Source organism: Vitis riparia, chromosome 2, assembly GCF_004353265.1.
Source record: "Vitis riparia cultivar Riparia Gloire de Montpellier isolate 1030 chromosome 2, EGFV_Vit.rip_1.0, whole genome shotgun sequence".
Lineage (NCBI taxonomy): Eukaryota > Viridiplantae > Streptophyta > Magnoliopsida > Vitales > Vitaceae > Vitis > Vitis riparia.
Window position 1 is genome coordinate 19461348 of NC_048432.1, and position 56347 is coordinate 19517694.

Sequence of the window (56347 nt, forward strand, 5' to 3'; positions counted from 1 at the left end):
GACCCATAAAAAACCACTCATGAGGTGACGTCCATGGAATATCTTTCCTTTCCAACAGTACCGAAGTCCACTTTGTGCATGCCCGTGAAAATTATTATTTTTCGAGTTCTTCATTATGAAAAATGAAAATGCACAACCCTTTTTTTCTTTTTTCCATTTTTAGGTTTAGTTTCAGACTTGGGTAAGTTGTGAAACTTAAAAATGTTGTTGGGAGACGAGAGAGAGAGAGAGAGAGAGAGAGAGAGAGAGAGAGAGAGAGAGAGAGTTTTGAAGACAGTTGGAAGACTACTTGTTTACCACTTTTTTCAATCCTCTCAATTCTGAAAACAAAGTGCTGCATGCTGGCGCTTGCTCACACAGTCTCCTATGCTTTTGGCTTGGTCATGCAGATAATCAATAATCAAACGAAGCAAGGCTGAAAAAGGTGATATTGAACACAAGATCTTTGATGTGATCTCCATAACCTTCTTTCCTGAAATGCCTATTCCCATTTACGTATACAGGCCCAAAGCATACCCACATAAGAAAATAGAGCTTTCACAACAAGCTTCTAAATCTGTAAAGCCTGCAGCCTTCGATGGAGAACAGCTTCATCGGTGTGGGATCTATTCCAGTGGGCATTTCTTCAGTATAGGCCAATCGACTTGCACCACAACAATGATATAAAGAAAAGCCTAAACAGCCTTCCATACTAACTAAAAAGGCAGTTAATAAAAGCACCTTTCCATGGCTAAAGAAGTAGCATATAAACCATATCCCCAAGTTGACGAATCGAAAAGGAAACAATTCTTTTGCCCATGAAATATCAGCTTCATGGAGTTGGATTAATAGAGGGACCACATGAGCAAGACGACTATCATGGTATCTTGCAATTTCTCTATTGGTATTGTCTTAATCTTCCAAAGCTGAGGACCCAATCACCCATTATCCCACTTGTGCTGCTTATAATTATGGAATCTGAATGAGCACCCCCACCCCACCACCCCCCGGCCCGTTTAAGCTACAGCCACAAAGAGAGAGAGAGAGAGAGAGCATGGTACTGCTAACATAGACATAGCTAATAGGTTAAATTTTGAATTATACAGATTCTACCCAAAAGAGGAAAGAAAGACCTGTATATCCTTGCATCAATCAATGGCAATTCCAATCTACTCTAACAGTAGTAAACATATTCTTTCCATCGAAAAAGCCAAGGTGCAAAACTACCAGCCATGGAACTAATGTTCAGTAGTATGTCTAGCTAAGCAAGTATAAGTTTATGTATGTATGAAGTATTTATCTATGTCTCTCATGTAATTATCTACCATCAATGATCACTTTCCTTCAATCACAAGGCTCTAGACCGGGGAAGCTTATCGCCTATCTGTTTATCCGGCCAAGTCGTGGAGCAACTGCGCTCCCATCAAGTTTCTGTAAGGCAAGTTCTGTCCTTCTCCATCTAAAAGAGAGTACTGAACTGGTTGGCAATCTTCAATGGGGTCTCTAGGGTAGAAGAGAGAGCTCTGTGATGCAGGTGAGAATGCTAAGCTCACCCCGCTTCCACCATGCTGTTGTAAGCCCAGCGTCAAGGACACGCCGCTGCCACCGAAATTCTGATGGGCACTGTCGTTAGTGAAAGAGACAGCGCCGGGCGTGTGGTGATTGTAAGAGGAGAAGTCCAACTCCACGGCTCCAAAGGCCTCGGCAACTCGCCCGAAGTTGGGCTGGTGGTGGTGGAGGTGGTGGGGGTGGGGGTTTTGAAGGCTTTTGCCATTTTTAGAGTCGTTCTTCTCTGGGTTGTTGATGATGGAAGAGAGGCACTCGGAGTCTATTCGAACAAGTTGCTCGGCTGTTGGCTTTTGATCTTCGATACGTGGCTGGGGATTATGGTTCGGCCGGCCATTGTCGTCGGGGTCTGTAGCCCCATCTGGGGAGCCCAGGTTGTCTTGCTCCTTTGTTTCTTCTAAGTACATCTCTTCCACCATGGGTTTCCATAGCCTCACCCTCGCATTGATGAACCAATTGGATACCTGTTGAAGCACGTACATGTATGTAAAAACAAGCGCACCAAATGATTAACACACATTAAAATAATGGATTCCAAGAAGATATTCTCCATTGAAAACATAAATAATTTGATGAAGAAATTAAAAAATCATTCATGGGGCAATTAAAAAAAGGGGGGGATAGAGAGATATGGACGTGCCTGGCTTCTTGAGAGACCAGTTTGGCGGGCTAAGATGTGCTTATCTACATCGCTGGGATACCTGAAAGAAGTTTCATGAAAACACAGTTATTCAAAAGTTAATATTCAGACTGTGGATTGTACTTTTACTGGTTGTGGAAGGACAATGAAAAAACTTGAATGGGAGAGAGGGAGATGGGTCCTATATCTATATCCATATATACGAAAAAAAAAGAGAGAATCAAACCCACACAAATATGACACAAGAGGCACAAGGAAAATCCAGAAAAGAAAATAATATGACAAGTGAAACATGGAATCTGAATGATGGTAGATAGAAACCACCAAAACAATGGGCTGTTTTTGTGAAAAAATGATTGGGACTTGATGGAAGAAGTTGGAATAGTACAACCGCAAGCCTTGTTTCTTATTTGTTTCAAGAAAACTTTGATTCTCTCAGTAAATCTACTTTCTAAGGTTTTTTTTTTTTTTTATGTATATGTATATAAGAAGATATGATTCCTGTAAAGATGGGTGGGAGGATAGAGAGAGAGAGAGAGAGAGAGAGAGATTTACGGGTGGAGGAAGTGCTCGAACAACCAAGCTCGAAGCACAGAGACTGATCTCTCGGGTAAGCCTCGTTGGGGTCTCCATGGATGGCTCTCCATCATGCTCATCTGCTGAAATGCCCTCTGTTGCCTCAGGGCTTGATCAAGAACCCTTAGCCTGGGGGTCTCCCCACGGGTTGTGCCTGGTGCAACTGGATCTTTCTCTCCCATGGCCTTCTTAGTGGCCTGAATCTGACCCACAATGCCGTCTCTCAGACATCTAAAATGCCTAGACATGGCTTTTGAAGCCAACGCCGAGTAGACTCTCGCAGCCCCGTTTCCAGCCACTGCTTCAAAGGATGAGACCACCGCCTTCATCTGATCGCAGTAGTGCTTGTATCTTCTATCAACCTAAACCATCACCACCATCACCACCATCACCACCACCACCATCACCACAAACAAACAAACAAACAAACAAATGAATTCTTCTGAAAATTCAGAGTTACAGCATGAAATGAGCCTGGTAAAACGAAAATAAGAAACCATGAAATGAAAAAGGAATAGAGGTTTCTGTAATTAAATGAAATGTCCGAATTGTCACGAGTGGGCATTAATGGGAAGGCCCAACAGTCGCTCCATTAGTTCAAGATTCAAGTCTCCAAACACACATCAATCAATCAACCACCAAGTAAAAGTTAGAACCCTCGTACTCTACTGGTTTAGATCGATGAAACCGTTTCCCCTTTTTTGCTTAATTACTTAATTATTTGTCTGGGATCAATGAAAAGCAAGGATCTTTTGTTTGGAGCCATAATGAAATAATTAATATACCTCCTCAAGCATTGAAAGCAGCTTTGATTTTCTCTTCTGCAATTCCATGAGCTCCAGAGAGTAGAGAGATGGCTTTCTTGAACAGCTACTACTGCTTCCATTCTCATCCTCCCACTGGTTGGTCTTGGGGGCCTTTTGCCTAGGTGGATCAATCTGCTTTGTTCCAAGGTTACAGCACTCGTTCAGAAGCTGCTGAGCAGGACCCAAGTACTTTGAGTTCCTCAGCTGGAAGTTCCCTTGATTAAGATTTGCAGCTTTTCCCAGAAACCCATCCTGCATCATTTGTTGCTCTTGGATGGCCGCAGATTTTCCAAAGAAGCAGTCTCTAGAATTTGAAGAGAGAAACCTCATATGATCATCCTGTTGACCTTGATGATGAGTGTGTCTGAGTTCAAATGATTGTAACCCAATACTAGAGGGATTGCTGGAACTGAGAGAGAGTGAGAGACCTTGACTGGGCCTCTCGTTTCCTTCACAAGGAAACACACACCTCAAAGAGGAATCATCAACCATCAATCTGTTCTCTTGCCATGCTGCTGAGTCGGGTGCAACCATCAGATTCTCGCTTGTTGTCTGAGAAATCCCAGTTGCGAAATCAGACTTGTTGAACTCATGCTGATAATAATCGCTCGTCGACTCGTTCACTGTCTTTGAAGAAGAGGGTCCCGAGTGATTTCCATGTTTCCCAAAGAACCCTTTCCACATCACCGAGTTGGCATCACTCGGTTGCTGCAGATTCTTTTGAGGAAACCCTATCATCTCCATGCCTGTAGTCAAGTTGAACATCTCTGGGTTGGACTCGAAGCTTTGGATCTGGTTCACCAGATGGGTCTGGGTCTGAATACTTGGGTTGGTGGATGAAACATCCGAGTAAACAAAGCCAGCAGATGACACCATGTTCCTTGATTTCTCTGCCGGATTCTCCCCAGCCATACAACACAAAGTCTACTTCGATTTTGTCTCGCCTGTCGCTTCTGATGATTCTGCAACCACAATTCCCATCAAGATCCACCCTCACACCGCAGCCCAAAATCAAAACAAAACCAAGATCAATAAACAACGTCCATGAAAACCCAAATCACCCTTTTCAATCGTCTGATTAGAAAGGGAGAAAAGTTTCCAACTTTATCACTCAGTTCTATGCAATGATCAAACCAGAGCCAGACAGAGATAGCTTACCTGCTATTGACAAGAGGGAATTAACTTATCTTGTTATGCAGCTGGTGCTGGTGGTGACGGTGGAGGAGGAGGTAAGATTGGAGATGAAGACTGGGTCTACTACTCAGGCTTGTGTGAACAGGCCGAACATGGGATGCCATGAAAGCCAACCTAGGAAGAAAGAAGACATCTCCTCCGAACTCAGAAGTAGAAGATCATCAGATAGAGGTGATGATGACTTCCTAGTTCCTAGCCATGATCATCATTTCATATATGCTTCAGCCCCCTCTCTCTCTCTCTCTCTCCTCTCTTTTCTTCTCTAAGTGGGTCAATGCAACATCATATAAGTACATCCAAAATAGACTTCCTGGTAATCAAATCCCCTCAATTATTTCATACCCCCAGCAATTAAATACCATGATAAAAAAAAGTTTTATTATATAAAATTAATAGCCCATATATAATATATTTAAAAAAAGAAAAGAAAAGAAAAGTATTGATACTGTGATACAGGAGCAGGACCAACATAAAGCAATCAGGGTCCTTTGCCTGGCACACAAACTACAAGCCGCCACATGACCAGTCCCCCTTTACTTAAATGAAGACTTTAGCCTCCTTAGAATGAAAGAATTTTATAGACACAAGAAAAATGAAAGAAAACGGAGTGGGGAAGAGGGGGGAGAGATGTTTTATGGGGGCAAGAGAGTACAGAAGTGGGAGTTGTGTCCAGGCTTTTTCAGATGGATTTCAGTGTTTAGGATGGAGAGAGGGTGGGTGGGGCTGCTGCAAATGTCTGAGGTCTGAGATGAGAATTCATGAGATGGTGAGATGAGAGATGGGGTGAGGGTGGTTTAGAAGTTTAGAAGAGAGAAAAGAGGATGGATGCTTTAGAGTGTAGTGCTAAAAATGTTCCTAAAACTAGGGACTGGGGGAGGATGAGATGAGGTGGTCCCTCACTCCCTTGCTTCCAACTAATTCTAATTAAAACACCCCCCTCTACTACTACCTATACCTATTAAAGTCTCGCCTCTCCCTCCTCCACCCATCATATCTCTCTCTCTCTCTCTCTCCTCCTCTACCATGGGACCGCATCTTTCCTTTATATTTTTCCTACACAATTTTGCATGCCCTACTCGCACCAACTTCACCCATTTTCACCCTCAGGGGCGCCACCCCTAAGAATTGGCTACAAATTCTTACTCCCAAAAAAATATCCTATATTGTTACAAGTGTTTTCATGGAGTGATGTTAGGCTTTTGAAATTTGCTTCTGCATCCATACTTTTATAATAATATCTATGTTGATGTGATGTCTTACATTACAAACAACCCTTTTAATGTGTAGAGAGATAATATCTACATAAGATTAATGGGGGTATTGATGACGAAATTTTTTACGACAACATGAAAAGAAAAAATTCTTCACTTTTTGAATTTGTTTCTTAATAAAGGTTAAAAAAAAAATACATTCTCTAAAGAAGTCAATGAATAAATTAAAGTTTAAGAGAAGAATTAATTGGTTTTTGCTATATAAAAACTCTTGTAATATCTTGATAGTTTCTTTATCACTCTTTTAACATAACGTGACAATTTAATATATAAGAGATTTTGAAAGTTTTTGTCTTAAAAAATTGTAATTTTTTTTTGTAATATTGAAATTATTTCTTTAATCAAAATTTCAACTTTTCATTAAACATTATTTACAAAAAAAAATAGCAGTTAATTTTTCCCTTTTAACGGTGGTTGAACAAAGATAAAAGGTAAGAAAGTTAAATTAGAGATAAATATTATCCTACGACCCATTCCCACTTATCATAAAAAGACATTAATTAAATTATTCCTAAGCTCCACGAATGTCCCAAAAATTAGCCAGAAAAAAAAAAACAAATTATTTTATTTCCCATTTTTTATCCGGATGCCAATACCCTGAACAGCACGCGCCAGCTAACACCGCCGCAGTGAATTCACGCGCAGACGACTAGAGTGGGGGTGGTGGGCATGGGATTGCATACAACTTTAATTTTTGTCCGTTAAAAGCAGGTGGTCCTATAACGAAGCTTTCTCCGCCGCTTGCTATTTTGCCTTCCGCTGACGTCACCACCTCCCTTACACTGCGCACCTCTGCGCATCTTTACTACTCCCACTGACGTAATCTCCTCTTCCCCCGCTGCCCCTATATGTAACATGCACACGGACTGTGCACACTGCGCACCCGGGGGCCACCTTTTTTTTTTTTTTTTTTATTTCTTTTACCTTTTAAAAGCAAATTGTACGGTCATTCACTTTTAAGGAAGATGGGGGGAACCCCCAGAAAGGTCGGGGGTGTGGGAAAAATGAACTGCTTCACACAGCAGTGTGTTTCTGTTTTCAAGGTGTTTTTTGAAAACAGTTTCACGTTTTATACTGTTTTGGAACTTCTAAAAGTTGCAGCAGCAGCAGCAGCGGTAGTAGCACATAAGGAAAGAAAGAGCCTAGAGTGGTCCATGGCTACCAGATGGAACTCAGCTTTTTTTGATCTCATCATCAGTTTTGGACCTTTATGGATGGCCCAATTCAAAGCATTTTGTTTTTAAAATTCTTTAAATTTTATTTTATGAATCCAAAATCAAGTGGATTTTGGTTTTGGTAAATTGTTTAGGGCAATTAATTGGGTGGGGTAGGGTTGGATGTGTGCCCTTTGAAAATGACGGACTCTGGAAGGGGATTATTTGTTGGTCTGACAGGTTTTTTTTTTTTTCCTTTTCTTTTTTTTTTTTTAAATAGTATTAAGAAGCCATTTGGGAGTTTTTTTTTTTAAATAAACCTTTTAATAAATAAGTTCATTTGAGAGTATCTTTTATTTTGTATTAATAACACATAAAACAAACTGAGCTTTTCAATTTTACCATAAGTCTTCAAATTATAAGAAATTTTTTAGGAATGATTTTAGTTAAAATGTTTTTTCATGGGCAGTTAATAATATTTTCATTAAAAATGTTTTTAAAGAGAATCATAGAAACTGAGTGACTTTCTAAAATAAAAGCTAACCATGATGACTCTGTAGATTTATTTTCTTAATTTTTGAAAATAATTTTCACAACTTATTAACCTACTAATTTTTTGTAATAAAATACTGTCACTTCAAAGCCTTTATGGTACTCGTATATCATATTTATTTATGGGTAAAAAATTGTTCAGAAGTGGCCCAATTGGCTTCTCTCAGAGGTTGGTGGAATGGCAGTGAAATACGATGCCTCCCCTTTCATCAACAACCCTAGAAAAGTGAAGCAACCTTACAAAAATTGATATTCATTTTTTCTAATTTTTATTTATTGAACCCACTTGCTGGTTTCTCCTATCTATAGTGTCATACTTAGTCATATATTTATTCCAAATTGAATGAGACATTGGCAAGTTGGGATAAGTGTGGTTCATAATAATAACACAAGGGATGGTCCACAAGCAAAAATTTTATTCTCGCCCCAGCCACCTTCCGTTTTTTATGGCCAAACATGTTTTTCAAAAAACACATTCATGACCGTTAAAACATCGGTTTCCATTGCAACATCAAAATCTTCATCCCATTTTTATACTTGAATAGACTGTCGAGATCTTTGCATTTGAAATCAGTGTTCATATATCCATAATTCACAAAAGCATTTTATATTTAAAAAAAGAAAAAGAAAAATTCAACGTGGTGGGTATAAAGGATCATAGGTTGATGGACCGAATCAATGGAGTGGGCATAATTTGTTAAACAAATAAATAAACTGGGAAGGAAAAGGGTTGATCGAGTTCAAAACGTACATTTTGGCTAATACTAGTCTGTTTTTTTGTGGGTAAATTACCAAGAATAGATCAAACATTGCCCAACTGGTTCTAAAAAAAACTCCAAAATCACTTTGATAACGTAAGGTCACTTTCAGACCAGCTCCCTCTACATTCATAAAAATCACTATAAATATCAGGATGATGTTCCAATTACAAGGCATGATTTATGATTAGGCATATTTGGAAAGGAATTGATTTTACAATGTTGCCTTTTAGCCTAATAATTCAAGAAAAAGTTATCACAGTAATTGCAGGCTTTTGGAGGTGGGTTTCATTTTTAAAGCATTTCAGAATTGACCATTTCATTTTTTTGTGTAACAGACATTCTTAGGAAAAGTTGCATCACTTGGAGGTTGTACTATCATTTTCAGAGGTCAATCCAATTCCTTGGGAAGCTTTTATGCCTGCCCAACACCTGTTCTGGATAACAAGATTCAACCAAATGGTTCCATTTTTTTCTTTTCTTTTCTTTTCTTTTCTTTTGGCATTGAGCGCATGCTCCAAAAATGTTCTTCAAAATAATTTTATTTTCTGAAAATTAAAAATAATCTTTTGTTCTTTCAAATTAAATAGAAAATATCTTTAAAAGGCTTTTGATAAAAAAAAAAACTAAATTTTCTTATAATTTGCTCTAAAGATAAGTAAATTTTATTGTTTTTTATAGAATATTTTAAATAATAATTGAAAATATGGATAACACTTTAAAAACATTTATATTGCACAACCTAATATATTTATAAAAGATAAGCAAAAGAAAATTATTTTATCTATGTTTTAAATAAAATTTTGTTCTTCAAAACGATTGAGAATCGGTTCTAAAAATTATTCTGTCTTTAATTTTTCTCATCAATTAGTAAGGCCGTTGATGAGCATAATCAATTTTTAAACTAAAACAACCAATTTTATTAACATATTTCGGTTAAAAAATGAATGTGATTAGCCTTTTCAAACTTTTTAGAAAAACTTAGAAAGATGTTAATCAGTTTAATGATGGGATATAATCTTTCATTTCAACCATGACTTTTTCTTGGCAAAAGTATGTACAAGTTTTCTCCATTGGGTAGTGACTAATGGGTAATCACCTTAAATTTTCATGGTTTAATCAGGGTTATGACCCCACTAACAACCACCATGTCTAACCCCACCAACTCTAATTCCAAGAAACAAAGAAGGAGAAGAAGAAAGGTCCAAGATAATGGCGTGGGATCCACTTGTCTCTTCACCTTCCACACAATATAATGGGTCTTTGTTTTTTCTCATAAATGTCCACATTCCTATGACCCACCTCCATGAAGCCCTTTGGTAGTGGGTCCCTCTTAATTCAAGTGTGCTACATGCCAAAGCAATCCCCCAAGTGGTCTCTTTCTACTCTATAATATCTTTAATTAAATTTTTGTTTCTTCCTCTCATTCATTTTAAATCGATGCAAGAAAATAAGAAGAAATCCTGTGGCTCCGTAGTCCATACTGTTATCATGTAGCACAAGCATAGGCTAGTTGATGGACTGCATTTATCCAAACCCATAATTCTAATTCACAAGTGCGGATAATTCCAAAAAACTTTTGAACCAATCTGCACAATCATAGGGCTACAACACATATATTTTGAGTTGTTTCCATTTCTATTAATGTGGGCAAAGAGGGTTTCAGTGATGAAATGGAACAAGAGCCCAAAGGACTGAAAACTTTTTGAGGCATGCTACAGTGTAGTGTAGGAGAGACCAGCCCCAAGCTTGTTTTTTAGCTAACAGAAAATGATGTTTAGACTTTAGAGTAGGCCACATGAACCACCAAGAGATCCAAAAATGGGTAAATTTTGTGGTGTAACCAACAGCATAGGGTCATGTCTAGGAACCTTATTGGATGGACCCAAGTGTAGTTACTTGGGCATCCACCTGTAAAATAATTAAGAATGTGCTCACCGGGTGCGGATTTTGCCTTTTTCTTTTGGTTTTTTGAAGCTCAAATTCTCTCAAAAGAGAGGCATGAGATGTGTGTGGCAGTAGCAATTACAAATTAGTGGCCTAAAGGTCCCAAAAGCTGAGGTTGAGTGCCCTTTTATGTGATGGGATCAAGCTGAGCTTTCTTGCTTATATCATTCTCCACCGGGTTTAAAAGTGGCCATTCCAAGCCCCATCAGCTCTCCAAATCATAGAAAATAGGACTAGAGTGTTTTACAAAAGGCTTAGAATGCTCATGGTTATGGGAGGAACCTAAACATTCTGGACTGTTGAGACACCCATCTTCAAGGCTTATGGCATATATCTTTGTGGTGGGAGGGGCGGGGTGGTAAACCCATCTTCATACGTAAAGTTTTGGGTCCTAAACTAGGGAATTGGGGACCTAAATAGAAAGTGGGTGGGGGTGCAAGGGTTTAAATGCGAAAGAGTGGTCAGTTAGTGGTTTGAGCAAGGCTTTCAAACGACAAAAATGCCTTTTCAATTGTGGCCGTTCAAAAACACCCCACCAATGGCAAATTTGGCGTACCATATATGCCACAACAACACTATTAAAAACCACATGAATAAAGTGGCTCTACAAGTGGCCTCCTTACTCCCTACTCCTTAGTGTGTGCGGTCCTCCACCCTTTTCCTTAAACCACATCTGTGGTCCTACCCTCCTCCCTTCACTCTTTTACTCTTCACCCATCTTCATTCTTCCACTGAAGTACAAACCCCTTAACGCCATTAAATCAAACATTCCAACATATTTAGGTAATTCAAAGTTTAGAAATGTTAGGGCTTTATGGTTGGTCCATTACTCAATAATTTTAGTTTTTCACGGGAGGCCGGACAAGTTGAAAGGTCACCTATGTGTCAGTCTTAGGGCTTTTAGTCCAATTGACTTGGTGGATATACATCATATATATTCACAATTTTTCTTTCCTTGTGCCATATTATTGACTTAGTAAACATCATTGGTTTATCATTGACCAAAAAGTCCTACACATAATTTTCAAGAATAAAACCCCAATATGAATATTTTTCAAGTAGTTTACGTGGGCATGCGGGTAGCCCTGGGACAGTTTAATTTTCAAATGATTAGCCAGATTTTGGAGTAATGATTTTGCAACACTTAATTTATGAAGTTTGGATAAGCAATCAGTGTCCGTCTGAACGTGCCCACAAACAATGTGTGGTTTTTTTTAATTTATCTTTTAATGTGGTTCCAATCTGAAAGTAAGGCCAACAAGAAGATCAACAACGGGGAAAATCCAAAACAGGAAGAAATCTGACCCCATTTTAATAAAGAGAGTTTTATCTCCTTCACTCACACGAAATATGACTCACCGACATCACTAAAGTCAATGCAAATGACAAACAAATACTCCTCCACTGAAAGAAACTTTTGGGATCTAATCAAGTACCTATTTCAGGTTTTTTTTTTTTTTTTTGAAAAATAAGTTTTAGAAACAAAACAAATATATAAAAAAAAAAAATTATTTTCTTGATTTAATTTTTATGAAGAAAGTGTACATTTATATAAAATGAAAACATTCCTAAAATATTTTTCATCTTTTTTATTCTTATTCTGAATAATGTAAAAAAAAAAAAAAAAATTAAAATACCTTATATTTATTCTCAAAAACTACATATCTTTAGACCAAAATAAAAAATGGTTTTCTTTATAAAAGAATTTGTCAAATGTATTTTTTAAACTAAAAACTGTTTTATCTGTTAAAAGAGCCCAAAATTGTTTCAAGAACAGTTCTTGTTTATTTCTCTCCCTTTCCTTTTCTTTTTTCTAGTTATTTCCCCATAATTATCCAAAAATTTTAAAAAATAAAATAAAGAGGAAAAAATAAAACACTTCATTATTTGAGGGATTATGCCATAATAGCCTAAATCAACTAAATATATCACCAATCCAATCAAAACCTTTCATATACATATCAAATAAATCTTCAAGAAGATACAACAAAAGTCTAGAAAATTAAAAGGAAAAGAAAAAGAAAAATGTTATATTTGTGCTGGTTACCCAACAAGCCATTGGATTCATACAGGGGAGCTGAATTTCCCAGTGAGTAAATATAATAATATATTATAGTTACACGAATGCTAAATAATAATAATAAAATATGATATGAGGGTTTGTCATTGAGAGGAAGTTTCTGTACAAGACATTTTCTAGCAATTAAGAAAACTCGTTTTCTGTACAAGACAAATCTAATGAAAGCTGCTGCTTGATTATGTATTCATTCCATTTTGTCTACTGGGTGCTTGGGTTTTTTAATGGGAAAAGAAAACCAAGGATAAGTGAATGCATGCATGAAGCTTCAGGAAGTAAAACATTCTCATTTCCCCTTTCACATTCATGCGTCTGCTACAGTAGCCCCCAATTGCATTGCATTGCATTTTTATGATGTCTATGGAAAGTTAATACACTCATTTAAGTCTCACCCTATACCATATGTAAAATCTCATCTTATTTATTCATACTTTATACCTTCATCTCATCTCTCGTATCTTAAGCTCAAATTCAAAGTTCCATAAATATTAATTCAGAACCTTAATAATGTCTCACTTTATCATTATATTATGCCTTGACCGCGAACCTACATATACTTCAATAAAAAATTAAACCAACCAATTTTTGTAGGCTATTTCTCCGATAAACAAGAAATATATACATATATTAACTTTTAAATCTAATCTTAAGCCCTAGTGTGTGTGTTTTTTATCATTTTATTTCATTTTAACTTTTATCAAAAATCTGAGATTATTCTTTTGCATCATTGTTATTTAGATTTGACAAAGGTCAATGGTACTTTCTAAGATAGAGGAGGATATGGACCTATAGGGCATCTGAAACAGTATGGGCTCCCCACGTATTAACAAATAGTAAATGCTCCTCCTCAATCATTAGAAATTTAGAACTTCGTACTGACAGCCTTTTTCCTCTCAATAATCCACAGCCTCTTTGTCAGGACCCATCTTCGGCTAATCACAAGCAAACTTCGTCTAGAATTTTAAAAGGGCCCCATTCAGACAGTGTGGGGTACATGTTAACTGTTGAGCAAATTGCCCTATAATTTCCTACCTGGCTTCACCTATATAACATTTACAACTTACAACCACAGACTTTTAACAAGTCCCCTCTTCATGGGGTTTTTTCTTTTTCCAAAAGAAAAAGAACCTGACAAGAGCACGGACATGCCTCAGAGTTCCATTGAAAGGCACAAAAGAGAGTTGAGACGTTCAAATTGGGCCATCCACAGGGCTAACTTCAACTCTATTGGACCATATGAGCTTATATCCTAATAAGCCCAGACCAGGCCATGCAGACATTCAGCCTTGGGTAATTGGGCTGATGGTATGGTGAACTTAGCCCTAGGCTGCAATTTGGTCTAAATAGAGCTTGTAGCGGTTAGTGCTTTACTCTCTGTTTGATCTATCTAAACAGCGATATGAAATTTACACACCCAACTAAATCTAGGCTCAGGTCATGAGAACAAATGCCAGTAAGACATGAGTAGGGTACACTACTCAGTTCAATAGTTCAATCCAACATCAGTTCAAGTGATCCCTAGCAACATACTTGAGGTTTGTTAATCATTTGACCAAACTCTGTTACTTTGGATAACCAATAGAAATCATGGAAAACCCGGAACATATTTACATCTTCACATTAGGGTTTGTAAGGCCCTGCTTGGCATCAGACTGTGGAAACATTCAATAAAACTCGATGATCCTGAAAAACCTACCAGTGTAGCAAAATGGTCCACAGTGGCTTCTGTCATTGCACCTGAAGACATTGTTATTACAACTAGCCCAAGTCTATCCACGTGTTTCTAGCTCTGAATCTATCACAATAACACAGCAATGAACAGTACCTAGCAACAGCCCAACTTAGATGGTCCCCTCTCTTTTTGCACCACACATTCATATCAAAAGTCGAATTTCTCAGCACATGTAAAGCGCATGACTGGGAATTTTCTCCAACACTCCAAAGCGTGTGGGGCCATTCTTAGCATAGCAACACAAACATTTCATAAATCGTTTTTTGAAAGAGGACCATACTTCCTTAGCAGCCTAACCCAAGCCACACAGCAGCAAATGACCAAGTCTATCGGTCATGGCCACCCATTAAGATGACTAGACTTTCCCTCTTTCTTTCTTTGTTTCTCCTTTACTATCTTCTTTCCAAGCAATGGCCACATTTTATCTTACACTTAATCCAGCCTCGTTTCTTGCAGTTTCTAGCCAGAAAAGGTTGAGTTCAAACTCCATCCAATGCTGCCAGGACACCAATGGACAGCCAAGACCTAGAGTGACCCATGAACCTTCAGATAACTGGTTGACCAGTTTCCCAGAAAAGAATCCTATTATTAGTTCACCTACTGTCCTGCCTCCACGGCCTCGCCGGATAATTCTGGTTCGACATGGACAGAGTGAAGGAAATGTTGATGAAAGTGTCTATACACAGGTTCCTGATCCAAAGATTAAACTCACAGAAAAAGGAATGGCTCAAGCTGAGGAATGTGGGAAGAATATAAGGAAGATGATAGAGAAAGATGGTGTGGATGATTGGAAAGTTTACTTCTATGTGTCACCATATAGGAGAACACTAGAAACATTGAGGTGTTTGGCTCGAGCATTTAAACGCCAAAGGATTGCTGGCTGGAGAGAAGAGCCTCGTCTACGAGAGCAAGATTTTGGTAGGTACCCTGTTTTACAGTGACCCAATCACATACATGGTTAACGAACCAAAAAAAAGTGATAAAAACTGGATTCTGAACATTCTATGATCAGTTGGCGACTGTCTTATAATGAAGAATCAGGTGTTGACCATCTCTATCCCACAGTTACCTAAGCACTAGAACAATTCACTAGTAAAAGTGGCAAAGAGCAAATCCTAAAACATTCAATTCCGTAGATTTGTCCATGTCCATGTTTATAGTTTAAAGTATATGCATAGTCAAAAATAGGCAAGATCTTGATCTCACATCTCCTTACCGTAGATTTCACTTTCCAAGTTATGTACAGGTCATTCCATGTACATAGATAATCTTGATTGAGATAGTACCTATACCAAAGGACAATAAAATTGGCTGAAAAAAATGTAATATCACTAAGATATAGAACATTAAAAAAGAAAAAAATATGGCATATATGTGTATTATATATATATGTGTGTGTGTGTGTGTGTGTATGTATATATATGCATTTAAATATTATATAAGCATCACCTGCTTTTATTAAAAATGCTTGTATTCATTCTATCTTGTAAGTTTTGGAAGTTGTGTGTATGTATGCATGTGGCTGCATATGGGTAATGGGGTATATGTGCAGTGAAGGATGATGCTTATTTGAATGTGTGCATTGAGATTGGTAGCAAAACAAAATTCTAAGTGTATAACTTCAAATTAATTGTATCCCTAATCACTATAATACAAGTGATGTTTTATAAAATTGTACAATGCAATATGTTCTAAAATTTGGCAGAGACAATACTGTTTTTGTGCTAAATTACCATTTGCTTTCACATACACAATGATAGTGTAGGGAGTGCTATATGAAGAATCGATGTACTCTAATCCCACCAAGTTAACACCAGAAACAGAATCAAGATACTGTTTTGAGTCCTGATTACCAGAGTTCAGTTATACTAAATTTTATGTTTGATTTAATAATTTCATCTGCTAAATTTCAATCATGTACGTAGAGTATACAAAAACCTTAGACATCATCTGCCTCATTCCAGCCCTATGTAAGGCTGTAAGTCAGGAGTAGAAAGATCCATGATGTGTTTCTTATACACTTAACAAAGCTCCCTTTTGAACCTTAATGACAAAATCCCTCTAGTTTTGTTTAAATTTTCATTGCTACTAAATTTCATTATTTTTCTACAGCGTTCTGCCAATTTTTGTAGTACCTATTTCCTTTCATACCCTCAATATCTCTGTGACTGTTAGTAAAGGCTACCAATTTTTCTCTTCTCATATTTCAAGCCTGTGATCAATTCAATGAACAATTTACCAGTTGCATCAAAGTAAACCTTGATTCTTATGGAATTTTCATTGCTGATAATTCTCTATGTTTCAAAAAAGGGAATTTTCAAGACAGAGAAAAGATGCGGATAGAAAAAGCTACTCGTGTTCTCTATGGCCGCTTCTTTTACCGATTTCCTAATGGGGAATCTGCAGCCGATGTTTATGATAGAATAACAGGTAGTTTCACCATTAAATACTCTCTCTCAAATCATAGTTAAGGGTTTGAACATTGGGGTGTTTAGCCTTGCAGGATTTAGAGAAACCCTGAGAGCAGATATTGACATTGGCCGCTTTCAGCCACCTGGGGAAAGGAACCCAAACATGAACTTAGTAATTGTGTCACATGGTCTTACATTGCGGGTGTTCCTGATGAGGTGGTACAAATGGACCGTGGAGCAATTTGAGGGACTTAATAACCTGGGCAATGGAGATATGATTGTCATGGAAAAAGGCTACGGTGGAAGGTAATACTTTCATAATTCTCTCTAATACTATATTAACTACATTTTCCCCACTAATACTATGGGAACTTGCTTTTCAGTCCATGCGTCACATCCCTATCTTAGCAAGTTAGCAGAATGGAAAATTTAAAGTGCTCTTCATACTAAAATCAGGATACAAAGTTTTCTGTGGCATGCTACAAACCTATATTCCTATTAGTTTCAGCATGACTTATGAATATATCCAATCTATTATAACCACATTCTTTAAACATAAGATCCAAGTCTGATTCTTATATTTGCAACTGTTCCAAACAGCATTTGTTAATTCAACATTGACCTTCAAGGGATTGTACTTGTATCACTATAGAAACACTTTAATGATGTCGTTTAAAATGGATGGGGGTCTCAGGCGCAATCAACATATTTGGATAATCCCACATTTGCTTCAGACAATTTTTGGTGTCGATTATTAGTCGAACATTAGCAACTAGAGTTTTATCCATATAGTTTTGGCAGGGAAACTAATCTTGTGAATGCTAACACAACCAAGTGGAGAATTCACAGGGTACAATCAATCCTTAAAAGAAGATATTACAGACAATTGTAAGCAAATTATCAGACGGCTTAGCTCTTGCAAAGAAATTAAATTACCACCTCTAAATATCTAATAGAGAGAAAACCTACCATAAAGGTCTGTACATTCCAAACAAATATGAGAATAGCTAGAAAAGGATAGTTTCAAGTGATGTTGATAAACACATGATTGGAAGTTTAATTCATCTTGAGGGGCGTAACTTTAACAAAACATAAATGATCATAATCAGGAATCCTCAGATAATATACAAAGCTATCAAAAATGCAGTGTCAGAACCTTGCTGCAATCAACATGTAATGTTAGATGAAACTTGACAGGGGTCAGTTTTCTATGTAAGAACTCTAAGCACCCCTATTTGAATACCCACCATGCAGTATGGATGTTGGGCATCAGGAACCCTAGTCATGCTCTTCTCTTCAATTTCTACAGGTACAGCTTATTAATGCACCACACTGAAGAAGAGCTGAGAAACTTTGGACTAACAGAAGAAATGCTGATCGATCAGGAATGGTAAGGCTTTGAAACCTCATCTTATTCATTTTAGCAGTTCTAACTTATCCTGATGGTAAATTCACAGAAGGTACAAGTACATCTGCTGTTTAGGCTAACCTTGGTGTTTGTTGGTTTTGATTAAGGCAAAAGATTGCCAAACCAGGTGAACTGAATTACGATTGCTTGATTACTGGACCATCTTTCTTCACCCACTTTGAGGATGAGGACAACGAAACCTAGGCAACAATATTTTCCTCTACCATGTGTCATCATCAAAAGAAAGCGGGGAGCTGGAAACTGAATTAGCAGACTTGATCTGGCATGAATTAAATATGGCACTCAACAGGCAGGATGGTTTCCTTTGGTCCACTCATAAAATTAGCAAACCAGTAAAGAACGCCATCAACAGAAAGTAGTGTTTGATGGCAGCAAATGAGGATGACTAATCAGATAATCAGTTAAATTCTCATCTTCATATGAAAGTAGATATATAACATGGGTTTCCCAGGAAATACATAACATTTTCTTTTCCAATTCTGGGTGTCTGATAAGAGGAGTTTTAAAGATTTGATTCAGATGATACTCTTGAGACTCGATAATGATGGGTAAGAGTTTTCTATTTTGCCACCAAGGAACAACACAATTAGTCAGCAGGAAATGTGTTGCTAAACAGGTTTTTGGAAAGAAAAAGAGGGAAAGAAATAAGTTTCTGAATGACCTTAACTTCAACATTAGTTCCATCATGTCCTCAGTAGACATTCTTCATCATATCATATCTCAAATACACAACAGATAGCAGTGACAGGAAATCTTCAGCTTTTAATAAAACATACTAAGGTTATGCATTAAAACCAATGACCATGGTTCGATAGTAATATAGCTACTCAAAATTTAAAGAGTATTAAGCACACAGAAAGCAAGAAGGATGTGTAAGACCTTTGAAAGCACTAGCCATCCAAACAGGGCCACTCTCTTTAACAGATTGTCTCCATAACCATTTTTACATGAACATGCTCTTGCTTGAATAATCTAAGGCAAAGAAAACATGGTTGTAAAGCCTTATTAGGTAAAAAACCATAATTCCTTTTTTTCTTTTTTTGGTAACTTGTGGCAAAGGTGCTGTGCTTTGTGGAAAATGGAAATTATACCTTCTAATAGAAAAATAAATTGCCCCAACCAAACCCCTCTAACCATCATAGAAAGGAAAATATGAAAGGGATGTAAAAAGATATTTCATCAACTGTTTAAAATCATCTAACTAGGCATGGTAAGGAAAAAGTGCACCTTATTTCGGAATAAGATACACAATTTTTTTTCCTCAAAGTGCCAGCCTGAGAAGATCCCATGTCCTCAAAGTGCAAGCCTGAGAAGATCCCAATCACCCTGCAAAAACCAGGCAAGAGAATGATATTCACCAGTGTCACTTGCAGCCATGCTTTGTTATAACTTACAAGAGTAGGATGTAAAAGCTCAGCAGCACATGCTATTAGATAGCATGCATCTTTTCAAGCCCTGTGAACAGGTCTTTCCCAATGGCCCAATTTCAATCCTTTTTTTTTTTTTTTCTTAATCAGAAACAAAATATATGTATTAAATGAGAAAAGAAACATGAGAAGGATGAGAAATCCTCCCCATGAAGTACAAGCTGATAAAAAGAACTAAGTAAACCTCCACTAACCAGCCTGCTTTCAATCCTAGCTCTGCCTTAAATAACCAGGTAGTGATATAGAATGATTGAATGAAAAAGAAATGAGGCTCTAGTACATTGAAGGAAAGAGACCTAGCCCACAAGACCAGTGATTACAATGGGCAAATATGGCTTTTGAACAAATCTTGAATAAACAGGGGTTAGAAATTTACAAGAAAACATCAATTTCACTAAGCCAAACCCATTATAAAAATAAATTGACTTTTTCATTGACTTGACAAAGTTTCATCAATGGCCTCCACCAGGGTTACATGACCCAGAAAAGGCCAGGATACAAAAATATTTAAAATGAAAGAAAAGTAATATTTATATGAGAAGCAAACACTAGACCTCAACAAAATTCCAAAAAGGAGATCATAGTGATAAAAGTGAATTGCAAATTCAACAAGGATTGCTGATATGGAGATCTGCAGGATTTAAATGTTTCCTGCTATAAATGAAAAAATTTCATGAGGTTCAACATTTCTCAGACTGCCTGCAGATGCACCCAATGCAAAAAAGGGGGCAATGGGTATGAAGGTCACAAAGGTCTTCTCCTTCTAGGAGCTAAATCCTCATCACCTTCATGCAGTCCAAACGCCTTTGAGTCAGCATTATATTTCCCATCTCGTCGACATAGAAATGGACCTCTCTCTTCCCTAGATCTCCTTGGTATATCTCCAATTCGGCTGTCATTGCCCCTAGTGTAGTCTTTAGGACTCCTTGCATGGAAATCTGATCCATCCTTTTTACGAAAGTTATGTGCAGCTACAAAACCATCTTCAATGTCACAACGAAATCGCTTCACTGCTCCATCCATATCATATCGTCTTCCAGGTTGCACCAACCCATATCTACAGCCATGTTTCTTTCTATCATCATCACTCCCCTCGTACCTAGGCCCTCTAGCAACTCCATCCATCTCAGAAAATCTCCCAGAATGCATGGATCTATAGTATTCATTCGGCTTCAGTTTTCGGGAATCAACCAAATCAAACCTCTCGCCCCGAGGACAAATTCTCCCAGGTGATCTCCTATCTAAAACTGAAGAACGTTGCTTGTAACCATGCTCCCTAAAGTGAACCATCCCATCCTTCCTATCACCAATCCATCTAGAATTATGTGGTGGGGAACCATGATTTCGTGGCATTGACATGAATCCTACCATATGATCTGATGCAAAACCAGACCGTTGATGAGGTGATCTTATTCTTTGCACTCGGGCTCCAGACCGGAAACTGGGAGACCTGCTTCGGTGTCTAAGACAGGGATTTCCTGCAACACCAGCCCCATTTCTTCCCCTTGGAGATTGCCAAGTATTGGGGGAGCGACTTCTGGATCTAGATGGAGATTTTGTGTGGGACTGACGTGCAGAAGGATCCCCTCTTCTTTCAATGGGAGAAAAACTTCTTTCTCTCTTAGCTAAAGGATGTGAATAATTCAAGGAAGATTCAATGCAGCCATCAAGCACATGCCCATCATACCTTCCCCTAGGGCCTCTATCATCAAGCCGTGGACCATATCTTAAAGACCTTTCCCTGCCAATACCCATACGCCTATCAGGGCTAATCTCTCCTGCTGGTCTAAGACCCAGACGCATACCAAAAGCCTCATCCCCTTCAGCTGGCGATCCACTTCTTCTAAGACCTCGACGCACACCATGTGATGAAACACTCGTGCTTTGTCTGCTAGTGAACACGGCTGCAGCATTTTCTGGCCCTGGGAAACTAAACCCAGTAATGCTGCGATAACCAGATGAATGATGTCGTCTTGGGGCCCTGTGGCCATCTGGATAATCAGCCCAATGGTCACTTCCCCGACTTCTAGAGTGAATGTGCAGAGAGCAACTACTCCTTCCAAAGGATTTCACAGAGCCAGACTCTCTTTCAGATCTGGAATTTGAATCATCAGCATCATTGGATCTGAAAGGTAAAAGAATTATTAGGAAATAATGACTTGAATGACCAAGTACAAATATATACAGATAACAAAAATTCAAAAAAGTGGCAATTAAGCCATAGATCATACCTGCTTCCCTGTGTGCATAGTCTATGCTTTCCTAAGAACACATCACCAGACACCGGTCCTTCAATACGTGACAACAACTCCCTCTTGAATGTTCTTGACTTAACCATCCTTGTCTCAGTATCTTCAGTATTCAATCCATCTATAGAATCACCAGAAATATTCTTCCTACCACTGCCATCTCCAAGCTCCATTGCTATATCTGAAGAACTTTTGCAATTCTCTGGCAACAGATCCCATCCAGAAATTTTCATTTTCAAATCATCATCTTGGCTCGCTTCCTCTGCATCAGCTTCCATGACATGAATCTCATGGTCCCCACTCACATTATCAGGTCTGGCACTAGTTTCTTTGTTGACCTCAGCACTTGCATCAAACTCATCAATATCATCTTTGCCTGAAAACCGTGTGCTCAAGCATGGTGAACTACATTTTGCACCATCATCCTTACCAGATGCTGCCTCTACAACTTTTGTCATCGATGAGCTTCCAAGACAAGATTGTTCAGGTTCAGAACCCAAATTCTTATTGTTAGAAACTCTCTGTCTCTTGCATTCTGCTCCCTCAACTTTAACCAACATGACATGGTAATCTGAAGCACCAAAGCCAGCCATGTCTCTGTTATCTGACCCATAATCCACATGTTCACCTTCGCCATCCTCCCCACCAAGGTCTTCCCAAGTGTATTCAATCGATTCCCTTAGTTCTCCATCTTCATACTGAGAATCATAATCCATCTGAAGCTCACTTGCCTTTTCAATCCTAACTACAGGATCAGGATCATCTTGAGAAACATCAGAATCATAGCCACTGCCAGCCATCTTATCAGGATGATCCATAAGATCATTGGAAGCACTTATGCACTCACTATGACTGCTAAGACCAGAGGATGCACCTAAAAGTTCAGCAGATTTTCCTGAACATTTGGTCAGCTCCCTCGTGTCAATATGTACTTGAGTATCATTTGCATCAGTACCATCCACAGAAACTTTTCCATGTTGCTCTTTAGTATCCTCTGCTACCACAGGTTGACCTCCAAGAAGTGCTTCAGAACTGGGCATCTCTGCACATGTTGGAGAAGATTGGGAGAAGCTCACCTCATCTGATTTACAGACAGCATTCTCTAAAATATCACCAACAGTTCGTACCCCACCTGTCTCCAAGCTAATCATACCCTTGTGGACATGCACACCCTCAGATAAACTGAGTTTTCTCCCAGGATCCTCAGCATCTTCTTTCTGAACATCCATAGAATCATACATAGAATTCTCTGAGAAAGCCACATGTGGAGGAGCAGCCTCCTGCCTCTCAGCCTGAGAGCTAGATGGAATAGTTGAATCTTTTGGTGTTTTAGCAGCACAATCATTCCTATCATTCACAATAGCAATGCCAGTGGATACTGCAAGATCGTTGCCCTCAGAAATACAAATGCTTGTAAGATTATTAGAGTTCAGGGAGAGCGAATTATCAGTACAGGAGTCTAAACTGGCCAGCTGATGTGAAGATAGACTCTCACCACTCCCAGTAGAGCCATATGCTACACTTTGGACAGGGGCATTTTCATCCACATTAGCACACACTGAAAGGCCCTGATCATGTTCAACTGGAACAGAAACAACAGATCCAGCATCAAGACTGATTATTTCTTGATTATGCAAGGATTCCATTTCTTGAGGTAGATCAGTCTTTGAGGCATTGATGATCTCAGAAGAAGAAACAAACTTTTCTTGTAAACAGATAGACTCATTAATACCAGAGTCTGAATCAGATCCATGTTCCTCTATATTCAATTCTTGAGCCTGAGCCAATCCACTTGAGTCACTTGGCAGCAGTATCTTTCCATTGGTTCCTCCGGATTCCCTCTCTAATTCACAGCCTTCAGACTTCTCCATCTTATCACTAGTCTTACCATCATCAACATCTTCAGAGATGCTATCTCCAACATTAAACTGAGGATCGCAACATTGATACTCAAAAGGACGTTCCCATGCATCCATTGCAGTATTTAAATCCCAATGTAATCGATCATCTCGCAAGGATGACTCATGTGTTCTAGCTGTTTCATCATCCTTATTTCTTAAAAGATCTTGTGACACAGTCACATGACTATCTGGAAAAGATGTGCCCTCCATGTTTTGTCCATGTGCCTGACATTTTAGGAAGGAATTTTCAGTTCTTGATGAGGCAGCAAGTTCTTTTTCGGGCACTGGGGAAGAACAGGAACCAGCTTCTTCAGTAGAAACTTTAGCAGAACTCACAAGGTCTTCCATGGGAAATCCCTTTGACAACAAGCATAATTCATTATTCACCAAAACATCAAGAGGACCCTCATGTGCAGAAGATTCTCCATCTCGGGAAACCCCCTCCTCAAAACCATCTTCTCCTCCCATGCTGCTACTGCATGCAGCAGCTGCAAGTATTGAAATACCTGAGAAATCTTCATTGGCACCAGGAAATTCGTTTACCTTGACCAAGTTCTTCCTATCACAATCAAGTTCAGTATCAACAATTTTACCCAAGTCAGTACCAGAAGCAGCAGCAGCATCGTCAGTGGTCTCCTCAGACCGTGGAGAAGAGTTTTTAGATGGTGGTGAAGGAGACCTGAACAAAAATCTCCGTTTTTTAATTGGTATGTGTTCTGCCTTTTCACTGAAGCGGCACCCAAGAACACTCACTCCAAGCTGCCAATATGGAAGGAGAAGATACTACTAATGTGATTAAGTGTATGTATTTATGCTTATAAGCTTTCCTATTAAGACAATAAAATTTAAGGAAAAAAACAATGAGTTAACATTAGTGTTAACCTTCTCCGACTCAGAAACTGGCATGGCCACCCTTTTGGGATCCTTATTGACAAGCTCCCCACCAGCTTTTGAACACCTTGCAACTGGTTTCCTAGCCCGTCTGGATGCGCTCCTACCTTTTGAAGCCTTCTTCCAAGTCAAGTCAGAATTGATAAGGCTAGTAAGTTCCAAACCAACTGTACTCAGCATGCTACCAGGTGGAGACCCTCTCCCATTAACTAATTGTTTTCCACCACAGGTCTTGCAAGATGTTGTTGCTGCTCGCTTTCTGCTTAGTCCAGGACTAGAGGCTGACCCCTCAATGCAAGTACACAAGTGAATCTGCAAGTCAATGTAATAACCCTCCATTTAGACCTTTAGAACATTTATATACACATCCATATTTGTGATATAGCCGTATGAAATATTTGAGAACCATAATGTGATGACAATAAGCAACCCTCCACGCCCACCATTAGTAGGGACCCCTCATTGTTGCCCCGATCAGCAATAGTTAAGGACCACGAGCTCCATAGAATTCAAGATATCTGGATTACTCAGCCTGTGAAATATTCAATGTTTAGATCAGAACCAGCCCGGCAACCAAAACAATATTTACAACCGAATATAAGCAGTAGTTATTCAGCCAACCACTATCATTAGAAAAAAGCATAGAAGCTCATGATAACACTCCCATAGTATGCCACCTGTGAAATCAGTGCCTTTAAAACAGAACAAGAAAACTAAACTTAAAGGCCACAAGCAAGTCACGTTGTGAAAGCCTATAATTCGGAATAAGGCATTCTTCATAAGGAAACCAATAGGAAAACCGGATAACTTCAAGCAACATAACAAGGACCTAATATCATGAGTCTACATCATCAACTGATGGAAGCAAAATCTGGGTATGGAACTTAGCTTGAAAGAAAGAATTCTCTTTCAATGTGAACCAATTCATTAGGTTTCACTATTGCTGCAGTTGAAGGGAAGGCAGGCTAGGCAGCCCCTTGAAGACAAAAGAGCAATGGTGGAAGACGTGTGTGGTTAAGCAAACAATGCAACCACCATGATCCCCTGTCATTTGTAACCAAGAGTTACAACCAAATATTCAAGTCAAAAATGGTACCCTCTTTCGACATTATCTCTATAATTGGTTCAAACAAGCCCATCAAACCGTGCCAAATGTTGAGGGGATGAAATCAAACATTTCATATCTTGATCTAAGCATCTCAGAAGAAAGTCTTCAAAAGCCAGGCCAATCATCAGTCCACATCCAAAGAGCAACATAACTTGTGGACAATTAACCTAACAGTGAGAAGAAAACTCAAGCAAACCGTTGGAAACAGGCATTATAAGACCTGTGGCTCTTCTGGAGTTCACTTCTAAAGAATTTATCTATAGGTGGCTGGATGAAGAAGTGAGATTTCTGCAAAAACAGATTCGCAGCAACAAATCCCAGATCCGACCAGACGATGCAAAGAACACATCAAAATGACCAACTAACTAGTTTTCGAGGCTACACAGAACCGCGCTTAATGAACAGGGCGCCAGTAACAAGCAGCACCAACGCCTCCTCCGCCTAGCACAAGAATCATCAGTAGACACGAAGAAGCAAGCGACTCCTTAGACACTGAAGCTCTGCTTGAAAAAAAGAGCTACGATAGATCTAACGAAAAAGTCTACTAAGGCAAAGCATCCTCCTCTTCAAATTTCTCCTCCAACAACCCCCACCGGAACCGAAACGATCGCTAGGGTTTTCCCAATCCAAGCAAAAAGAAAAACAAGCACATGAACAAAAAATATCGCAAAACGACTAATAGGGATTTTCAAAGTACCTGAGAACATCAAACCAAACCGACAACCAAATAACCACTCGATCGCATCAACAACTGAAGAAACCAACGAACCGTCGCTCAACAGATCGAATCAAATCCAACAAAAAAACAACAATGAGACTGTCCTCAGTACCATTATCATCACCGGAGGATCATCGGATGGAGTCTTGCAGTTTCCAACGCCGCCACATGCGATCGCTTGCTTCTTCGTCTTCTCCTTCAGCTTCTTTCTTCCCCTTCCTCTTCTCCCTCTTTTCTCTTACACTTTATATTATTCCTTTTTCTTCACCCAATCCCCACTCTTTCCCTCTTTGTGTGAACGCAGTGTTCCTTCACCACGTATTTATTCTACCCCTTTGCCCCGAACTGCCCTCCCTTTTTCCCCTAGTTTTCCAGAAATGCCACCTCTTGCTTTTCATATTCCCGAAATGCCCCCCACCAGTCTCGGACTCTGCCCGGTCTTTGCCGCTACAAGTCAACACACCTGATCATGACTGTGATGGTGTCATTTAACTCTAAAATATATACATATATATTTACGTAATTTTTCGACATCATTTTTAAATAAACAATTCTTAATTATCTTTTAGAATAATTATTTAAAAAATAAAATATAAAAAATAATTTTATCCGCTCACCATCGCCAAAGATACCATACACTACAAAAAGAACACTACTAAAATTATTCTAAAAATAATATATTCTTAAAATGAATCATTAAAAAAATATTTTTTATAAAAAATTCATCAAACATATATTCTAATTTATAAGTTATAAAAAAAAAGAGGTTTTTTTTATTTATTGAAACACACTTTCAAAATCAGTTATCGAACTGATCCTTTTATTTCTATCCTCAATTTTATGATTTATTTTATATTTTGGGGTCAAATATTCAAAAAAATAAATAAAAATAATAAAGAAGGTAAATTGCAATGGGCTGTTATTATTCCGAAGATAGTTGCTTTCACAAGAAGGCAAGCTTGAAAATGCAGTGCTTGACGTATATGCAAGCAATGGTGAATAGATAAATTTCACAAACGTGGATTGGATCATCTAGAGAAATTCATATTGACATGGTAAAATCCTTATTTTACTCTTCATAAAATTTGTGAAAAATAAATATGCATTTTTGTAATAATAATAACAAAAAATTATTACACCTATTTAAGCTAAGCATCTGCTTCAATTTCTGAAAATATATATAACAAATTCAATCTATTTATTTTGAATTAACTTTGAAAGGTCTGTATAAGCTTAGAGCTTCACGTTGCCCTACGAATAATTTTGCTAAAGGGCTTCACGTGGTTTTATTATTTTATGGCAACAGGTATTCAATATTTAATGATTTTTGTAGAATATTAATATTATCATTTAAAGATTAAAATTTTAAATAATTTTTTTTTTTCCCACATTTTTTCAACTGTAAATAAATATATATATATTCTTTTTCCCCTTTCTTTCAACCAGACAATGCCCAAAATTGTAGACGAAGTTGGAGGTGAGGATGCAGAATTCCACATATGTAAGGATAGATTTGATGGAACTTGTCACCAACAAACTGCAATCGTTGACCATAAGCCAACATCAGAGTCACATTGTACAAGTTGGTCTACTATTGTTATCAGTCTAAATTCCAGATTCTGGTTAGAACAACTGGAGGCTGTTTGGTATGAATCAAAGCATACCATCTAAAAAGTAATGTCAAAAAAAATAAAAAACCACTTTATTAGAAGCTAATCAAACAGAGATTCTTCAATGCATGCCAGGATAAAAGCTACTTAGAGAGGAGAGCACCAAGATTCGGACCCAACTTTACATTAAACCAAACACTTGCTTGTTCTTCAGAAATGCCTTTGCCCGCCCAAGAAGAGGAAAAACCACATTCTGAAGTCTTGGTACAGCAGGAATTCAATGCTCTTCTGTAAAGTTGTGAACCACAACCCTCTAGGCAAAGCAAATAATATTCCCAACACCCAACATCCTAGACAAGTTATTCCTAAACCCACCTCCTTTTGGACCCTCAAAGTACCAAGTATAAAATGAGAACAAAGTGAAATCCATACATATTCCAAGGAACATCTTCACTTACAACTCCATTAAAGCTCAGAAAACACACTTCACCATCACTCTGATGCACAAGAAATTGTAATCAAATTCCCCTGAAACTCATATTTTTAGTTTCAACCTGCAACACCTCATATGAGCTCTCATGAAATTACAGGAAATCTTGGATCAGAAAGGCTTACCTTAGACCCTCATGAACCTTTTGTCTCCGCACATTGGTGGACTCGGGCTTTCACTGAATTTCACATGGTGAGAACTGATTATTAGATTTGAAGGTTGATGAAGAGTGTACCAACCTGCATTTCCAGTATTATCCAATCATACTCCATGAATGGTTTACCAAGCTCCCTGTGAACTAACCACCAGTCCAAGCTCATTAATAATGGTTTGCCAAGATAAAAGTTCTTGTCCTTGAGAGACATAATTCTCAATGATGATCGAATTTGATATTTCATTCAAGGTGAGCATAACAACCTTGTCTTGCTAAAATGCCAAATTCAAAAATATGGTAAGATAGAAAAAGATTGATATAAGCATCATAGTGAACAGAAAAGGCCAATTTCTATAGAGTTTATTCCCAACATAATATTGAAGTTGTGACTGGGACACTTATCTTTTTCCACACTAAACCTGGCTATATGTATCAAACAAACACATCATTCTAAATCTTCTGAAATTCAACTCCTCCCCAAAGAATTTCTGTATCCAGTCCAGAAAGGAAAGCCTTGAAAAAACAACATTTATTGTCAAATCTGGACCACATGATCACAAGAGGGCAACTGGGGACAGACCCAGCAGAGCAGAATCATCCCATGCATCATGGAATTGTTGAACTTCACTAGTTCCAGTGGGCAGAGTCATAACTTCTTTAAGTTTCATGAGTTCTCAATGGTTGCAGTTGTGATGCGCAACTGTCGAGGCCGTTCTGTCTTACCATGTCTTCTCCAAAATGCCCTCCTCCACCACACTTCAAACCCCCTCTGTATATTGGGACAATCTTCACCAGAATTCAAAAACCGGTCAAACCAAGCAAGCAAGATTTCCTGTTGCCAAGCTAGAGGAAGAGTAAGAATGGTATTGCTGAGACCGTCCTCAACTAAGTGTCGATCAAGGCCCTTTGATGCCCTCCTCATCCACCCAAAATCATCATAAAATGGCACCAACCAAGTCTGCAAAAGCAAGCACCTAGCATCCTTTGAAGCCAAGAGCTGCCCCTTTCCAATCCCAACAAACAGCCGAGCAGTGACTCTACTCACCTCATACCTATGAACTACAGGGACTTTAGAGTGTGCATGAGACAATTCAGATTGCGATGCCCACGTCTTCAAAAAATCCTCTGCAATCTGTCTATCAATCAAAATATCCAAAATCCAATGCAAATTATCAGCTTGGCGTGCAATCTGACCTACATGCTGCAAGTCCGATGCTGCTGCCCGCAAAAAATGGAGGCGAAGTAATTCCAAACAGCCATCACAAGCTGAGTACAGAGACTCCTTCCTTAAATCATTCTGAGAAGCATTCTCCCGAAGCATTTTTAACACTAATCCTTTCATCTCCCGCCTTGCCTTCTCATCTTTGCCTTCGAGAACTACATGCAAAAGCTTGAGAAGCACTTCTTCATTTTCATTACTCTCTTCAGTTCCAGCAGTAACTTCAACAGAAACCCTCTTCAGGACTTCTCCTGCAACAACACCTTCAAGGCGGAGCTCTGATAGCAGAGCAGCCACCTTCTCTTCTTCATCTTCAGCCCATGGAGCCGCTTCCAAGTACTCCAAACAAGATAAGACACCCGCATCAAACTCGATAGCAGCTGAAACCTAAGTTGTAAGAAAATCAAACAGGTCAGAAACCTACACATACCCATCGTTAGTTGCTGAGAAAGCTGAGGACCCCATAAAGGAAAATTCAATTTCACGCACACATGTGTTTGTTTGATTTCCCAAAATGAAAATCCCTACTCAATTAAGCTAAAGGGGTTATTGGGAGCAATTAAGTGAATTTTTTCCCCAAAGGAGGATGAAGTTCTACTCGTACAGTTTCTTAGCCACCAAACAGAACCAAAATGATTGCATTGGGCGTCTTAACCAGAGCTTTTCCTTTTCAGTTTCCTTTCTTTTCCTACAGTTTCTAAGCCACCAAACAAATCATAAAAATAATCACATTAGACAATTCCGAGGGAAGATTTTTCAATTAGTTTCGATACTTTTCCCTCAGTTTCTCATCAACCAAATAGAAATTAACAAAACTTCGCCATAAAATCCCCAACAAAAAGAGAAAATAAAATTTCATCATCACCTTTAATATCCCAAGAACCCTGGACACATCTTCCTTCATGAGCTTCTTCCTCAGATCCTTACAATACATCAAACGTAGCGTTTCAATATAAATCTCAACATCATCACAATCCGCAATCTCCACAATGTAGGGACTCGCAGATCGCTGCTGCTGTCTCGTCCACCGATCCGAGAGCTTCGCCGCAAAAAATCTACTGTGAGCCACAAGGATTTGCCGATGAACGCTCATGGAAACGCTGACACCATCTTTTGAGCTCAAAGTCAGCTTTATATCACTAGAAGACATGTCGTTGAACTGGTTTCCGGGACTGCGACTCGCTAGAATCTCCGATATTCGTTGCATCATCAACGCACTCTTGTCCTGAACCGAAATTGGAGGCCTTAGAACCGATACGGGGCCCATACTAGGCGCGATCTGGGGCCTCGGCTGACATTCCGGCTCGCTCGCCATCATCTCGAAAAGGGTCGGGCTCGATCGGGTTTTTTCGGACGGAGGCGGCGGAGGCGGAGACATTGGGTTCAGCAGCCCCGCGGTGAGGGCGGAGTTGAATTTACTGAAGCTCGAAGGGAACGAGTCGTGGGCGGCCCCGCCGTTGATGGCAGTCCCTGAAATCGGCGTGAAGTCCATCACAGGCGAGTTCGTGCCCGGCGAGAATCGGATCTTAAACGTCGACGGTGCCAGTGACGGAGACGGAGACTCCGAAGGAGACGAAGCAATGCTGCCCTGAACTAGTTCCGTTTCTTGGCTCGAACTCAAGGAGGTGACCCCACGACGCTGAAGCGCCGTCGGCAGCCGCGGAAGTGGTGGTGGCGGCGGTGGCGGAGGAGGCCCAACGGGAAAGGGTTTAGAAGCGGGACAACACCAAGAACTCTCAGAAGACACCACAGTGGGCGGATCAAGCTTCCGACCCACCTGACCCAAATGGCCAACAGACGACTCGGCAGCGGCACCAACGGTGGCGACGGCCGAAGCAGTAGCAGAAATGGTAGTTTCTCGACACCTCCGACGCTTAGGTTTAATGGGTTGGGTTTGGATTTTGAGGTGGGTTGTAGTTGTAGCCATGAGTTGTAGTAGCAGCAGGCAGTAAATGTCTAGTTTTTGTTGTCCTTTAGGGCATAGGCATCAGCAAAAACACCCATAAAAAATTATTAAAAAGAAAAAAAAAAAACAACTGAATTTAGGCGATTGATACGAGAGAGTGAGAGATTAAGAGGGTGTCATGGAGTCAAAGACATGACAACATCAACAGCAATCACAGAGACTGATGCACAAAAGAAAAAGCATTTAATGGTGATGAATTCTAAATATCTGAGTCACACTTTGTTTCTTGTGCTGAGTCTGCTGGCTGCTGAGAGAGGTGGGGTGGGGTTGAGTCCCTGTGCGCCCGTAATTGTCTTTTGCTGCTGAGGTTTATGGCCTTCGGATTAGATTGAGGTTTTAGGCTTACCATGGGGGGAGTTGGAGTTGGGGACCCTCTCTTGTAATTGCAATGGACCTCGCAGCATTTGAGTGGGTTTCTGCATGCGTTTTGGTGCTGAGTTATGAGTTTTGTGGGGTTCACCCAAAAGTGGAGGACCATCTCCCCATTTTACATGGTTTCATGCCTCAGCCTCTCCCTTATGGGCTCAAATCATATTTCACATTGTGAAGAGCCCTTGATGACAAATACCATTCCCTTTTTTTTGGGAACATGAGGCTGTTCTCATGATTATTAGTACATGTATAATGCATTTGAAATCCAAACTGGCATTGAATTGGTATCTACCCAGCTTTAAATCTCAATCACCCAAAATATATATGATAAAATCTGGATCATGGGAGGAATCTACAAATATATTCCATCAAAAAAATGAGATTTAAGTAGAAAGGAACGAAATTGAAGTGTAAAATAATAAGATAAAAATTGTAAGTGAAAACCAAAAACCAAATCAAATCAATTTTATTACTTTTGTTTTCAATTTCTTATCCTAATTGGCCATGGATTTTTAATATTTAAATATATATATAATGCCACTAAAGTAATTCATTACTATTTAACTATAGTAAATTTAATTTCTAAATGCATTCATTATATTTTGGGTTAGGCTAAATATTTTAAATGTATTTTGAATTTTAAATCCAAAAATAAATTCAGCTGATCATCTAAATCAAATTAAATCGACCTTAAACAAGCTTGGCTTAATTCAATTTTTCCATTACCAAAAGATTGGTTCAATTGTTTGAGTAATTTTTCCTTCAAAAATTGATCCAATCGTATCATTTTACAGTCCTATACATAAAGAATAGAGCAATGAAATTGAACAGGAGCATGCATGAGTTGCAAATCAAGAAAACCCAAGTTATATTTGTGATGCTACTTGATCTTATTGGTGGTGCCTGTTGAATGAGTGCCAAAAAAACACCCTTAATCGAAAAATGGTAGCTTTTCAGTAACAAGTAAAAAAAACATCCCAGTTGGATCCTTCAAGATTATAGTGAAGTCTTCCCAAGCAAAAGAAGGGCATATTACATAAATTTTGTGAACCGTATCTTCTTAGCATGGGTGGCATCTCTGGGATCCATGTGAAGTCATAGACCCTCATAAAAACTTTCCAGAGTCCTCTTAATTTCCAAGGACCAAAAGGGTCCCCACAGATGCCTTTAGTTATTATATGCTTTGGCAGATGACAATGGACTCAAGCCACACATGGGCACTCCTCCTAATTTCAACATCTCTCTCTTCTCCTATCCACATGAAGGAAGACAAAAGGGTGGTTTGGATTATAAAATCTATTTGTCATCACACTAACATACGGTGCTTCTGCTTTCAACTTTCTTTAATTCCTTTGGCACTTTAGTTTTGTTTTTCTCTTTGGATGGGGAATACCTTTGGCCTTTGGCCTTTAGGTATTATACTAATCATGATTCATGTCACATGCCTCCCTCTCCTGATATGGTATACGCAGTCCCAAGGATAGGCCCATCTCTGACCGAACAATGGCAAACCTTATTATTCTCATTCATGATTTTTCTTTTCTTTTCTTTCTCCTGGCTAATATAATTGCCTTTAATTTTGTATTATAATATGTAATGATCAGCTACTTTATTAGCACGTTGGAGAAAGAAGGTTAACAAAAAAAAAGGGAAATGATCAATCATTCTAAGCTCTCATTTAGGGCAGTTTCTTGATTTTGACTTTAATTAAAAGCTTAAGGTGAAGCAAAAGATAAAATAATAAGTTCAAAGATATCGTTTTAACACAACTAAAATTTACTTAAATATGAAATATAGCTTACTGCATGAGTTTAAAAAGATGTAATTCTCATTTTCCTCCAATTTTTTTTTTTTTTTTAATTTTGGAGCTTAAAAAGAAAAGCTCATAAAAGAAAATTCAAATACTTTCATCTCTTAAGAGGCATGTAGAACTGTGAGATGGGCAATTCAGTGTTGGTTGTTGGGCCACAATGGTCATGCTGATAAGCCCAACAATCAAATTGTCTCAAGTCGTAACACATCCTTTTCAGCCGTAAAAAGTGGGTATAGATCAGAAGGTGTTCATCATCTCAACTGATTAGTTGTATCATCATGGAGATTTTGTTGTCTGTGGACCCATGAAAAATGGTATGATCTGATCCCCACCAAGGGCACACCATCCATACAATTCTATCATCACATCTTGAATTATTGCAAATGTATCCTGAACGAGGGCAACGAGGAAGTCTCCAAATGATAAATAAATGGCTATGCTTTACAGTTTGGTACATTTTCTTGGACATCCCAAAAGGCCTTTTGGGGCACATGACCCTACCAACATATTGCAAAAAGTCAAATGACCTCTCCCCCTAGCTTATTTTTAGAATCCAACATCTATATATGTCTACTGTATCACTCTAGGGTTTTGGACCAATACCGTTACCGCCGATTCTTTCAAGGACGTGGATTAAATCCAAAGTTATATTATATGTCTCTAAGTTTGCATAAGAATTTTAAGAACGAAAAATCAAGAAAACGCGGGCTTCAAAAAATAGAGAATATAATGTCTCATTTTTAAAAATTTACATGAATCATTAATTCATGCCTTAACATATGTAAATTTCATTATAACATAATTAATTATAAAAAATGCATATTTTGAAACTTAGTATCACATATTCAAAATAATGTAACACTTAATATTTGATGCACGGACTGTGTAGAGGTTATAATGGATGTGTAAATTCATATTTCTATCCATACCAATTATCTTTTCATTTCTCTTTATATCATAATGTTATATTCTTTAGATTTTGTTATTTGCATCGTACTACATTTCTAAGTCACCAAAATATCTTTGAAATATGAATACTTATCATGATAAATATCGAGGGACTTAAGATTTTTGACTGTTTCTTTTACTCCTTACCTTCTTACACTAATCCCATGTTTATTTGTATGATTGTCTCCAAGTGCAATTCTAGATAACCCCAAGGAATAATTTTTTTCCCCCTCCAATCACATGAAAGAATGAATATTTTGTCTACAATAATTATAATTGGATAATCTTTTATACCTCTTAAAAGGTGTGGCTTTTGACATGACACTATGTACTAAATGATTATTCAAAGTGATGAGATACTCTAAGGGAAGGGATCAAAATAGACTTAATGCATCCCAAGGATGGAGTAGCATTTTGAGAATGGTTTGGAAGTCATGATTTGATGTTTGAAGCTGTAAACTTGTTGAAGCGTGTAGGATTGAGATGCATTAAAGTCACTTCCTTGAAATAAGAAATGAAAGAGGGACCATTGTGTTATCGAGGTACATGTCTTATCTAAAAAATCCCATATTAGAATGTAAAAATTTACTATTCTAGAGCATTATTAAAAGATTTCATTACGTACCAAATCTCCTAAAATTATCTCCATCAAACCCTTTTGTCCCTGTGCTTTACCCCCTTCTCAAGGCTTTAAAGTCTCGTATAACTCCCCAAAATTCACTGAAAAGGAAGAAATTATGCTGTGAGGATGGTCTTTCAAACTTAAAGATTCAACTAAAATACAAAAAAAAAAAAATGGAAAAACAAACAGTGATTATATATAGTCCATTGTTGTAGCTTGAAACAGAACCTCTGGCCCTTATAAACAAAATGTCAACTAGCATTTGGTAAAGTTTTTCACACCCCCCAAACAATCTAGAATGGCATGAATTGTTGATTCACACTTATACTTTCACCATTTTCTCAATTTAGTTAAACTTAAACAGCTATACCGACTCTTTCATCAAAATTTGATGGGAAAACTCTTATGACAATCACATATACATACATGTGCATTGTTGATGTCTTGCGTCCCAATGATCTAGGTAACTGCCAAGTGGACGCACGCTTTCAACCCAGATTGAGTTCTGGTTCAGTCTTCCCTATAAAAGATGTTCGGACAGACCCTCCAATGGTTTTATTAGCCATGACTCAAGAGATTAAGCTGTCGGTCTTTTTTAGGGATAGCAAGCTTACCTTCCTCCTTGCGTGAAGACCCTTTTATATAGTGTCAACAGCTCTGCCTCCCTCTTTAATGGTGGGAAGACTTTTTGGCTCGTCATGATGCCTCTAGGTGGTGGCAGGGTCATCATCACCCTACGGACGGTTGTCAAAGATTGTGGGAGGCGACTTGTCATCGCTCCTGTCATTTCGCTCTATAGGCGACGGAATGTGGGATGTGGCAAGCTGTCGGAATGACGTAGCAAGACTTGCTCACTTTAGTCAATGATTCGGACAACATATTCGGATAGGATATGCTATTGTTCGGGTGTGATATTCGTGAGTGCCTGTGTGCTTCTCCCTAAGGGAGTCCGGATAGGGGAGCGCGCCACGTGTCCTCTTGGGGAATCCGGATGGAGTTGCTTCGGATAGCGAAGCGCGCTACGTGTCATCAGGGGGAGGGGTCCCTACAATGCCCCCCTTTTAACCTGCCGATTTTGCCCGGGCAGAATGGGCGAGTTAAAAATAATTGTTTTTGATACTGAGGTTACTTTTTGTGCTCATTGGGCCACGTGGTGCGTGGAGGCGAAAAGGAAGAAGAGCATTTATGACGAGCCGTCATCCCTGGGAATTCCCAGGCAGTGTGTCTTTTCAATAACAGCGCAGCTGGGCGGTTATAATACCGAGGGGTTGTCTCTCTTTAAATAGCAGACCTAGCCCCCTACTATTGCATTTTTTCTTCTACGTTTTATGTTGGTAGTGCTTTCTCTTCAGCCTTCTACGTATCTTCGTCTGTGAGTGAGGTTCTAGGGTTTCTGCTAGCAATACTCATGTCGTGACGGTCACTGCATTGCGGACTTCATCTTCGTTTTTCCATTTTGCGCTCGGTACGTTCTCTATTCCTGCCTTCTCCTCGTTGTGTTTGTTTTGTGGTTGTTTCTGGCTTGTTGGGCAAGCTACTTGCGACTGGGGGTCAGTACTGGTTTTTAGGGCTCTTTCGGGGGGTTTTGATTGTGTTTTGGGTGCGTTAGAGTTTCTATTGCTCCCTTTGCACCTTTTGTGGGCCACCGATCCTTCTTTCCGGTAGAGCCAAGGGTTAGGATGGGGATGCTGGTTATGTTAGGTTTCCTGGGCGTTTTTGCCGTTAGGGTTGTGGGGTCGGGTCCTTGTTTTTTACTATTGGCGTCCTGCCATGCAGGTTCCATTTCGGTCCCACTCTTAAAAATGCCTACGAAAAAAGACGTTACTTTGTCTAGCGCGGTCAGGCAGAGCGGCAAAGGCGCGTCCGGAGTGGTCTATGCAGGAAGATTCGTGGACAAGTTGAATGTGAAGGAGTTCTGTGAACGCTTCTGCATCCCGAATAGCGTGTCCGTTCAGCTTGTAGACGGAGAGGTTGTGTCCATTGAGAAATCTGTAGACAACGTTATCTACTTCACCAAGGAGCAATTCAATGTTGGGCTCTGGTTCCCTTTCCCATCGTTGTTCAAAGAATTTCTTCACTTCACCCAGATCCCCCCGGCCTATATCCATCTCAACATAATTCGGGTGCTGATGGGGTGCAACATTCTGAGTATGCTGTTCAACCTAGACCTTTCACTATTGGAGGTCTTTTTCATCTACTCCATCAAGAAGGGGAAAACTGACCTCTTCAGCCTGGCTGCCCACTTGCCTTCCCTCCAATTGGTGACTGATCTTCCGGATTCGACGAAGGGGGGAGCCAAGGGGCATGTATTAGTCCGGGGTGTCTGGGCTGGGCTACTGGAGCATCCGGAAAGACCGTTTTCCCCAAACCGCTTGCTGGTGCTCCCGGGTAGGGCAGCTTGTGGGGTTTGTCCGGCGTTCGCCTGTTGTTTTGTTATTTCAGGGTTATCAGATAGCTAACATCTTTGGTTGCTGATAATGCAAGTACGGACAAGAGGGGTCGCGTAGTCGAGTGGGTGGAAAAAGTGTCATTCGACCGATTGAACAAGCTATTTGAGATTACTGCAGCTGAGAGGCATCATCAGACGCTGCTTACTGCGCTAAACTTGTTGGTCGTTGTTCGGGAGCTCTAGGCGTACGTCACCAATATTCTCCCTAGGAAGTTGCCAAAAAATGTAGTGCCTAGGGAACATTTCGTTCTCAAAGATCTCTCATTCTACGCGGAGGCGCACGAGGCAGACGCCTAGGCACGCCAAGCACTGCTCAACGAACGAGATGAAAAAAAGCAAGAGGGAACTTTGCGGAGGGCACCTGGTGATAAACGCCCCGCGCCCTTTCCTCCCGCTCGCGCCCCAGCGGGAAAGAAGAAGAAGGTTCCCACAAAGGGAATAGTAATAAGATCTCCAACTCCCTCCGGTTTGCCCGTTGTTTCAAGCGATTCCGAACGTATCCCTGGTCAAAACGGATCGGGGCCTTCAATTCCAACGGCTGAACAGCTGGCTCTTCTGGCTGAGGAAGAAACCTCAGTGGATCAGCCCGACTCTCCCCACCCGGACGTGGATGCAGTCGGGGCCTCTTGTTCTGACCCGTTGCCTCCTACGACCCCTCCAATGGAAGAAACGGAGGCTGAAAGGCAGAGTTTGCCCCCTTGTGAGCCGAGTTCCCTTGCACTTGTACCGGTGAAGGGGCCGACTGCAGGGAGGTCTCGTCCGGCCCGCGATTTAAAGTCCGGCATCAACGGGCGGCTTCAGGATCGTCTTCTGGAAACCATCGAAGTCAACTGCTCATCCGCCCAGGAGGGTAATCCGGAGGGGCGTCAGACGGAGATAGCAGAAGAGAACCCAACCAACCCGGTGCTAGTCCCGAATGAGGGTTCGCCTGAAGAGATCCAGTCTGTCGTGAATGATGGGGGCCCGTCTTCGGGGGAGGAGTCACACCATAACGACTCGTCAGGGGGGAGTCCAGTTGATGATGCGGCTTGCACCTCTACTTTCAGCTACGCGGAGTTGGGAGAGATGCTGAAATAGATTCCTCTCGGCTCAGATGTTGCTTTGCCTTTAGCGAAAATGTTTGAGGCGGCGGAAATGGTATAACTTACTCCCCTTGATTTTTCTTGTCATACTGGTGTGTTTTTCACACGGCTGGTAATTGAACTTGTTGTTGTGGGTTTTTCTGCAGTTAGTGAGCGGTATTCACGACATGGTTCAACAACGCGATCTTTTTTCAGACCTGTTGCGGATTATCGATCACATGAAGGCCTTCATCTCCCAGTGCATGAGTGGTGAAAAGGAATTGCGCTCGAGATTGGAGCAGGCCGAAACCAACTTATCTGCTGCCCGGAGAGCCTCTAAAGAGAGTGTCGAAGCTTTGAAGAGGTCTCAGGACGACAACAAGGCTCTCCGGATAGAGCTAGCAGAGGCGAAGAGTCGGGAGGAAGCTACAAAAGCTCGCTTGCACGAGGCGGAGGACGAGACAGCCCAGCTAAGGGGGGAAGTGAGACAACTCTGGACAGAGGTATCAATTGAGAAAAAACAGAAAGAGGACTTGCAGTTGCGTTTATTAGCACAAAAAGAAGAGTTTGAGGCTGAGTTTGCTGTGCAAAGGGAGGAACTCGAGACAAAATACCAGAAACAGGTAGACGAGATGTATTTCTTCGGCTACCGTTGCTGCATGAAGAAGAAGGGTATCAAACGAGACGTCCCTTCGATTCCCCCGGGCAAAGAGGAAAAGTTGCGTCGCAAGCCCTCCTAATGAGAGCTTTTCTTTTTGTAACTTTTACTGCTATTTTTCTCTGTATTAGTAGTCCAGAGAACCTTTTTTTTTTATACAATTTCACAATTAATAAAACATATTCATTCACATTGTTCTTCTATCTTTCTTTTATTGGTAATATTGCTTTAGATTGGATACATTCCATGGTCGGAGCAATGGGGTTCCGTCTAGCTTCTGTAGATGATAGGCTCCACTTTCACTTGTCTTGGACACTATATAGGGGTCTTCCCAATTGGCTTGAAACTTTCCTGCTTTTGTCTCAACAGTGTTTTCGAAAACCTTCCTAAGGACCAGCGTTCCACTTTTGAAGCTCCTGGGCCTTGCCTTGCAATTGTAGTGAGCGGCTGCCCTTTGTTGATAGTCGGCCATCCGGATGGATGCGGTCTCTCTTACTTCGTCTGCCCAGTCCAAATTTCTTCCTAATTCCGCATTTGCATCATCTTACCGTCCTGCCTCGGTCCGGATAGTGGATAGCTCTATTTCTGTAGGAATGACTGCGTCCATACCGTATACGAGGGTGAAGGGAGTGTTTCCTGTCGGACGTCCGGGTGTGATTCGATAAGCCCATAGGACGCCGGGTAACTCCTCCACCCACTTCCCTTTGGCTTGCTCGAGCCTCTTCTTTAAGGCAGCTATTAGGGTCTTGTTTGTGGCCTCTGCTTGGCCATTGCTTTGAGGATAACGCGGTGTGGAGTATGAATTCCGGATGTTTAGTTCCGAACAGAAATTCTGAAAAGTGATGCTATCAAACTGTGGACCGTTGTCAGCTATAATGGTTTGGGGGATTCCAAAGCGGCAAATGATGTTCTTCCATACGAACTTGGTGACATCCTTGTCTTTGATGCTAGCGTATGCTTCAGCTTCCACCCATTTACTGAAGTAATCCGTGGCGACGAGCATGAATTTCTTCTGGCAGCTGCGGTTGGTAGGGGTCCTACTATGTCCATGCCCCACTGCGCGAAGGGCCAGGGGCTTGAAATTGGTTTCAACATCTCCGACGGCACATGTGGTATGGGGACATGCCTTTGACACTTGTCACATTTTTTGACATAGGTTGCCGCATCCTTTTTCATCGTGGGCAAGTAATACCCTTGCCAATGGGCCCTATGCGCCAGAGATCGACTTCCGGAATGGTTCCCACATACCCCCTCATGCAACTCAGCTAATACATACAGGGCCTTTGAGTGGTTTAGGCACCTGAGATAGGGACCTATAAAGGACCGTTTGTACAAGTGCCCCCCAATCAGGGTGAAATGGGCAGCTTGTACTCGGGTCTTGTGTGTCTGCTTGGGTTCTTCGGGCAGAGTGCCTATCCGGAGATACCTTATTATGTCTTCCGCCCACTCTTGAACGTCTGCTTAACTTGCCTCAATGGTATTGCAAGTGGAGGCTTTTGCGACGGAAGGGTTGGTTTGCACATGTATAGGCAATAATATGGCTTCTTTGATGGGGAGGGAAGCAGCTATGCCTGTCAAGGCGTCGGCACGTCCATTTTCAGTCCGTTTAATTTTTTCGATCATCCATTCGATGAAGCGCTGTAAGGTGTTTCTCACTTTAGTTAGGTATCGCACCATGCACTCATCCTTAGCTTCGTATTCTTTCTGGACGTGCCTTACCACAAGTTGGGAATCACTATAGACTTAGAGCCTGGAGACGAATAGAGCCAGGGCGAAGTCCAACCCGGATAGGATGGCCTCATATTCCGCTTCATTGTCAGAGGCGGGGAATCCTAGTCGGATAGCTTGCTCCAGATGTTCTCCTGTCGGGGATTGCAGCAGGAGCCCTACCCCGAATCCTGATGATCGGGAGGCTCCATCAACCCGCAAAGTCCACCACTCCTCTCAGCTTGGTTCCTTGCGCTGGGTAGATCTTCGGGAGCATTCCAACACAAAGTTAGCCATCACTTGGCCTTTCATAGACAACCTAGGTTGGAACTCGATTCCATATTCGTTCAACTCTATGGCCCATTGAAGCATTCTTCCGGTTAGGTCTGGCTTGTGTAAGATGTTGCGAAGGGGCTGGTTAGTTAGCACGACCACCGGGTGGGCTTGGAAGTAAGGGCGGAACTTTTGGGCGGCACTTCGAAGGGTCAAGGTCATTAGCTCCATCTTTGAATACCTTGTTTCTACATCGGCCAACGCTCTACTGACGTAGTAAATAGGTTTTTGCTCCTTGGGCGAGGGGCAGCAGAATAGAACAGTGCTAATTGCCCACTCCGATATAGCCAGGTACATATACAATTTTTCTCCAGGGAAAGGGCTGCTTAGAATGGGCGGTTGCATGAGGCAATGTTTAATTTTTTCGAAAGCGCTCTGACAGCTGTCCGTCCATCCACTCGCTCCAGCTTTTCGTATTGCCAAGAAGAAGGGTCGCAGTTCATTAGTGAAGCGGGCTATAAAGCGTCCTAGCGTGACAAGCTTGCTTGTGAGGCTCTGTAATTCCTTTTTGCTCCTGGGGGGTGGTGTTTCCATGACTGCCTTAACTTGATCCGGGCTAACCTCTATTCTCCTTTGGCTGACCATAAATCCTAGGAATTTGCCAGCACTTACGCTAAATGCACATTTAGAAGGATTCAATTTCATGTCATACTTCCTTAAGAGGTGGAAGACTTCTTGCAAGTGGAGGGTATGTTCATCTCGTGTTTTGCTTTTAACCACGATATCATCAATATATACCTCCATTGTGCGGCCGATCAGATGTTTGAAGATCTTCGTCATCAATCTCTGATAAGTGGCGCTAACGTTTTTGAGTCTGAACGACATGACTTTGTAGCAATAAAGACCGTGTGGCGTTATGAAGGCTGTCTTTTCTTCATCGACCGGGACCATGGGGATTTGGTGGTATCCGGAAAAAGCGTCCAAGAAGGAGAGCATCCCTTGCCTAGCAGTGGAGTCTACAATTTGGTCTATTCGTGGCAGAGGGAAACTGTCTTTTGGGCATGCATTATTAAGGTTGGTGTAATCGACACACACTCGCCATTTGCCTTCTTTTTTGGGTACCACTACTACATTTGCCAACCAGTCTGGATACTCCACTTCTCTAATAAATCCGGCTTCCAGCAACTTGTCAATCTCATCCCTAATAATCTTTTGCCTGTCCGGGTGAAAACGTCTAACCCTCTATCGGACGGGTCTTGCTGTTGGCAAGACGTTAAGCCTATGAGAGACGATGGAAGGGTGAATTCCCTTCATATCAGAATGAGCCCATGTGAAGACGTCATGGCTTTGTCGGAGGGCATTTTGGATGCTCCGAGTCTCTTCCGGCGTCAAAAGGGAACTGATATATGTAAGGTGAGTACCTTCTTCCGAAATTTGGATCGTCTGCAAGGGATCCACTGTCGGGGGATCTTTGTCCGCCGGACTCAGTAATTGCTATTGGTCAAGTGCGCGGGTGGACTCAGGGAGGGGTTTATCCTCCTGGCTGGTCCCTACTTCTCGTGCTATCTGATAGCATTGGCGAACGGCTAACTGGCTGCCGTATAGGTCGATTTGCCCATCCTCGGTAAGAAAGCTTACAATTTGATGATACGTAGAGGGGATGACTTTCATGTAGTGTAGCCATGTGCGCCCCAAGATGACATTGAAGGGTGATAAATCTTGTACCACCGAAAATTGTACGTTGAGAGTGACTGGGCCAGCTTGGACCGACAGTACAATATCTCCCAATGAAGTAGTTGCCGCTCCGTTGAATCCGGACAAAATTCGCCCAGGGTTTTCGAGGCCTGTTAGATTGCGTCCCATGTGGCTAATTACCGATGCTTGTACAAGATCGGTCGAGCTGCCTGGGTCAACTAGGATGCATCTCATGTCGAAGTCTCCCATCTCCAGGGACAGGATGAGGGCGTCGCGGTGCGGCTGCAATATCCGTGTGGGGTCTACTAGTGGGAAAATGATTGTCCCATCTATGGGGCGAGGGTCCCCCCTAGTTATCCCAGGCCATATGGAGTTGACGCGCTCACGCACCGATGCCCGCAACAGCCTCTGTCTCTTTCATTTGGAGTCGTATTCCTCGTCCAATGGGTCTCCGTTGATATAGTTTATAATGGCTTTGGGAGCGGCTAGAAGCCTGGGGGTTCCAAAGTTGTGATTTCGGGAAGCGTCTCTACCTCTGGCATCTGAGCGAAGGTACTGCTTCAAATGTCCCGCCCTTATGAGCTTTTCGACCAAATAATGGAGGCTCCTACACTTCTCCGTTGTGTGACCATGCTCCTTATGGTAGGCACATTTTTTACTATGATCCCTTTTGGATGGGTCCGTTCTGAGGGATCCGGGCCACCTGAAGTCGGACATGTCTTGGATCATAGGGAGAAGCTTCTCATAGGATATGGAAAAGGGTGTGAGGGGCGGCGGTTCCGAGCGGCTTTGTTCTTCCTGCCTTCGACCGGACGGCCTTGGCCGGTCCGGAAGTTTGGCACTTCTTTCCGCACCACTTCTGGATGCCTGTCCGACAACCAAGATTTGCTGGGTGGCTGCTCGCACGTCATCTTCGAGAATTGAGTATTTGCTCGCGCGCCGGAACAAGTCGCCCATCGTCGTAGGAGGCTTCTTAGCTAGCGATTTGAAGAATGGGGTGTCTGGATAGATGCTTCGCTTGAAGATCTGCAGGACAACATCCATGTTGTAAGCCTCTACTTGTAACACGGCCTGACCAAACCTCTTCACGAATTCCCTCAAAGACTCGTTCTCCTGCATTTTTATGTTTTGTAGAGTGTTGATGTTTTGTTTATGCCGAACGGAGCATAAGTATTGTCCCACGAAAGCTTCCGACAGGTCTCTGAAATTATCAACAGAGTTGGGAGGTAGGCGGTGAAACCATGAGAGGGTCTGCCCTTGTAGGCTGGCAGGAAATACTTTGCATAGCAGCGCATCGTTTCCTATATCGAGAGTCATGAGTTGTCGATAATGCATGATGTGGTCGAAGGGGTCGGTGGACCCAACATACATGGAGAATTTAGGCACGAGGAATCCCCTTGGGGGGTCGTAATGAACAATATGAGAGTAAAAAATCGTGGAGAGCATGTCGTCTAACCTTTTGCTGATGGAGCCAGTGGATGGCTCGTTTGGGAGGTTTCTCCCAGCTTGTCGTACCGCTTGGTGCGGGGGAACATTCTGCACCATGGGAGTGACCAAAAGGTCAGGTTGCGCTCCCCAAGCTGTCGCTGCTGGCGGCCTTGGCCTGCTAGGCTCCTGTGGGCCTAGCCTCGCGCGCATCGCGTCTGACAACTGGGGTCTTTTGTCACGTTGTCTCTTTGCTGAGAGACGAGTAGAGTCTGAACTTTCCTCTTGGGGAGCTTGGTGCATGGGCGTGTGTCGCTCTTATGGCCTAACGTTGCATGTTTCAGGGATGACTCCTGCTGTCCCAGGGTATATTGACTCTGGGTCAGGCCTTGAGTTTGCTACCTGGCCTCTTGAGCGTTGACCACGAGGAGGCCCCGTCGATGAAGCCTGGATGCGCAACACAACGTTTTCTTCTCTCAATCTCGTTGTCTCCTAGAGGAGAGCCTGCATTTGTCGCTCGCTTGCCAACTGTCTTCTCTCGATGGCTTGGTGCCATTCGGAATAATCTTCTTCTTCCCTAGCAGACGAGCGACTTCTGGAAGGTGTGGACATCTTTGTTGGCGATTGAATCAGAGGTTTCCCACAGATGGCGCCAATGTTGATGCCTTGCGTCCCAATGATCCACGTAGCTGCCAAGTAAACGCACGCTTTCAACCCAGATTGAGTTCTGGTTCAGTCTTCCCTGCAAAAGATGTCCGGACACACCCTCCTTTTGTTAGCCATGGCTCAAGAGATTAAGCTGTCGGCCTTTTTTAGGAATAGCAAGCTTACCTTTCTCCTTGTGTGAAGGCCCTTTTATATAGTGTCAGAAGCTCTGCCTCCCTCTTTAATGGTGTGAAGACTTTTTGGCTCGTCATGATGCCTCTAGGTGGTGGCAAGGCCATCATCACCCTATGGACGGCTGTCAGAGATCATGGGAGGCGACTTGCCATCGCTCCTGTCCTTTCGCTCTGCAAGCGGCGGAACGTGGGTTGTAGCAGGCTGTCGGAATGACGTAGCAAGGCTTGCTCACTTTAGTCAATGATCCAGACAACATATCCGGATGGGATATGCTATCGTCCGGGTGTGATGTTCACGAGTGTCCGTGTGCTTCTCCCTAAGGGAGTCCGAATAGGGGAGCATGCCACGTGTCATCTTAGGGAATCCGGATGGATTTGCTCTAGATAGCGAAGCGCGCCACGTGTCATCAGGGGGAGGGGTCCCTACATGCATGAGCTTTAATACGATATATTTGAGTGTCACTGATTTGTTTATGTGTTTACTATTTATCATATAAATTTTTCCATCAATGTTTTATGGAAAATATTAATAAAAGGGTCTATTTCATACTTGGGCCTAATATATGAGCGAAATTGTTTTAATAGAAAATTTAAAGACTATGGTCCATTTGGTTGTTGCTTTCAAGAATTGTTTTTTTATTTTTGAAAACAAAAAATATTTAAAAAGTGTTTGAGCAAAGGGGTGATTTTTGCTTGTTTTGTATTTCCTATGTTTTCAAAATGCCACTTTTTATAGAACAAAAAAAATTATGTTTTGATTGTTTTCTTCATTGTTTAGAGGAAAGTTGCTCGGTGTTTTCTTCTTTGTATTTTTTCTGTTTCCCTACATGCGGTGTCTCCTCTAGCAACACGAAATAAAGGTCATGGAATGAAGATGACAGTCATGTTGGCTATCAAAGGTAATGACCAATACCATAGTGGGTTTGGCATGAGTGAATGGTCATAGGTGTGAAAGGCGTCGACAACAATGCAGTGCTTTGAAGGGCAAGGTCAATAGCAAAGATGATGGTGAGCGACGGTGTATGACAGTGAGGTGGAAATGAACAATACTATGGGGTTTCCAGATATGGCAACAATGACGACGTTGTTGGATAGTGGGTGCGTGGGTGGTAATTGTGGTTTGGAATGAAAGAGGAGAAAGAAAAAAAAAAAAAAAGTATTTGATTAAATGGGATAAGAAAAAAGAAGGGTATTTGGACTGAGTGAGAATAGGGAATATTATGTGACAGGCTATGGGTATGGAATAGGAATCGGATCATAGGCCAATCTTTGTTGAATTGAGTGATTTTTCTTATATGTTGGTAGTTATATTTATCCATGTCATATTTATACGCTAAAAGTTAATAAAAATTATTTATATATATTATACTTTATGTTCATATTTATCTATTATATGATGTAAATAATTTTTAGAATAAATTTTTTAATTTAAATAAAATAAGAATTTAAATTTTATTTATATACTTACAATATCAAGTTAATTAAAGAAAAAAAAATTTCTAACATGTTTTTTGTTTTACTTGTTTTAAAAAACTTTTTTCATTAACTCAACTAAACATGTTTTTTTTTTTGTTTTTGAAAACAAATTTTTTTTTTTCCATAATTCAATCCCTAAAGACAATTTTTTATTTTTTATTTTCTAAAAACATCAAAAACTGTTCTTAAAAATGATTTTCCAAAACAATTTTAAAAAACAGCAACGACCCCATATTTCTAAGGTCTGAAACGCATACAATTGAATTTGGGCCTCATTTGGGTTGCACCATTGGTTCTTTTTGAGTGGGCTTGAATTGAAGTTCAGACCAGCACCCCATCAAGCCCATCAAGCTTTTTGGGCTGTTCTATGGTCCTTCAGGTTTCAACTTTCAAGTGCATTTAGGGACTAATAGTCATAGGGCTGAGGCCACAAGTCAGTAAACAGGGCTCAACTCCCATCTCTTGGACCATGTTCTTCAACACCCACAACAGCATCAATGGACTTCTCAGACAGGCACTTTGTGGCGTGTGCCTGAGAGCCCAAGAAGGGATGCTATGGGCCTACAACTGGACTCTGTGAGCAAAGTATATATGAGATGAGCCCAAAGCCTAACAAACTTCCCAACCCAAGTTCGCATTTTGTTATCTAAACCTAATCAAATTATTAAATAGAACCTATGTTAAAAGTAGATAATGGACCAAAAGTGAACCAAATTGAAACATGCTCAAGACCCTTAAAAAACTATTCTAACATCTCCAAAAGTGAGACTAATTTGACTTTCAACAAAAATACAAGACCTAAAAATAACATTTAAATCCAATTCCTAATAGCCTAAATTTTTAGAAAAATTGATTATTGAAGATGGTTTAGAACCCTATTTGATCATCGGTTCTTTCAAGTCATGAATATTTCCTAGTCTTTTCTAGATTCTACTCCTTATTATGGGTTAGACGAAATAAAAATTGAGTATCCTTTGAATATATATTCTATTTCTTGTTATAATAACTTCAATATAAAACATAATAATTCTTATAAGAAGATATGAACGGACTTAAATTAAATAATTATTTAAAAAATATTTATAATTTTTATAAAAAAGAAATTTTAATTCTTTCATTTAAAAAATAAGAAACAAAAAAGAGGGATCTATACTCCAAATGTAGATATGAGACCGCCCTTTTAGCCTTATCTTGTTAAGGGCGAGTCTGACCAGGGTCCATTTGTTTGGCCGAGTGTAACAATTTTGAAAAATAAAAAATGATGAGAAAATTGAATAGGGTAACCACTAACAACCCTAGAATTAGGCTAAAACTGAGGAGGAGAGTTAGGGACAAACCCACATGCAAACATGACCCACCAGTCTGGCCAGATTGTCTCTACCAGCATGCCTTATCTTTCATCATCAAAGTTTCCCTGGAAATCTCCCATTGGCCTCCCTTTTCTCTTCTGGGTCCCAAGGAATCCTAACCCAACTGCATACCCCTACACCTCTACGTTCTAGACTTCCAACTCCCAAACCCCTACGTTCGGAATAAGCCACTTTTCACATCTGGCTTCAACCCTTCTTAGAAAAATTGCCAATAATGCCATTTTTGAGGGATGAGTAATTCAAATGGTAGTCATCATGTCCAATATTGTAAAAAGCTTAATTTACCTTCCTTGAATACTAATTAATTCACACAAAATAACCAAAAACCTAATTCAATTTTGATGTCAAAATCTAAGATCACAAAATATCAATGGGCTTTAAAATGTTGAAATACAACTCTTCAAGATGAAGCTCAAGCTCACCTCCTTCCCATTTATTTTAATTTTGTTAAAATAAGAAAGAAACGTGTGTACTTTTCTTTTTTTTAATGAAAATATTTTTTCTCAAGATAACTATTTCCTTGGAAAAAATTTGAAAGGGCTGAAAGTATATATATATTTTTTAATCAAATTGTTTTCAATACCGACAAAATCAATACAATTACAGGTTAAATGTGTTTGTAATCATAATCACTATGAATTTATCATTGAAGCAGAAGTTAAGAATTATATATGGGATAAGTCTTTGTGTTTCTGAAATTCAAACCGGCCTGAAAACTTACAACAAACATGAGTTCCACACCAAAAAATCCAATTCAAGAACCCATCAAACTCAAATCATAACGTGCATGTATCTTGACATTCTAAGTTGAAAACACACCATAGAGAATGATGGGAGAGGCTGCAGAGCAAAGGAAAAGTTGGGTTGAAACCCTTGAAAGAGAAGTGACAATGAGAGCATATCAACCATCTTGCATGTTACATCAAGAGAGAGAGAGGGAGAGTCACAACAAAATTGATTAGAACACATACAAAAGAAAGGTTAGATGAGGACAGCCTTAGAAAAAAAGGCCAAATCAGGAGTCAAAGAAAGAATCCAAATGAAGAGGGGGAGATAACATTTTCATGGTTGTAAAGAGTTTCAATATGAACAACAATAATAATAACAATGATGGGGTCCCCCTCCTCCCAAAATATTCCCAGTAAAATTAGGGATGTGCTGTAAAAAGCTTGAGGAAACAAAACGTGGAAGCACAGTAAAGTTGTTATGAGGCCGAGTTCACAGCCAAGCAGCTCTCTGTAAAGCTTCCTCATCCTCCTCAGACAAATCAGTAGATGCTTCTTCTTTCACTTCCCACTTGGAATACTTAAGAGAAATGAGGTGGTTTACCACTGTGTGTAATCTCCCTTTGTCCCAACTCATGACACCACTCAATCCAGCTTTTGGTTTGTTTATTGAAAGAGATCAGCTTGGTTTAGACAACATGTTTGCTTTCTAAATTTATTTTATCTTTGTGGGAATCTATTCTATTCATTATTCTACATACCCCACAAGGAAAATGAGATGAAATGGTACAAATTTAGGTTGAATGATTTTTCTTTTAAAATGTACATCGACGTCAAACAATCTTACTCAATTAAATAAATCCAACTATTTTAATTTTTTTTTGTGCGAATCAAAAAATTATGAGGCTTGTTCCACCAAAAATTGAAATAGACTAGGATTATGAACTTATAATCGATAATTTGATGATACCCAATTATTGTAACTACTAAGCACACTATTTGTTTTTCGTTTTTTGCTTTTAAAAACCCTTTTTCTACTTCAAATTTACTAAATTTGTTGAAGCAAAATGACCATGGCTCGAACTTTGAATTTACTATGAAACTTCATGAACCCAAATAAAAGCCAAAACCATCCTTGATGAAATCATGTAAGTAGTGGAGAGTAAAAAGATTGCATATATGATTAAGCAGTGAATGGATTTCCCAAAACAGAGGAAAAGGACACGACAGAGGAGAAGGCCACATGGGCCTTGTCAGACAACTGATGATTAACGTGCTCTCACATGTAAATTTTCTTGGGCTCCAAACACCAAAACCCTCTTGCAGTTTGCTTTGAGTGGGTTTCCCCATTTTATATTTGGGTAAATTTTATTTTACTTAGGCATTAGACAGCGGCTGACAGGCAAGGCTGGGAGGAATTTGATCTCTTTTTACTTGGAGTAGACAGGCTGTGATTCTTTGTTTGGTCTAATGGCAGGCAATTTCTGATAAGCTTTGAAAGTGAAGAATTTTTTGGAGTTAATCACCTACAAACCATGCTTCTTGAGATCAATTTAAGGGGAATCAAGCAGAAAATTGCTCAGAAATCAGAAGAGAATGACAATTAAATAGTCCAAGTGGGGTGATTTAGGAACTAGGATTATGGAAGAATCAAGGTTGGACTTAGCTGGCTGGCCTATTGATAGTCTGATTCTAATAGAGCCAAAAGCCACTAAGCTAGACTGCAGATATCCATGTTGGTTCTCCTTGAGGAAATTTCTTATTTTTCATTTCTCCATTTTTTTTTTTTACCTTTTCCCAAATATGATGGCAGACATTTTTCGATTGGGGGTCTTTTAATGTAAAAGAATCTTAATGCTGGGAAATTTTTATTAAATACAGAATAAATTTTCGTAAAAATTAAACATGGGGTTTATTGTTTCTTTTGAAAACCCTTTTTCCAAAACTTTTGAACACTTTATTTTAAAAATATTTAGATAAATACAGAATATAATTTTTTTTCCTTCTGCTTGGTTTACTAAAAACAATGTACAGCATTTAGATGTGTGAGTACACATGTTTCTGCTATTAACAAATAGATTTGGTTTGGCCCAAATTTGAAAAGCAGGGATAATAGTAAACCCAAAAAGAAAAAGGAGGGGGTAATGGTGGGCATGAAAGTAGTCGAAAGGAGGAAGGGAAGGACAGAGGAAGAGACAAAGGAAAAGAGCAGAAAGGGGGTGGAGAGAAGTAGGTGTTGGTTGCCCCCACTCTATTTGGGTGAGGGAGAGTAGTGGGTCCAAAGTGTTGTGTCTGTGTCAGACACATGTCAGGAGCAGCTTGCCCATCTCACCTGCATTGGTGTTGGTGGCCACACCCACCTTGGCCCTCTTCTTCACACCACCACCCCCCATCCTCCTTGGCCGGTTGGCCAGGGTTCACACCCCCCTCACATATTGCCTCTATCATAACTCACTTTTGAGTCTTTGACCATCTTTCTCTGTATTGAATGAGGGTCGTAATCATCTCCATTGCAATGGATTAAAGTGAAACACGGTATCTAATGATCTATATTTACACATTCTAAGAAGAGAGTTCAAAATTTAACATCTTATACCGTAATGAATACTAGTCTCTTCCATTATGAAGTGAACACCGTGGCATGTGTGGTTGTACTGAACTTTGATAGGAATTATATGACTAGGAAGTAAGTTAGTTACTTGGGACTAGTTGTTTTGGGATTTTTGATGGGTCTTTGTCATGGTTCAAGATATCACCACTCTGCCTTGAGAGGGATATATGAGAGAAATGAACCCTTTTTTCTTCTTTTCCAAGTATTCCAAGACCTAGTGGCACCCCCATTAAGGTGCAACCATGACAACATGATGTGTCGTGGCACCAAATATCACCCACTAACCATGACTAAACTATTGTTTTCCATGGATTTGTTGTTTTTTTGATGTCTGGCTCCCTTTGTGGGCTTCCCTTTTGGGTTGATTGAAGGAGCCATTAGCCCCACTTCATGTCTAGGGCATTTCAATACTTGTGACCCTTTTTCTCTTTTTGGCCCATTGCCTCATTATTCATTCATCCCGATCAACTCCTTTGCCCATTTCTCACTTCACTCCTACAAAAACCCTAAACTTATTTTTGGTGAATTGGAAAGAAGAATTTGATTCAATTTGTGAGGAGATTTTACACAAAATGGGACACTAGTCTTTTGAATACGAATGGGACCATCGGTTGTGGACTAGTGAGTGGATTCATGAAAATTATAGTGTGATAATGATGATGAACGTACAGTATGCTTTATTCCCAGTACCAAACAAGGCCTTTATGGGGTTTTCCTAATAGTCACATTATGATTCGCCTCCTAATTTGCCCTACATCACCACTCTTTTTTCTCTGTACATTCTTAAAAAGAAGCCACCGAGCCATCTACTTTGATTTCCTGCAAATGTACTTGAACAATATTTCCTGCTTCTTCCCATTCCCCACCGCCCATCCATCATCTGCATTATATAAAAAAAGATACTTCCAAACATCTATTAGTCTTATAGTCATGAATTTTATATATGATATTAATATTTGGTTAATTAAAAGTCTCGAGTGGAAATTTTGTATTTCATAATGTGATTTGTCTTAGATTCAAACAGCTTAAGCCATTCCTATATTTAACACAAGAGTTTCACTTTACACATTTTTTTTTTAATTTGATTTTGTTTGATTTGTTTGTACCTTCATGATGTATCCGGACTTAGATTTTATCATTAGTTTGTACCTTTTTTTATGTTCATGCTATGTAGATTTTATCATTGGCTTTCAACGGTGAAGAATATAAGTTGTGTAGATAATGAGTCAATGCCCTAAAACTTTTCTTATTTCAACTTTATATAATTTCCTATGCAAAATAAAAATTATACGATTAATCATTTTTTGTGAAAAAAGGGGGTAGGTTAAGTGAAAGCTCGAGTTCAATGAATAGGGAGGCCAAAGAATAAGACAGGTGAGTATGGTGACATGAACAACACACAAGGCTTGCCACCACCATGTCCCTTCACTCTCATTCTCCACAATCCATAGGCCCATTCCTGACATTTTCAATTTTTCACTACCCCATTTCTCTTCTCCTCCTATATAACGCCACCTCTCTCCTCTCTCTCTCCCCAACTCCCTCTCTCTTTCTCGATTTCTCTCTCTCTCTCCCTCTTTGCTCTCTGCTACTGTACACGTACCTCAAATTCACCATAAGTTCACAACTACCGGCTATAGCATACCCAAAAAAAATCATGGGTTTTCCAGTGGGTTACACGGAGCTTCTCCTCCCGAAACTTCTTCTGCACACGCTTTCTCTTCTGGGTTTCATCAGAAAACTCATCTCCTACTTCTTCCGCTTCCTGGGTCTCACCGATTTTCTGGAACCGGACATTGTGTGGACGGAGGGGTCGACCCAGGTGCCGGAATTTCAGTCGGTGTCGGCGGTTCTGATCCGGGAGATCCTCCCGGTGATGAAGTTCGAGGAGCTGGTGGGGGCCGGCGCTGGAGACCCGCCGGACCAGTGTGCGGTCTGTCTGTATGAGTTTGAAGGACAGGAGGAGATCCGACGGCTGACGAACTGCCGGCACATATTTCACCGGAGCTGCCTGGACCGTTGGATGGACTGTGATCAGAAGACGTGTCCGCTTTGTAGAACTCCCTTCATCCCTGATGATATGCAAGAAGCATTCAATGAGAGGCTTTGGGCTGCCTCTGCTCTTCCTGATTTCTATGGAGACTACTCTCCTCTTGGTTTATAGCTCTCCTTTTCCTTTCTTTTCTTTTCTTTTCTTTTCTCAGAGAAATTTTTTTTTTTCGATGTTGATTGTATATATACCAAAAAAAAAATTTGATATATGGGATGAAAAAAATTGATGATTTTCCGGCAACCGGAATGGAAAATTTTGGGTTTATTTTTTTTCCTTTAAGCACTTTGTGGTGATTTTCTTGTTGGGTTTGGATGGGTATGCTGACTTCGATGGAAAAGTCAATGGTGGTTGGCGGTCATGGAGGTCGTGGTTGAGCCATCGGCCGCCGCTGGTCGCCTCTATCTTGAAGTGATTACAAGTAGAATATGGTGGCATGTGGGCGTCTCTGTATTATCCTGTGCAATTTAATTTAACCAAAAGAGAAGTGAGTTGAAAGTTTGGTTAAATAGTAAAATTAGAATTCCATCCATTTTCAAGAAAAGGTAGTTTTTTTAGTTAAATTAATTTTGAGTGTTTACTGTTTAGTTTATATATGTATTAATCTGTTTTCAAATTAGAGTGAATCATTATCATCCATGTAGGTTCACTCATATTATAAAATTATACAAGTTCCAATAACAAAATAATAACTTTTGAGATTCAAAATTTTAAACTTTTAACACATTTAAATCCTCTTTACAATTATTTTAGAAAATATTTTTAATATTTTTAACACTTAAAAATTTGTATCATTTTAGTGTCTTAAAGGTTAAAAGTATTTTCTAAAAACAATACATCCTAAAACTCAAGAAAATTATATGCACAAAAAGTTTATTAAGGCTTGCAAATAAAAATAGAATTATTAAGTTTTGCACTTAAGTCTTATTTTATAAATGATAGTTATATTTTTCTTGTAATTGTATTCTTTACATTTGATCAGATTAACACAAGTGAAATTGAGGGAGGGCATTTTATGTGATATTGAGAAGTGAGCTGGAATTAAAAACAATAGATTATGGTAAATATAAATAAATAGTAAAAAAAAAAAATATTAGGGCTTGGGAGGTAGATAAAGAAGCTTCCTTCCACTATCCTATAGGACTACTTGTACCCTTCCTTCAAAGCAACACCTTTCTTATTGAAAGTAATGTAATGTAATCCCTACCCACCACATTTCAATCATTTTCTAATACTTTATACTATTTTTTTTTCCTCAATAAATAACAATAAAATATCAGTCAAAGACCCAGCCACGTGGCAGCAGACCCATGAGTCCACACAATTAATGTTTTCTCACAATATAAATGAATAATAATCAACCCCCAAGACCCTACCTCATCCTTCTAGATTAATTTTTCTTTTGTATTTGTAGCTTTCGGCGAACCGTGGAAGGCAGAGGGGGAAAAGAAGGTTAGAAGAATCAACTTGTGGGTTCCACGATTGGACTGGCCATTTCATCAATTGGGGCATATCAGTACTTGACCCCACCCAACCCATTATATTTGGACCCTTTTTCTAGAAAATGGGAATTGATTGAAAGAAAAATTTATTTTTGACAAGCTCCTTTTTGGAAGTGCATTCCTTTTCCATTTTCAGGTACAAGATGCAGCTCAAAAATGTGTTTATTAGTTGGGAATCGGGATTAGACAAAGAAATATAAATGAAAATGAAAATCCCAATCCCATTCCCAATAAAAATATATTTTGGTTTATGCTAGAAATTAGAATAATCTTTCTAATTTTTATTATTAAAAACTAAACACAGTAGAAAGCGAGAAACAAAGGAATTCTTGGTTCTTATTGAGATATTTATCAATAATAATATTTATAAAAATATAAATTATGTTTAGCATTTAGATATTAATTTTAAAAATATTTTCTTTTTAATCTTTAATTTTTTTTTTAAAATTAATTCAATTGATTATAACTAATAAAATTAATTTACTTTGATATTATTTTTTTATTTATAAAATAAATAATATTTATCTAATATTTTTTTGTTTCTTTTGCTTTATAATTAAAAAAATTATTATCAATTATATGTAAAAAGAGCATTTATAAAAAATAATTTTGTTATTAATTTATTATCATTTATTCAAGAGACAATTTCTCCCTATTTTTTTTTCTTTTAGAAATCGTTTCTCTAAGAAATAATTTTAGTATGTAAATTTAAAAAAAAAATGAATTTTAGAAAAAGACGATTTTTTTTTTTTATATATAAAATCGTTTTTTAAATAAACGATTTAAAAAGGAAATAACTGTTGTCTCTTATTTAACAAAAATTATAGTAAATTTAAAATTATTTTTTCCATAATAACAATTCATGAATTATTTTTTAAACTGCCGTACTTTTATAAAAAAAATCCGAGGAATAGAGAAGAATTAAG

The 56347-nt window shown here is 39.7% G+C and overlaps 7 protein-coding genes across 15 annotated transcripts; 2 read left to right on the plus strand and 5 right to left on the minus strand.

Annotated features, from left to right (window-relative positions):
* Positions 1 to 1034: 1034 nt before the first annotated feature.
* Positions 1035 to 5601, minus strand: LOC117933721 (homeobox protein BEL1 homolog). 2 transcript variants are annotated; one of them, XM_034855233.1, is made up of 5 exons: positions 4726 to 5601; positions 3547 to 4529; positions 2741 to 3123; positions 2186 to 2246; positions 1035 to 2009 (listed from the first exon to the last, which is right to left on the minus strand). In XM_034855233.1, exons 2-5 carry the CDS (start codon positions 4477 to 4479, stop codon positions 1368 to 1370), a joined length of 2019 nt encoding a protein of 672 aa, XP_034711124.1. In that variant the 5' UTR covers positions 4480 to 4529; positions 4726 to 5601; the 3' UTR covers positions 1035 to 1367. The 2 variants fall into 2 exon arrangements, with proteins under 2 accessions (XP_034711124.1, XP_034711134.1); XM_034855243.1 differs by lacking the exon at positions 4726 to 5601 and having other exon boundaries at positions 3547 to 4719.
* An 8954-nt stretch (positions 5602 to 14555) lies between these two features.
* On the plus strand, positions 14556 to 18749 carry LOC117933409 (phosphoglycerate mutase-like protein AT74). Its single transcript, XM_034854771.1, has 5 exons — positions 14556 to 15170; positions 16563 to 16682; positions 16756 to 16969; positions 17973 to 18053; positions 18179 to 18749. The coding sequence occupies exons 1-5, from the start codon at positions 14663 to 14665 to the stop codon at positions 18273 to 18275; spliced, it is 1020 nt and encodes a 339-aa protein (XP_034710662.1). The 5' UTR covers positions 14556 to 14662; the 3' UTR covers positions 18276 to 18749.
* A 1178-nt stretch (positions 18750 to 19927) lies between these two features.
* On the minus strand, positions 19928 to 26641 carry LOC117933364. 8 transcript variants are annotated; one of them, XM_034854754.1, is made up of 5 exons: positions 26499 to 26641; positions 26366 to 26419; positions 24552 to 25092; positions 21751 to 24428; positions 19928 to 21644 (listed from the first exon to the last, which is right to left on the minus strand). In XM_034854754.1, the coding sequence occupies exons 3-5, from the start codon at positions 24897 to 24899 to the stop codon at positions 20264 to 20266; spliced, it is 4407 nt and encodes a 1468-aa protein (XP_034710645.1). In that variant the 5' UTR covers positions 24900 to 25092; positions 26366 to 26419; positions 26499 to 26641; the 3' UTR covers positions 19928 to 20263. The 8 variants fall into 8 exon arrangements, with proteins under 8 accessions (XP_034710645.1, XP_034710649.1, XP_034710641.1 ...); XM_034854758.1 differs by having other exon boundaries at positions 24552 to 25604; XM_034854750.1 differs by having other exon boundaries at positions 24552 to 26419.
* A 1425-nt stretch (positions 26642 to 28066) lies between these two features.
* On the minus strand, positions 28067 to 32239 carry LOC117934501 (BTB/POZ domain-containing protein At1g63850). The gene is made up of 2 exons (XM_034856215.1): positions 30725 to 32239; positions 28067 to 30246 (listed from the first exon to the last, which is right to left on the minus strand). Exons 1-2 carry the CDS (start codon positions 31784 to 31786, stop codon positions 29305 to 29307), a joined length of 2004 nt encoding a protein of 667 aa, XP_034712106.1. The 5' UTR covers positions 31787 to 32239; the 3' UTR covers positions 28067 to 29304.
* A 10983-nt stretch (positions 32240 to 43222) lies between these two features.
* LOC117930983 lies at positions 43223 to 43844 on the minus strand. Its single transcript, XM_034851818.1, has 2 exons — positions 43814 to 43844; positions 43223 to 43752 (listed from the first exon to the last, which is right to left on the minus strand). Exons 1-2 carry the CDS (start codon positions 43842 to 43844, stop codon positions 43223 to 43225), a joined length of 561 nt encoding a protein of 186 aa, XP_034707709.1.
* Positions 43841 to 45151, minus strand: LOC117930990. Its single transcript, XM_034851831.1, has one exon. The coding sequence runs from the start codon at positions 45149 to 45151 to the stop codon at positions 43841 to 43843; it is 1311 nt and encodes a 436-aa protein (XP_034707722.1).
* An 8240-nt stretch (positions 45152 to 53391) lies between these two features.
* LOC117928411 (E3 ubiquitin-protein ligase RHA1B-like) lies at positions 53392 to 54108 on the plus strand. The gene has a single exon (XM_034848301.1). The coding sequence runs from the start codon at positions 53527 to 53529 to the stop codon at positions 54031 to 54033; it is 507 nt and encodes a 168-aa protein (XP_034704192.1). The 5' UTR covers positions 53392 to 53526; the 3' UTR covers positions 54034 to 54108.
* The last annotated feature ends 2239 nt before the right edge of the window (positions 54109 to 56347 follow it).

Excerpts from the sequence above, each read along its gene's own strand:
- LOC117930990 (XM_034851831.1), bottom strand. The coding sequence starts at position 45,151 with ATGCACCAAGCTCCCCAAGAGGAAAGTTCAGACTCTACTCGTCTCTCA.
- LOC117934501 (XM_034856215.1), bottom strand. The coding sequence starts at position 31,786 with ATGGCTACAACTACAACCCACCTCAAAATCCAAACCCAACCCATTAAA. Across the intron at positions 30,247-30,724 it reads GGGTTCTTGGGATATTAAAG|GTTTCAGCTGCTATCGAGTT; the intron begins GTGATGATGAAA and ends CTTACAACTTAG.
- LOC117928411 (XM_034848301.1), top strand. The coding sequence starts at position 53,527 with ATGGGTTTTCCAGTGGGTTACACGGAGCTTCTCCTCCCGAAACTTCTT.
- LOC117933409 (XM_034854771.1), top strand. The coding sequence starts at position 14,663 with ATGGCCACATTTTATCTTACACTTAATCCAGCCTCGTTTCTTGCAGTT. Across the intron at positions 16,970-17,972 it reads GAAAAAGGCTACGGTGGAAG|GTACAGCTTATTAATGCACC; the intron begins GTAATACTTTCA and ends CAATTTCTACAG. Across the intron at positions 18,054-18,178 it reads ATGCTGATCGATCAGGAATG|GCAAAAGATTGCCAAACCAG; the intron begins GTAAGGCTTTGA and ends GTTTTGATTAAG.
- LOC117933721 (XM_034855233.1), bottom strand. The coding sequence starts at position 4,479 with ATGGCTGGGGAGAATCCGGCAGAGAAATCAAGGAACATGGTGTCATCT. Across the intron at positions 2,247-2,740 it reads TTCGAGCACTTCCTCCACCC|GTATCCCAGCGATGTAGATA; the intron begins GTAAATCTCTCT and ends AACTTCTTTCAG. Across the intron at positions 2,010-2,185 it reads CTGGTCTCTCAAGAAGCCAG|GTATCCAATTGGTTCATCAA; the intron begins GCACGTCCATAT and ends GTGCTTCAACAG.
- LOC117933364 (XM_034854754.1), bottom strand. The coding sequence starts at position 24,899 with ATGGAGGGTTATTACATTGACTTGCAGATTCACTTGTGTACTTGCATT. Across the intron at positions 24,429-24,551 it reads CAGTTTCTGAGTCGGAGAAG|CTTGGAGTGAGTGTTCTTGG; the intron begins GTTAACACTAAT and ends CCATATTGGCAG. Across the intron at positions 21,645-21,750 it reads CTATGCACACAGGGAAGCAG|ATCCAATGATGCTGATGATT; the intron begins GTATGATCTATG and ends TTTACCTTTCAG.
- LOC117930983 (XM_034851818.1), bottom strand. The coding sequence starts at position 43,844 with ATGAAAGAGACAGAGGCTGTTGCGGGCATCG. Across the intron at positions 43,753-43,813 it reads AGAGGCTGTTGCGGGCATCG|ATGGGACAATCATTTTCCCA; the intron begins GTGCGTGAGCGC and ends CTCGCCCCATAG.